Source organism: Pleuronectes platessa, chromosome 8 (assembly GCF_947347685.1).
Source record: "Pleuronectes platessa chromosome 8, fPlePla1.1, whole genome shotgun sequence".
Lineage (NCBI taxonomy): Eukaryota > Metazoa > Chordata > Actinopteri > Pleuronectiformes > Pleuronectidae > Pleuronectes > Pleuronectes platessa.
The window spans coordinates 20,863,204-20,920,880 of record NC_070633.1 but is presented as its reverse complement, the minus strand read 5'-3'; the positions used below and the strand labels follow the sequence as shown (position 1 = coordinate 20,920,880).

At 42.3% G+C, this 57,677-nt stretch overlaps 3 protein-coding genes across 3 annotated transcripts; all 3 read left to right on the top strand.

The window, feature by feature from the left end:
• Nucleotides 1-7,659: 7,659 nt before the first annotated feature.
• On the top strand, nt 7,660-12,318 carry arl13a (ADP-ribosylation factor-like 13A). The gene is made up of 10 exons (XM_053429221.1): nt 7,660-7,679; nt 8,896-9,012; nt 9,248-9,318; nt 9,406-9,658; nt 10,011-10,116; nt 10,254-10,459; nt 10,573-10,681; nt 10,857-11,145; nt 11,234-11,350; nt 11,457-12,318. The coding sequence occupies exons 1-10, from the start codon at nt 7,660-7,662 to the stop codon at nt 11,510-11,512; spliced, it is 1,344 nt and encodes a 447-aa protein (XP_053285196.1). The 3' UTR covers nt 11,513-12,318.
• A 977-nt stretch (nt 12,319-13,295) lies between these two features.
• Nucleotides 13,296-15,719, top strand: tmem35 (transmembrane protein 35). Its single transcript, XM_053428881.1, has 2 exons — nt 13,296-13,537; nt 14,292-15,719. The coding sequence occupies exons 1-2, from the start codon at nt 13,418-13,420 to the stop codon at nt 14,655-14,657; spliced, it is 486 nt and encodes a 161-aa protein (XP_053284856.1). The 5' UTR covers nt 13,296-13,417; the 3' UTR covers nt 14,658-15,719.
• A 1,038-nt stretch (nt 15,720-16,757) lies between these two features.
• cenpi (centromere protein I) lies at nt 16,758-29,726 on the top strand. Its single transcript, XM_053428845.1, has 20 exons — nt 16,758-16,988; nt 18,103-18,240; nt 18,487-18,605; nt 18,939-19,046; nt 19,426-19,474; nt 19,629-19,675; nt 19,951-20,040; nt 20,147-20,278; nt 21,046-21,189; nt 22,339-22,459; nt 22,675-22,769; nt 22,912-23,029; nt 23,639-23,703; nt 23,875-23,984; nt 24,811-24,946; nt 26,219-26,343; nt 26,773-26,821; nt 27,427-27,645; nt 28,081-28,122; nt 28,258-29,726. Exons 1-20 carry the CDS (start codon nt 16,820-16,822, stop codon nt 28,339-28,341), a joined length of 2,160 nt encoding a protein of 719 aa, XP_053284820.1. The 5' UTR covers nt 16,758-16,819; the 3' UTR covers nt 28,342-29,726.
• Nucleotides 29,727-57,677: the final 27,951 nt, after the last annotated feature.

The following is a 57,677-nucleotide window of genomic DNA, read 5'->3' as shown; positions in this document are numbered from 1 at the left end:
AGTTTGTTAGCTGGGGTTGGATTACAAATGAATCAAGAAAAGCACATCTATCAGATCAATATGCATGATATTTGTGTCTAAAGTATATGGATGGGTAAGAACTCAAAGACTGTACTGACTGAGTAAACTCTGATAAACCGAAAGACAAATTTAAATGTTTATCCTTCAATTCTACATAAGATGGTGAATAGCTCCATGATAGCAATGGTTCACAGAGATTAAGCAATTTATTGACTACAACTGTACCAAAGAAGATGGAAATACCTCAAAGGAACAAAGTCTTAGTAAATGCAGGACTAGGCACACTCTCTGTTTATATGTATGTTCTCTGTGGGCTGAATAAATGTGTTCAGTGATTTTGTGTTACAAGACCGCAAAGAGAGAGTCATAACATTTTTTACTTTCCAATTGCATATAAACCATTTACAGTTTTATTTACTATCATAAGTTGACTCTGGCCCAAATGTTTTTCCTTATGATTGGATCTCATAGGCAATCTCCAAGGACTCTTAAAACTCTTAAATACACTAACATCCATACGAACATATAACATAGACTCATTGTTATTCCTTCAACTTCAAAATATTTTAATATAGCATGGTCTCTTGTAATGGCATATTGTGTCATTGATGGCAAATGTTAATTGAACCTTAGATAGGGCGACAGAGCTGCAATAACAAACACAAAAAGCATGTTTTACATGTGTCAAAGAGAGAAAAGGTATTGTAGTAAGCACGAGGTTAAAGTGACTTTAATATTAAAACATATTTTAAGTTCTCAAGGCACTAACACTAATTTGCTAATGACACATGAATAACAGCTTATCTTGATGTTTTTTAGTTTGTAATATAGCCAACACGTATCCAACACTAATATCACTTAAGCAATATGAGGAACAATAACAAGTTAGTAAACGTTTTCAAACTATAGTCCAAATCTCCCTGAATAAGTCACAAATCTCGGCAGCTGCCTTCACATATCAGTGGCAGTCTTTTTCTATTGCCACCGGAAGTGCCTCTACGAGCTGCCGCTGCCACGACTCGAGCTCGCTGCCTCTCCGGGTCGGTCCTGCGGCCGCTGCCTGGGCGTCTCGTTTCCACTAAACCACTTTCAACTTCAAAAAGCTACGTATACTCAAACATAAACAAGCAGCGATACCGGAAATGATGGGCGGCGGTTTCAGAGGTAAAAGAGACCAGAGATAAAAATGAGGGTTAATTCATCCTGAAAGAATCTAATCTGATAAAACCTGCTTATTTATTACGGTCACCAAATCCATGGTAAGACAAGATGCACTTTATTTAGAGTTGGCTGTTAAAGACTTTATTAGTCCCACTATTCGAAATTGTACCATGTTACATCAGTTAAATGGAATAGTGAGCTAAACAGTGAGAAAAGAAAAAGGAAAAGGAAAAAATAGTATAAACAGTAGGAACTGTATGAGATGCAGAAACATGTGTCAGTATGAGATTTAACTACTCTGGACCCAGAGGTTTAAGCCAAATACAGACTGAAATCCAACCTCCCCTTCCTGCCGATCAGCTATGCATTGTACATCCATAATATGGAAATTGTGCAGATAGAACACTATTATTGCACAGTTAAATCAGTTGAAACCCAGAGTGAGTTATACATAAAATGCATATTAGATTAGATAGAACTTTATTGATCCACACATCAGGGAAATTCACTTGTTTACAGCATCAGGCAGGTCAGAATGAGGAGTACCTGCGGTGGCCAGGAATCAATTGCTTGGAAGGCAGCTATACTCAACATTATACCACCAACTCTCACCACAACACCACCAAAACTCACCACTATACCACCAACTCTCACCACAATACCACCAACTCTCACCACTATACCACCAACGCTGGTTGACCGGGAGCAACAGGAAGGAAGGAAGGACCTCAGTCTCCTCAGCAGATACAGTGTTCTCTGGCTCTTCTTGTTAATTGCAATGGGATCATCATCAAGTTCATTTTTACAAGTTTAGGCCCACAATCATTTTGTTATGGTCACAACAAAGCCAGAGGTGCCGCATCAGTGCCTGAAGTGGCCCACATCCGTATGCTGTCTGGGGAGTAGTCTGTAATGATGTTTCTCATTAACCTGGGGCACACAATGTTACACACTCATCATATGTGCACACTCACAATACTAAATCATGGTAAAGACATTTTAATCAGTTTGTCTACAGAGAACCAGTTTCAGCTCTCAAACATCTTTCAGGTTGTGACTCCAGCTGCAGGAAACATCACAAGTGAACGGAAAACGCCTCAATCAATATTTGTTGGCACCACCCTTCGCCTGAAGAGCAGCACCACTCCTTGGTACAGTTTTTAAAGGATTCTCTGCAGGTGGTTTGTTCAACACATGTTGGATAACTTAGCTCAGTTGTTCAGTCTCTTCATGTTATCCCAGGCCGACTCCATGAGGCCTCACCATCAGTAGGGCTCCTTGTTCTTTATGAGTCCTGCTGTATGTTTGGGGTTATGGTTGTTGTGCTGCAGTGTGGTGCTCCATGCTCCATGCCCTTAAAAACTCCCACTTCCAGACTCTTTTATCCAAGTGCCGTTAGAAAACTTAACCATGTGCAATAATGTAATTTGTCTGTATGTTACAATTTGTACCACTGTAATTCATTGTTTTTAATCTAAACATCTGATGTGTCCTAAAACTTTGTCACAATAATGCACAAGTGTACTGAGATGAAATATACACGTGAAAATAAAGTTGTATCTATTGGACGATGACGTTTAACCTAGTACTTTAACCCAAGTACTAATCTTGATTAAAAAAGTACTGTACATGCTATTTCCATGGAGATATTGCGCCTCAAAGTCTATATTTATTGGTAGTTATTAGTAGATACTAGTCAGATTCACACATGATAGAAAATAACATAATAACCAACTGAACAAAATATGATTGAAAAGTCAGTTCTGATGTATCATGTTGCATATTAAATAAATAAACCTTTGCCCCACCCATACAACAATAAAGTGATGTACATATTAATGCAGCAATAATTATCATCCAATATATTTTATTCAGAAATTTGTCACTTTGGTCATTGAGTATGTTCACATTTGGTACTTTAGGTACTTTTTGCCGCTAATACATTTGTACTTCTACTCAAGTAAAATCATGAATGCAGGACTTTTGCTTTGCATTTGAGCGTGTGAGCTACAATATCACATAGTTAAAACAAATGAAATGTACTGAGAGGAGAATCTGGGTTATAGAGTTGCGAATATTCCAAAGTGCAGGCATAGTATTGGACATACCTACAGCAATAGGAATAGAAACAGTATATTAAGACTGTGTGGACCGGTTTATTTTTACTTTCAGCAGCTCAACATGTGGCAGCTTGTACACACCACTGTTGCTTTGACAACAACTATAACTACTGCTACTTTTAGAGGTCAGAGTTCTAAAATCTCATGTGCTCCTGAGTCCAACTCAAATTATCAGCAAAAAGAAGATAAGAAAAATATAAAATAATCTATTGTGAATTGATTAGAGCAATTTGAAAACTATGTTTTTCTCACAGCATATTCTCAGATTTCTCACCATCAGTAGTTCAGTGTAGTGTTATCACATAAAGTATTCGTCCTCTCCGAATGGAAACACTGTAGTGGGCTGGCGAAAGGATATCAGTTGCTCTGCATGTCCATTTTTAGTTTCCAGAAGCAGAGTGGACTTGGCCTTGTTATAGTGACCTGCAGGCCTGTGAGAGAAGCAGCTTCATGAACAGGTGCAGGCCACACACATACACACACTCACAAACAAACACACTAAATCAGCCATTCAAATTCACTCAATCGTCTCATTCACTTTTTTACACTGTCAGTTCCTCCTTATGAAATGATCCGTCACCGCTACATGATCCGGGAGAACAGAACCAGTTTGTTCAGCTACTTATGCAAACACAGATTGTCTGTTTGTAAAGTGCATGAGAAGGAAACATTCTGCGGTGGCATACGCAACGTTTCCATTTCAAAACACTGTGTTGCTTGGATCAATGTCAACATGACCTTTCACCATCAACCATTGCCTGTGCTATTTTTTTAACTGGAGAAGAAGAATCGATTTCTGAAAGAACTCACGGTGCGACAACAAAACTGCGAAATAACTTCTTCCTGTTCATTTCACTGCGGATGGTTGCGTAGCGTCGCCACAGATCGCCACAAACATCCCGGTCCCCTCCTGTCTAATCACATCTCATCTGAGTCAGTCACAGGAGCGAGACGTTGTGAAGGGGGTCGACGAATCCCTACGAAGGCTTATCATTACTAATGCATGTTGCATGGGTCGCTGACTTCAGTCTGCAGAGGCTGAATGCTCTGAGGAGATATGTGGAGATCCGGGAGGAAAGGGAAGACGATAACCTCATTACAAGGCACCAGGCACGTCCTGTACACTCCGGAACCGAGCCAGTGAAAGGAGCTGGATGTCAACAAGGCTGAAATAAACAATTTGTCCTTGATTTGATTTGTCTTTAAAGGAGTGGTTCCAAATTTTCGGGGAGTATGTTTTTGCGTCCGTGCCAAGATTGAGATAAGATGCCACTCTCATGTCTGTAGGACAAATATGGAGCTGAAGCTGGTTAGCTTAGCTTAGCATAAAGACTTGAGGCACAAGAAGGTGCACGATCACAGACTGTATATAAAGATGGATGACGTGACAGCTCCCCAAAAGTGAAGCCAAAGTGTCTCAATCACCACCTGGTGGCTGGCTGCAGTATCGGTCGTAAATCCGTCCGTCTCCATGTTGGTGACTGGGGCATGCACCAAACTGAAAGGTTTAGGTACAGCTCTCAAAGATGATTTCTGTAATTTACGATAGTTTTTATCAATGTGATAGTGTAAATTTAGTTTTAATTAGTTATTTTACGCTATAGAAACAGAAGATATAACATCTGAATCAATTAGCTTTAAAGGGTTTGCCACTGTTTCAGCTTATACTCACATGAGTGTGGTATTCATCTTCTCATGTATAAAGCTGCAACTGCTCATTATCCATTAACTACACGTAGACAAAAAATCTGATTAAAACAGAAATATCCAACAGAGATATGCAGGAAATCGATATATAAGAGAGGCTAAAACAATTAATTTGCAGAGAGTCACTCATACGGGACACGCTTGACAAGTGACGACCAAAATAGTTGGTAATTCCTCTATAGATCATTACAAACAGAGGCAGATCCAACTCGAGGGAAGACAGTGAAAATGTATAAGTTTATTTCAGGTCAAGAAGCTGTTCAGGAGTCGGACTGTAACTAAGATTGCACAGTCAACAGTCGGGGGTCTCTGAAACACATTTGTAATGTGGAGAGCATGAGCAGATGGTGGTGTGGTTCTCAGCTGCTGCTGTTTTTCTCTGTGTGTTAGTGTGTGTGTCTGTGTGCTCTTGTATAGCTTCTTTGTGAGGACTAGTTTGAGTCTATAATCTACGGAGTGAGGACATTTTGGGAAAGTGAGGCCCTTTTGCTCGGTCCTCACTTTGTGACCACCCTTTAATGGACTTTTTGGGGGTTAACACTTGGTTTTTAGGGTTAGATGTAGGTTCAGGTTAGGTTAAGGGTTAGAGTCAGGCATTTAGTTTGAATGGTTAGGGTTAGGGTAAGGGGCTAGGGAAGGCATTATACCGATGTCCTCATTGAAACAGCTGTACAAACGTGTGTGTGTGTGTGTGTGTGTGTGTGTGTGTGTGTGTGTGTGTGTGTGTCAGCTGCCACTGGGTGGTGGTCAGACTCTGGGATGAGTCTACTCAGCAGAGAAGGGCCGAGCCTGATTGGACGTTGGTTTAATGACATAACAAGATAACGTCTGCTCACCAACCGCTACTCCTGCTCTCTGAACACTGTCACCAATCAGGTTTATCTGAAGTATGAAATCTTTTCAGCTGCAGAAGCTCGAAGAACTGTCTCTTTGAGCCCTATTTCCTAACATGGACATGAAGAAAATAAATCTAAAAGCTTAAAAGCAAAACCAACAACTATATCTTTAAAAAGTGTGTGTGTGTGTGTGTGCGTATATTGTAATAATATATAAAACTATAACTTATATGTAATAGTATAATGGGTAATGGGGGGGGAGCTTGTCTCGTCACCGACATTATTTAATCCACAGAGACCATTTGATGCACACTGAGAATACATCCTGTGACTGCAGAGCCATCTAGTGGCTGATCCTGTATGTCAACGTGTGTTGAAATGAATTAATTGAATTAACGTTACATTATACAGCAGGTTGATCCTTCGTAAGATATGACTACAACATCCTGGTGCTGTAGCTCCTTGAGCAGTTTTTTTTTTCTGTTTTCCATCTCACCACTTCATGTAGATATTCATTAAGGTATTAATCCCTGATTCCACATGTCAGGTTTCAGCTCGTAGTTTTTGGTTTGTTTTCTCTTTATTGATTGTGTTTTTTAATCGAAGACAGTCAGGTCATCTCTTACTTATATCTTTTATGTAGAGGACTCTGACATGTCTCTGTGTATTAGGTCCAAATACGGAAACATGCCAGGCTGAATCAAAAGTTTATTTAAATCAAAACTATAAAACTTACTGGTATCCCACCGCATTCCCTAATTTGATCTAAATCTAGTTTTTATTATTGTATTGTCAGGTCATTTCTTTCATATGTTTAGTGTTTTCAGTATTAGGGCCCGAGCACTAACAGGCGCTGACAGACAGTGAGTTTTTTTGTTTATTTAATTAATTTTTTTTAGTTTTATTTACCTCCTGCTCAGAAGTGAACTGAACATCTCCTGCGCACCTCATTCATTAAATTTAATTTAATTTCATTTCATTTATGTTTTTATTAGTTTATATGTTAATTTGTATTTGTTCACTTCTGTTATATTTGAAGCATTTTTTTTACCTTGTTTTGGGACATGCTATATAATTACGACATTATTAATATTATTACCTCCATCCTCCACTGGCTTGGCTTAGAACACCTACCACTGGCTTACCCTCCTTCCCCCCTCCCCCATCCCCATTGCAAGTCATGTTTAAAATGTATGTGCTTATGTGCTGAGGTGTTTTTTTTCTTCCTGTTCCCACACTGTACTCCTCTAGGAGCATAGTCTGGGAGGTTGTTTTTTTTCTCTCCTCCCTCCCCTCATGCTATGCTGTAATCTTTCTAACTTCTTGCAAATTTCCCCATTGTGGGACTAATAAAGGATCATCATACTAATAAGGATATTGTTATTTTTGAATGTACCTGGTAGGGCGAGTGTAAGCTTTAGTTCTAATTAGTCTCATCTACATCGTTGTGTGACAGCCTCTCGCCATCACCGTGGTTATGATGTCACTTTCTACCTGGTGACTAATGTTGTGCAGCCCAAATCCGTCCGAACTGCTCATCCAGCCCTTGGCGTGGAAACAGAGATTCCCTCACGTACCACATCACACCTCACCACACATTCAGTTCTCCTGGCTGGATAAATGTGCACCATTGTTTGGACTATTTAAAGAAGACCACCCAATCATCCAATAGGATCACTGAGTGACTCGGAGACTTCAGGTATTGGCTGAAACACCAATACAACATGGGGTGACCTAAGGCTTAGTGTGAGCCTGATTATTTCTGTGGCTGCTGGGCACAAGATGTTGTTAGAGTGGAGCATACAAACAAATGCATGGATATAGACTTACTTCTGTGAGTATACCTTCAACTTCTCATGGCTTTTTAAAGTTTGAACCTTTCACACATCAGTTTTCTCATTTAGTGATCAGAGAATTTCAATTCTAAGTGTTCATTGACGGATTCATTGCATTTTACTGCTCGTGGACGGTTGTTTGTGAGTATTTATGACCAGCGTACTTGTTGTGAATAGAATTATATAGAATTTATTTAGTTATTAGAGATATATAAATATAAAAATATCATTGTTTATATTAGAGATGAGCACAACGTAAATTAATTTGTAGATTAACTGTTTAAATTAATATGGTCGTTTTTACTGCTTTTTAGATTTTCGATTTGTTTATTTTCTTTCGGAGATCTTACATCAATTTACTTTGTATAATATAAATTGATTAACTATGAACCAAAACTACAAAAATGATTTAAAGAAAAACAAAGCAGAATTTCTTTATTTCATATAACACACAACATTCATTATTAAATCTTCATTCATTTAGCAAACACATGAATCTTTTAATTAAGACCTTCTGAGCACACACAATGTATACATTCAGTCCTGTAACCAATTCATATTGTTCTTCAAACATTAATGTGTATTTAATAATGAATATCAATCCATATCGACACTGTTATTCTTACTTGCTCTGAATGTCGAAACGCTGCAATTTCAGGTGTCTGTAAATATTGTGAAACGATGCTGCTTAAACTGTAGTGGACAAGGTGGTGACCTAATGTGGGTCAGCTTGTTAACAACTCTTTACCAAGTAGTCACTCTAAACTGGCTTTAGCAGATTACTGAGCCTGAACAGATGCACAAAGGTCTGAATGATCTGCTGGTCTTTTTTAGTGCATGACGACAGACACCTGCTGCGTGTGTGTTACCTTGACATGGAGGAAAGCTCACACACTATCAGACTGGATAATACAGGCTGATGATAAAACAGATTTTTTAAAGAAAAAAAAACATTTTATGATTTTTTGACTTGTACTTTTTAAAGTTCGGATTATTTTTGATTTAAGACCCTGTAGAAAATAAGCTTTTAATTTAAAGATAGCTGAAGAAAGCAAGAGCTAATTTTAGAATGTCCTGGGGTAGATAGACATTTACCATCTGTAACAGTCTCCAAAGCTAAAAGGAGACAAACACAAAGCATCTTTGTGCGGGCCCCCGCTCTGCGTGAGTGTGTGTCTGTGAGTGAGTCATACTCAGGTTGACGTCTCTCTGCAGGTACCAGTTCCAGAGAAGATGGTGGCCTCCGTGCTCACCTTCCTCATCTCGAGTAAACATGTTCAACCTGATAAGCAACTGCTGCAACTGGGTGTCCAAGATACAGGAGCCAATGAGGTACAAACAACCAAAAAAAAGACTGAATGAGTATAAAAACAAAAGTGAAGTGATACATGTGCTACAATAGACACAACTTCTGTTTAATAAAAGTTGTGTTAACAGCTATAATGACATCTCCTGAATTCACATATTACCAGATATAGTGCCACTATTTATATTTGTGTGATTTTATTCAAAATGAGTTCCACTGAGACTTGAACTCAAAGTCTGTTCTCTGTGTTTTTCTCTGCAGGAAAGTGACTATTGTTGTGGTCGGTCTTGACAAAGCAGGAAAAACCTCCTCCATCAGGGGGATGTTTAAATGTAATCCAACACTCACTGATTCATAGTACTGTGCAATGTCAAATATGACAAATATTCAACCTGTACATTACCGTGTGTGTCCTACAGTGAACCATGTCGTGGACGCAGGACCCACCATTGGCTGCGTGCGAAACGAGCTGCGAGTGGATAACTACCTGGTCTCCCTGCTGGATGTGGGAGGATCAGTGGAGTCGAGAGGGGGCTGGAGGGAGCTGTACCCCGAGGCCCATGGGATCATCTTCGTGGTGGACTCCAGTGACAGGCAGAGGATAAAGGAGGTCAAGGAGGTTCTGGCTGACCTGCTGAAACAACCCCGGGTGGCAGGGAAACCGATATTAGTGTAAATACACTCAACTTACCGGAATATGAAAAGTCCAGTGTGTAAGATTTAGGTGAAAGGGATCTATTGGCCGAAATTGAATATGAAATAATCCTAGTGATGTTTTCACTAGTGTTTGATCACCTAAATTGTACGAATTGTTGTGTTCTCTACTTTCTTGTCTTCTTTGGGCCCTTTATATTTAAATACTTTATCTTAGTTGTCTGGAGTAGGTCCTTTCTACGGAGGCCACCATGTTATTTTTTTTAAAGATCATCACGCGCAGGTGCAAACAGTGCTCTCTGGTGGCTGAGGAGAAAAATACAGTGAAAACGAAGACACTCAGGCCTGACGTGAAACGTTTATGTTTCAGGTTGGCAAACAAACAGGACAAGATGAACGCTTTGCTGGGAAGTGAGCTGATTGAGATTCTGTCTCTTGAGAAGCTGGTGAACCAGAGCCGCTCTCTGTGCCATATTGTGAGTACTGCTCTAAAATTCACCATTGCAGAGCACACTAGAGTACATGTGACCTCCTGTCAGAGAATTGCAGAGATGCATGTTGACACACACTTTAAACATCAAGACAAACTGACCTCTACCCTCTCCCCCCTCAGGAGCCTTGTTCAGCCTTAATTGACCTGCGACGCTGGTCGGAAAGAAAGACTCTGCGAGGCCTCCGCTGGCTGCTGCGCGCCGTTTGTATGGATTATCCTGAGCTGTGCACCCGAGTAGCCCAGGACAGCAAGAGGCCTCTGGAGACAAGAGAGAGGGAGAAGAACGGGAAAACTGAGAAGGTCCGCAGGAAAAACAAAGGGGAACGGTGAGAAAAACCTTTGTGTTCAGAGGATTAACGACACCATCACTGCTTAGTTCATGAAGAAAAACATTGGAGCTACACTCTGACCTTTTATATGCAATATCCTCTCGCCTCAGGATGCGATCCAGCAAGTCCGATCTTCGTCAGGTTCATCGGCCAAAAGACAAGGAGGGGAAGAGCAAGGGTGAAGGAAAACTGCAGCCCATTCGAAACATGCTGCAGAAGGTCAGAGAAACATCATTTTCTCCACAGTTAACATGAGCTGATGTCTGTCTGGCGTTTGTGTCCTTCAATACCTTATATCTCTACATTGTCATAATTGTGAAGTCTTCCTTTATTATAAAATAAAAGTCGCAAACAATAAATAAATGTTGACTTAAACTCTTGTGTGTTTTCCCAGGAGTCCACATTGAAAAAGACGCTAAAGACAAAGAAGAAGAAGACGGTTAAGGTCAAGAAAGGTGAAAAGGGCCAAGCGGAGGTGATTGATGCCGAGGAGGAGGAGGAGGAAGAGGAGGCTGAGGTTACTGAAGGAGAGCAAGAGAACTCCAGTCACAGAGAGAAAGCCAGCAGTGCCCTGATCACGCCCAAAAAAGACAAAAAAATCAAACGCAAAGCAAAAGTAAAAGTAAAAGAAGAACCTCTGGACCTGCAAGAATCTCTGGACAATGAAGAGAAGCCGCTGAAAGGTTGGAATCACATTCTAATGGCCTATGTTTATTTTGTGACAAGTTGTTTAAGAATAGAAATCTGATGTTTCTTCTATCTTGTGTTTAGCTAAAGGGGAGAGGAGGAAGAAGAAGAAAGCTGTGAAAGTGAAAAGAAAGAACAAGATCAACACAGAGGAGATGTCTGAAGCTTACTCTCAACCCGTGGACCTCTCTGCGACCTTTGGTGAGCCTCATCAACTTCTTCCTTCTGCCAATCTCGCACAATAACAAGTTGGACTCGAAACATGATGAAGTATGCTTAAAAAGACGATGACCATGTCTCCTGATAGATCTTTACCGGAAAGCGATACTAGCTCTGAAGGAACGTCAGGGCCAGGAACAGTGAGTCCTGGGTGTGCTCTTCCACCTGCAGGATGAGGACGTAGTGCACTGTGGCAGTTTCCAGTCGCCTCACATCACTTCACGGACTGTTACACCCTTCCCACCATAAGTCAGTTTGACACCGATCAGACCTGGCATTAAACCTGAGATCAACATCCGTCTTGAGGGATCCCACAACTAGTGGACAGACACATCAAGGACCCGTTTGAGTTCGGATCACTCGGACCCCATTCTGAGGGGGTCTGGGAAACACGTGGCCATGTTGTCCGAGCTGTGTGAGCTGAAATGCATTGTGGGCCGCATATTGAGTGATCACAGCTGACGTGCTCTCTCCCACTACAGTTTCATACTGAACCAAATGTATTTTTACACTTCCAGTGAACTGCCATGTCTTTACCACTTCAGACCTGATCCCTGAACCTCTGAGAAGCTTAAATGCCAGTGTGTTGTGAAGGGAAGGTCTGCATATATACATGTTATCACAGAAAAATAACATTATAATAGGAAATATTTTTTAATTACCACTTAAAAAAATTAATGTGAGTGCTTGGCCAAATTGTGAAATGAGATTGATTGTATAATTCTACTTAGTTTTAATTTTTCAACCGAATCCTTTTTAATAATCAAAGTGTTTTTATTGATTTTCATATTCAGACATCAGACATCCCATCCAAGACAAAATAGTAGGACTCAAAACATACATCACAAGTGCAGGACAGTACACAGACAGAACAATAACAAGACAGATCCTACTACTAGACATCAGACATACCGAATCCTTTTTTATGATGATTTGAACAATGATAGCAAAGTGACCAACACCTCTTTGAAATTGTATATTAAACATTTTGTCAGTACGTGTGCAGTGTATTTTGTGTTTACATTAGAGCAGCCGCAAAAAGTGTTGTCACAGCAGCAAACATTACAACAGTATATACTGCAAGCTATTTAAACATATGACATACACAACAAATGAAGAACATTAACTTGATTTATACAACTTCATCGTATAAGAAGGATTCTGTTTCAGTCTTCCCTCCTCACATCCAAGTCAACCTGTCTCTCATCCATAATTTTTTTATATTTCCTATATCTGAAAAATATACTGGATATTTACTGCTGCAGCTTCTTGAATGGACAGAGGTATTTTTGAGCTTCATCAATATTGATTTTATCGTCCAAGCCAAAGCAATGACAAATATTGATAAATTAAATAAAGATGGAGGGTTAAACAAGGGTATATGAAGTCACATTGAAAACAATGTGGCTCAAGTGATAACTGGTGCATTTCTGACCTTATTTTATTTATTATTATTTATTTTAGATAGCAGAATAAAGTTACGTTATCCTACAGATCAACGTAAAGGTTTGGTTGGTTATGTGTGGAGTATCATTTTGAACTGTGACACAGGGAAACCATTGAGGTGTTGCGTAAGATTAGATTAGATAAGGATGAAGGAGCAGAGGATGTTGGAGCAGAGGATGATGGTTCAGAGGATGTTGGAGCAGAGGATGATGGTCCAGAGGATGATGGTTCAGAGGATGATGGAACAGAGGATGATGGAGGAGAGGGTGTTGGAGCAGAGGATGATGGAGCAGAGGACGAAGGTGCAGATGATGATGCAGGAGAGGATGAAGGAGAATGATGGAGCAGAGGATGAATGATCAGAAGATGATGTAGCAGAAGCTACACTCCTCCTCCTCCTCCTCCTCCGCCCCCTCCTCTTGCTGGATGCGGCGCAGGGCGACATCCAGCGCGGCGCCATTTCTGCAGTTCATCCTCCGGAAGCTCCTCCCCCTGGCGGTGGTGTTGGTGGTGCATCTTCAGCGGGAGAACCAACCGACAGACGCTCATCCAGTCCGGTGAGGGAAAGCGCTCTGAGTTGCTGCGAGCCCCGGTCCAGAAAACATGGCATCACCGAGGACAGTCACCATCGTGGCCCTTTCCATCGCCCTGGGCCTGTTCTTCGTGTTCATGGGAACCATCAAACTCACACCGAGGCTCAGCAAAGACGCCTACAGTGAAATGGTGAGTACGCGTCCGCGGCGAGAGGCCATTGTTCTCGGGGGAGGATGGAGGCTCTCAGGCTCGGGTAACGCGGGGAGACGTTGACCTTAATATGAGGAGAGACGGGATCGGGAGCGCGTGTGTGAAAGGCTTTGTCTCCCCTGAACGTGAAAGAATCAGACCTGAGGTCGGTTAGCTCACAGGTTAGGCCTCTGTGTTACAGGATACACCTTTTTTAAATGTGTCTGGATCAACACAGGAATCAGCATCGATGCATAAATTCCCCACAGCAGCTGGTCAATGCTAAAACACTAAGGATTCACCAGGGAATTCATTCATTCATTTCCATTCGCATTCTGTCATTCAGCTTGACTATTGGGATATGTTTTCCGGATAAATAACAGATTTCCGAGTTTTACCAGTGTCTGTAATGTCTGTTGAATGTGTATAAGTTCTTCAACTACTCGTTTTAAGGTGTAAAGCAAGTTAAGGATTTTAATGGCGGCATATTCGAGCAATTTCTCCTAGATGCACCTGATGAAGTGTCCTGAGTGGGGGATGCTAGCTGTCCTGCTACAGCCCAACGAACGTGCTAACAGGCCAGCTTCCTGTCACATGTACATTCAAATAGGTTCAACATTAACTGTGGCAACTGATAAAGTTAATGCATTTGTTTTAAGAATGGAGTACTAACAAGTCCTCATGGGTGTTTGCATGACCTTATATAAAAGTTGGAGATATCTCAAGCAGATCTCTGAATTCTTCTCCTTTGCAGAAAAGGGCCTACAAGAGTTACGCCAAGGCACTGCCGGGCCTGAAGAAGATCGGGATCAGCTCAGTCCTGCTCCGCAAGATCATCGGCTCTCTGGAGGTGGGCTGCGGCGTGGTGCTCACCCTGGTGCCGGGCCGGCCGAAGGACGTGGCCAACTTCCTGCTGCTGCTGGTCATGCTGGCCGTCCTGTTCTTCCACCAGCTAGTGGGAGACCCCCTGAAGCGGTACGCCCATGCTCTGGTCTTTGGCATCCTACTCACCTGCCGGCTGCTCATCGCCCGCCAGAGCGACGACCGGCCGGAGAGAGAGGACAGCAGAGAGGAACAGCAGGTGAACGACCAGGAAAAGAACAAGGTCAAGCAGTCCTAAGATCCCTCTGCCACTCTGGTCCAAGCCACAGCAAAGGGAAACTGAAGCGCCTTTATGGATTGTAGTCATTTGAATTTTGAAGGAAACGGTCACTCCCAGTAATAAAAGCCATCACACATCCCCCCCGTCTCATCCAGCTGGCTGACTGAATACCCTCACCCACTCCTCTGCACCATTAATGTGAAACCAAGAACTCCTGATCCAAACGTCCTCTACATAAACATGGACAATCTTACCTTTGGAAACTCTGAAGAGCTCAGCTCGCTGTAACAATAGTCTATCCCATGTTCCCTATTTATTTCAGTCCTACACTGTGTTAAAGTTACTATTGTTTTTTTTTTCTTAATGAAGTGTAAGTTTCTTTAATGTGACAAGTTGATTTGAGAATGCTGTTTTTCATGAAAGAATCTTTGTAGCTTGTTTTTTCTAATTTGTTTTTATACTGTATGTAGGAGAGACTGATAATTTCAATATTTCAAGCATGTTTCATCTGGTCAAGACAACAGAAAATAAAGCAAACACAGCACTGGTGAAAGGGTTTTGTACTAACCAACCATATATTAGGAAGTATTACATAGCCGCGTCTGACTTTGATGCAATGTGAACAGAAGGCTATTTTAAAAAGCAAAAAATATATACATCCTCATTCATTGTTCCTCTCTGCAGGTTTTTGCAGATGTACAAATGAAAGCCATTCTCCTGAGGACAAATACGCTGAATTCCCCCTTTCTCCTTTTAGTTCAGTGAACACAGTGAAGTTGTTCAGCCGGGGAAGGACAGCAGCTGCTGCCTCAGGTGTCTGCTGCCTACTCGTACAGCTGAACATCCAGCTCAGTCTTTTTGTCCGTTAAAATGAACTTGACCTTTGTTTTTTAATTCACAGTTTTAGGATTATTCTCTGTCTCGAAACAGCTCTGCTCAACCCTTTGGTTTTATCGTTTTCCTCTCTAAAGATTTGAAAATCCTCAGGTATGGGGATGAAAAGTCATCTTAATATTCTGTCAGATTTGAGATTCAAAATATTTCTGTAAATGATATACTTCAAATAAAGAATTGGAAGTATGACTGGCTAAATATTGTTTGTTTATTAGCACTCTTGCGTAGCTCCACTTTGAAAATGCTGTGATGGGATTTTTGTGTTATCTTATTATATAAAGTCACTCAGTCCCTGTCACATTCCTTCTCATTAACACTGTTTCATGAGCCCAAATATGCATCGCTAGCCTCTATGCACCTTAAGGGATGTTTCTTATTTTATAACTGGTTCCTAATCCTCTAATGAAATGAATGTAGTTACAAGGAAATTATAAGGGAAATTACCTAATCCGTGACCGGAAATCCCTTTATTCTGTAAATATAAGCTGAAAAACTAAAAACACAACACAGAGAAACCACCAATCATTTTCAGAACTATATGATTAGAAAAAAACATGCTCTAACACTGGTTGTGAGGGAACAGATATCACAACTCAGACAGTAAGGGGCTCTGAAGAGACACTAGACACAGTGGGATGATTTTGCTCCTGCTCCTCAGACCATTTGGCTTTGCAGGGTTTGGATAGGTCATAAAGTCTTTCTAATTACAGTAAACAATATTTGTAAGGTTCAGGCTGATGTCAGACAAAACATTTGAATTTGCTTTAATGGTCATATCATAAATATTTTAAAATTCTTCCATTCTATGGACCAAAGTATTAATATTTTGAGAATATAGTCACTAGATTAATGATAATATAAATAGTCTGGCTGCCCTTGATATTTATTTAACCACAGCTACATTGGGGTTAATGGGATTTATTCAGTCCTCACTGTGAACAGTTACTTTTTATTTAATAACATTTAATAACCTGACAAGTCTATGTTCTCTGTGTGAAAATCCAAGTATATTTATATACACATATTTTTAATGGCGTGATTACCATCTATTGACGTGTTAACACAACTTGCTAATACTGCTTAATAAAGGAATCTTAATATACTGTTTTTCTATGGTTAGAGCTATGGGTGTGAGGTGGACTACAACCTGACTACAACTCCCAGCAAGCCCGCGGGCGGAAGCGGTGAAGTGCGCACGCTCAGAGCAAACGGTCGGGCGGTGGATTTGATTTCGGTTTGAATGGCCGCGGCGGAACTCACTGTTTTCAAGTGTTAGCGATGCAGAAATGGCAGCGAAACAAAACGCGTCGGGGTCCGCGGAGTCAGACCAGTCGTCTCTAGCCGAGCAGCAGACGAGCCGGAGCTTTAACCGCAGTGTTCGGGTGGCGGAGAAGGAGCGGAGGAAGACCGAGGCGGAGGACCCGTTCGTCCCGGCCCTCAAGTACTTCTCTGACGGTAGGAGGCGGCCCGGCTGCTCCCAGGCAAACTGTGACGTTAGCTCAGTTAGCAACCGTGCTAACCGTCCAGGATTCAAACAACAAAGCTTTAACTCGCGTTACCTTCTTATGTGAAGTTTACTGGTGGCTAATGTTTGCTAAGTTACAGTTAGCTGCTGAATTAGATGATGACACAGTCCCAGACAGAGCTGGCGTTGTATCAGTAGCTTCATTTACTGAACACAGACACCATCTGTTTTTCAAATAGACTGAACCAAAAGTTCCCTTGCAATGCTTTGTAACGATCGATCGATTACATGAGCAGAAACTAAATACTCGTTAATGGTGGTCCAGTATTTATTAGAAAAACACCAAACATCTGATGTTTACAGCTTCTTAAATGGGATGATTTGCTTTTATTTTCTTTGTCATGTGTAGCTTAACACGCATGTTTATTATTTAGGACTCGAAGTCACAACAAAACAAGATTAATCGACAGTGCAACTTTTGGATGCTTCAGTAGGTTTAGCCTGATTCTGTAAGAATGTTAACTTATAGATTTTGACATTGGAGGTAACGTTTACTTGAAGAATTATATTGTATATTTGTTATTACTGCCATATTCTTGTATTCTGTGTGACTGGTAATTTAAACAGGCACATCCCTACACTTTATTTACAATGTGCATATACTGTTGGGTAAATGTAACTAGGAAGGATGCTCACCAGCTCGAACATCTCCTATATATATATATATATATATATGCAATTCTTTGGAAAAGTATTAATGTAGTATTAAGTATTAATGCTTCAATACAACTTTCCTTGCTTGGCCGGAAAACACTGAACATACTCTTACGCTCTTGTCACACACAAAAATATCCTGTGTTAAGATTTCTATTTAGAATTAGTAATCATCGCATTATGTTTATTTGGTGTTCAAAAAAGAGAATAATTTCAATTGTCTTGCTGGTTTTTGGCATTGCTGTGTTAGGACAATAATATGTTGCTTGGTTGCTTCAGTAAAAATCAAAAACTCTAGTAAAAACTAGAAAAAACATTGAGAGAATTCGTTCTTCATCATGCTAACTTATACACATTTGTGATATATGACGTCCCCTCTCCTTCCTGTAGTGGAAGCAGGAACTCCATTGCATGGGAACGATGAGTTTGAGAGGAACCTGGTGCTGGTGGAGAAGGTGGCCTACGCTAGAGGACTTTCCCCGGAGGCCATCTCTATCATGCTGGAGTTTGCCATGAGCCTCCGTATGGGTAAGAAGAAAATTCACATAGTCCGTCCCACAGGAAACAACCAGCTCCAGACGGACTCATTCGAACTGACTCTCACCATGGGGCTGCAATGTTTTCCACTGAGACACTGTGCTGTCCAAAATGCAATACCAACATTATTTATGTTTTATATACGGTGTTATAACTTATCAATCTGATGTGAGGACACTTGCGTTCTGTTAATGTACTGGGCAGTTAATTTAGTTTTCACCACCCATCTCGATGTAGGGACGAGTCCATGTGTCCGGATACTGAAGTGTCTGATTCCTGCCACCGTGGTGCCACAGGAGGCTGTGGTTCGAGCGGTGGTTTGGCTGGGTGTTGGCAAAATACCCATCAGCACCCAAGTAAGTGCATTTCATTCTGCTCGCACTAATAAATCTGAAGACTTTAAGGATAAAGTTTATGTGTGTAGACGGTAGTTACTTTTTAACTTCATGATGGTGGGCAGTAAATGTTCATATCATTTTTTTAACCTGTTTTCTATCCATGAGTAATTTTCAAGCATGTTGAATTCAGGGAGATGCATTACTACCTCGTAAAGATTAATTATATTAAAGTTTAGTTGGTAAAATGCAGTTTTTGAGACAAGCTTTGTTTACCTGATTGTAATTATGTTTTCTCATATTGCTGACATTGCTCAATAGTGAATACATTTTTGCATTTTCTGCTATATTCAGATTCTCTTTATAAAGTGGGTGTTGACTGTCTTTGACATGATTGACTCAAAAGAGCAACTTCGAGCTGTCTATGGCTTCATCTTCAGCTTTGTCACGGAGGAGAATCTGGTAAGTGTACTCATCATATTTGCGTTGTTGTAATAAACATTAAGCAAAATTTGGTAGCATGAATTCGGATTTTCCAGTGTAATATTAATTTACATCTATTTTTGATAAACACAAATTAATTTATGTGCTTTAGGCCGGATACATTACAGTTCATGTTTTAAGGAGCAACATGTCAGGACCCTGTTTCAAACAGCAAGTTCACAGAATTATCTGTATAATACTTTTAATGTATTAAAAGATGCAAAATAACAGATCTGTAACTGAAAAGGATGTGATCTATTCAGAGTTTGACACTGGCTCCTTTCCAGTGTTATGATACAACCAATCTGGGATCCACTCAACAGCTGTTGTCATTATATCTTCTCCCATTTTTTTTCAGTGTCCCTTCATATGCCATCTGTTGTACCTTTTGACCAGAAAGGAGAGTGGTAAGTCTTTTCACATTTTCACTCCAGAAATATGATCCACGTTTGTACTGTGGTCTCCTCAATTTTCTCTGGTTTACTCCATGGTTTGCTCTTTTCAGTATTCTCATCACTTCTCTGAGTGTTATTGATTGCTTGATTTACTTTCTCATTGTAGTGCGAGTGTTCAGAGTGCGTAAGCTGCTGGAGCTTCAGTCTAAACTGGTAAATATGCTGCTAATTAAATATGATCTCCAGAGCCATTTATCACGGCCACTTGAATATTTCCTTACTGACTTTGAAAATCGGTTGGATGATAAATTGCATAAATATTTTTTTTTCTTTTCTGTGGTTCACACATTGTTCCTATAAACAGTTCCCCATACCTTACTATTTGTTGTTGTGGTTTATTTCATCAGAGGGAAACTACAGTAAAATGAAGAAGTCATGAACAGGGTGCATCATCCTGAGTGTGTTGACATTTGTTCTTGTGTTCTCAGGGAAGGCAGCCGTTCCTCCTGCACCTACTGTCCCTTTACAAAGTGTTTTGCCCTGAACTTGTGACTCTCTCCATTTCTTCACGAATGCGGGTTTGTACATGGACTGTGAAGTTAATGCTCATGCTGCTGTTAGAATACCAGATGACCATTATCTCCAATCATCAGTTAAATAACATATTTTTCTGTCCCACTACAGAGTGGGTTTAGGAACCACAACTCCCCCTGGAAGTCATCATTGATTGCTGTACAGAAGAGGAATGGTTCCCTGCTGGCCTCCAGCGACAGTCTGCCCCTCACAATAAAAGATAAGCCCAACTCTCGGAAAAGGGTATGAAAGTCTTTTTAAGTTGTCAGCCGCATTGTTTACTCTGTTTGCAATCAGTCCTGCCACACTGCAGTTACTGCTGCAGTTTGCCATGGCCCTTCCAGCAATTCATTTGACCCACCTCCACCCTAACATCCACCCGTACGCTTTGTGGGTTCTCTCCAGGGGTGAAACTGTTAGGTTATCATGCTTGTTTATCGTGTGAAATAATTTATCAGTTTGTTTGATGTTTTATTATTATTGTTTGTTTTGCTCAATTAAATCCTTAAGATGTTTAATTGATCTTTAAATTCAAATCAGAGAATTCGGTATCTGTAATGGAAAAATTATCGAAGGGATTATTTATTAACAAGATAGTTACCAATTATACATTTCTCAATAAAGTAACCAATTACTGAACTAATTGTTGCATCTCTAGCCAAGAAACAGTTTTAGACAGAGTTGTAACAATAAGTTAAAGAATTGATTTGTGTAATGCTAGAAAATAAAACAGCATCCGTATTGATAACCAAATTATTTATCACCTTTCAAGCAGAAATGTCAATTAGCTGATTCCAGCTCCTTTTCTCTGTAATGAATCGGGTTTGGAGAGTTGTTCAAACAAATAACTAATTTGTTGACGTCACTGTGAGGGGACGGTAATCTCTACTAATTCTCAAATATTTTATAGACAGAGGAGTAATCAATCATTTTTATTTCCATAAAAATGAAGTTGTCCACTGTTGCCTAGCCTCTATTTATTGTGTCTTTTACTGTTCTTTATTTTTCAGAAATACGGTCACCTGGAGTTGCCAGTTTTGAATTCGCTCGTCAATAAACAGGCTCAGGCTGAGTCGCCCTTCAGCAGAAAGTTGGTTCCCCTGGTGCAGCTCAGCTCTTTTACTCAGCTCCTGGAAAATATACATCGAATAGAGGTAACACCCCTCAGGAAAGAGCTCCGATCTCTACACCTACTGGGTGCTGACACTGCAACTGCTCCATTTACAGTGTCACTTCTTCTGTGTCTTTCTATGTTTCACTATACAGCTGTTGATCTCATAACACCAGCACTACCAAAGTGTAATTTAAGGATTAAGCATGGGGATAATTTATTATTCAAGCAACAGAATAAAATTTATGCCAGTTTGTCCATGCCATTAGGATGCTTAACCACAGTCTGTGATGTATCCTCACAGCCACTGGGTGGTGCTGCATCACTGTTAAAATGTTGTCTCTCTATAGTTTTAGGCCATTAAGAACTTAAGTCCTACAGACAGCCCAGCAGAGGTGGCCTCAGGCTGTAATTGTTTATTAGATTAGAGCATAAACCAGTTTCATGAGCAACCGTGCTCGTCGTTTGTCTTCTAAACAGATTGTGGCTACTTTTACAGATATCATCAGTTGTTTATCTATCCTATATAAACAATGAACACTGGGAAGAGACGTATCAGAGTAATGCATTGGACAAAGTCACAAAGCAAATGGTCGTTTAAAGAGCCCCCTCCATAAATGTCTATTTGCCCTGTAGATTCAGTGACCTGATAAAGTTAATATGGGGCATTTTAAATGGCCTGCAGACTTTTATGTTTCTTGCTACATAAATCTAACTCTTTCCTTTCCCACAAAACCAACTTGAGCAGTCTGGATTTTGGACGGCCTCAACTGTGTTGATTGCTGAGAAAGCTCCCCTCTGCCGTGAGTTAGGAAAGACAACCGAGACCAGTCAACCGTAGAGCAGAGGCATTGATGGCAGCAATGATTAGTTCCCTCATCTCCTGTTGTCTGAAGGAAAATAGGACTTTTCTCGGTTTAATGATACAATTGTTCCATAATTATTAAGGAGCTGTGCTGTGTCCTTCTTGGTTTAATGTATTTATTATACTAAGCCCGTATCCACATTGAGAGGCAGCTGCTCATGCACAATAAAGAAGGATATGATGGAAGACATGTCCCAGTCCTGACATTATGGAGATTAGTGGAAACTGAAGAATCGGCTCAGTATCCCCTCTTTGAATTTATGGATATTTGATTATTTCAGTCGCTCAATTATACTGTTTCCCATTTCTTCATTTTACCTCCACCAGCTGCCGGCTCAGATGGGCTCGCTGCTGGGCTCCAGTCTGGCCCTGCAGTACCTTGACTGTGTTCAGGATGAGTCTGCTCTCCTACGCCTTAACTTCTGGCTCGGCTACGCTCTTCACGAAGGTATGCGCGCGCGTGTGTGTGTGTGTGTGTGTGTGTGTGTGTGTGTGTTACCTAGCTGGAATATCAAAGAGCTTCTTTCAGAGATGGGTTTAAGAGGGACCGGGGGGGATTTTACTTTGTAAAGCTGCATCACATTTGAAATCTTCTGCTGTTTTCCTTTTGATTCCTTTGACTTTTTCACTCAGTAAATACCCTCTTTTGCTATTGCTGTTAAGAATTTCTGTTCTGTGGGGATGGAAGAGCCTCCCAGAATTCAGAGGAAGCTCTGCAATTTCTGGACAAGTTGCTGTCCACACAGCATTTTCTGCAGGTGAGCCTCACCACTCAAGCCCTGATAGCTACCTCTCTTTCTGACAGCCATCACTCACTTTCTCTGCAACATGTATAGCTGACACCTGCCGCAAAACCCAGGCAGGTTACATAAATGTTTTCAATTCACATTTCTCCTACAGGAAGCATTTTCCAGTTCAGAGGCTTTCCTGTACAAATTTCTCAGCGTGTGGGATGGTTCCCTCCTCCGCCCACAGATCCTCAGCCTCCTAAGCAACATTCCTGTTGTCCCCAGTTCCCGTAAGTTGTGCTTCCACAGCCTCTCTCATTGAACAGTACCACTCTTTAGTTTGCCTACCTTCTCACTCTTCCTAAATGTATGATATAATCGTGTTGTTTAAGGAAAAAAACACATTTGATTAGATTCTTGGGGGGAAAAAGCAGCAATGTCACTGCAGTCTCCCTCGGAGTTCTCCCCTCGGCCTTGGCTGCTGCACACAATGCACCGCGTGACAGACAGGGGTCACACAACGTCACTTTCATTGATTGAAAATGAAATGTAATCTGTCAAACTGAAATGAACAATCAGTTGTAGTGTAACCTTGTTGTAACGGTGGCAGAGAGTTCACAATTCAACCTGGCTGCAGAGAGCATGATCTGTACTCTGAAGAATCGAATCTCCCTTGTTTGGAAATACTGGTAAATGGTCAATTTGTGGAACCTGGAGATAAAATATCTAAGTGTTATAAGCCTACCATGACCTGTCCGAGGGCACATCTCGAATATATTCACCCAAATAAGCAGCACCGATCGGTAACTCCACTTAAACAGTAATTGTGTGTCATTCCCTTTGATTGTGGTGCATTTATTTATCTGCTGCAGCTGTAACCTTTTACTCCCCCACTGCAGAAATCGGAAGGCTTCTCTTTGAGCCCCTCATGCAGCTCTTCTTCACATCCTCCCTGTTTTTCAAGGTAGGCTGTCCTCCGAGGCTCAAGTAGAATAATCTTGGTGCTGCTGCTGTGCTTGAATTACTAAACCTCCTGCTATTAGTATGAATAAAACACTCACTATGTGTACTTTATGTTGTTTAAGCTACTGTATGCTTAGTGCTTTTCCACTTTGTCGTGTGTGTGTGTCTGCAGTGTGGACTCATGGAGTGCCTGAACAATATGCTGTTGAAGTGGCTTACCTGGCATTCAGTGTACGCTCTGGAGGACGACTTAGACATCAGCCTCAACAGCCACACCTCTATGTGAGTCTCACAACCACTTCTCTCTGCATGTTTATGCCCTGAGCATAAACAAGCAATAGACCTGAAACCAATAATTTACGTAAGAGCATAAGAGTTGAGGTTCTTTTAATTTTTTACCCTCAATCCCCAAAAATCCTCACACGTCAGTTGTAATAAACGTCCTCAGTTCCTGCCTCAGTTTTACTTACTGCAACTCAGTGTAATAAAAAGAGTCACTCCATTATAGAAGTCCCAGTTGACACTTTTTTCAAATTAAAAGTTCTATTGATTTTAGCAGCATGTTGATCTATTTCATATATCAAACTTTGAGAGAAACTCGGCATTTATCAGCTAAGGCAGAAATGTGTATGGACATGTTTTGAACCCATTTATTCATATTTTATAATCGAAATTAGTTTTGAGACAGAAACACTCAATATCCAGTTAAATGATTTTCCAGCTTCCAGATTAAGAGGCGGAGTTGGTGTCAGTTATGTTTGAATATCTGCGTCCTCCCACAATAAATAATCCAATAAGTGGAGAGAACCAATTTTCCTTCACTGCCATTCCCAAACTCAACCAATGTAAAAATAATCGATTGTGTGTTTGTGCACTCGTTCTCATGTCAGAGCTGATTCAGTGTTAGTTGTTTTGGAAATGTAGTGAACTGCCACTTTGACTGATGCAGGAGCTTTCTTCTATCAGAGAGCTCAGTCACAGAATAATGAGAGACCTGAGTCACAGAGTAATGCTCCACGGGCAAATCAGTGGACCGATGTTACACATTGGTGTCATTTCCAAATGTTAGTAGTCTCTGTGTCTGACTCAGCTTTTCCTTCTGTCCCAGAAACATGACCCTGTCAGGGTTCAAGGACTCTGTGATGGAGCTTGTTCACTTTGTGGGTCGTCTGGCGTCCGTGGGCCTCCAGCTCGAAGGCTCTCACTCGCTCCTCCTCAGCTTCATCCTGGACTTCTACGAGACGGTAAACTGAGCTGATCTCATTAAACCAAAGATGTATTTTGTTTATCATTACTTCAGTTAGAAGTTTGACTTTTACTGTCCAAAGTAACATGCATGTAGTTTGACAGTAGACTGACATTTTCAAATCTATCTAATGATGTGGAACAGATTTTCTGTCCTCATTTTAATTATTTTAAAGCGTTAACAACTATCTCAGACAAAGTAAGTAGACAACAATCAAAATGAACACGGGCAACAGGACAATGTAAGACTGTTGAAATAGCAGCAACAAATACACTATAATAAGGATTATAGACACAGATATGCAGTGGATACAAATCATGATAAATACATGACATTGACAGGTATATTGTTTCGCTTCCAAATCAAGGAAATTTTACACTTTGGGAAATTTTGTTGGGAGTAAGATAAGAAGATTGATTTCTCTCTCATACCTGTAATAATATGGAAAGGACACCATTAGCTTAGCTTAAATACTGTAAACAGGGGGAAGCACTTGCCTGGCTCTGTCTGACTGTAACAAAATCGGCCCAGCACATCAAAAGTTCACCAACTAACACAAAACTGAAGCATAAAAAACATCCATTTGCTGTTTTATTTTAGCCAAACTGTTTATTTGAACAACTGGACTGAAGCCACATGACCATATGGCCAACCCATCTTTATCGAAGCCCCTTTGACACGTATTGTGGATTCACAGGATCTGTAGGTCTATTGTCAGCCTCCTATCTACCCTCTTAAAATGCTTGTGAGCATAGTTTATGATGATCCTGATGCAGGTCGCTCAACAAAATGCATCATCCCAAGTTCAGTCCAGTATATGCTTAGTTAAAGCAATTTACTGCAACTGCTGTTGGGGTTTCGACCTCTGCCGAACAGTTTCTCTGCCAGGACAAATAACTTCTCGCTGTCTCTTCTGGTTGCTTGGCAACTTTTCATCAAGTCTTATGTCAGACTGACGCATGTTTCAATCAGACGGAGACATACAGAGACTCTTCTTTTTTTATTATTGCAGCACACCACTTAAAAACTCAAAACTTTTACTGCACTGCATGAGCATTAGTTCTTGGCCTTATTTGACTCAAAATATTCAATAAAGAAGAAGATAAGATACCAAGAGCAGCAACATAGATCAGCATGTACCAACTGTTTCCAAAGCACAGTCCTATTTAACGCATTAGAGGGGAGATCTACTCCCTGTGGTTGGAGTATCCATGTTTCACTTGTATCTCCTGTGGGTGGGTGTTAACTGTCTATTTCTCTCCTCCTCCAGGTGTGTGACACATTTCTGAAGTATGGGCTCCCCCTGGTGGTGATGCCCCCTCCAGGAGTGTTTTACCCAGCCCTGTTTTCTCCCGACCCCATTAGCGTGGACCGACTGGCCTTCATCATGTACAGGTGCGGACTCCTGGTTTCAGTGTTGCAGCCTGCCATCAGCTAATCTAGATGCATATGTTAGCTACACGCTTAATGTGGTTTGTCACATGCTTATCCATATTTTATGACTTAAGAGAGCTTGAATCAAATGGCTGCATTGCACTAATGTACATGTTAATGTATGATTTATGATAATGAGAGGCAAAGGGGTGACATACTTAAACCCTCTTCTCCTCTTGATGTAGAATTCCAGCATCATTCATAGCTCCAGCCTCTGATAACACAAATCCTTACAGTGCCGGCTAATTGACCAGACCTCAGGGTTCTGAAATAATTTTACCAATGCATAAAAATGCCACGGGCAAAGAAAATTGGAGAGTTAATAGCATGAATTTCTTCTGATGGGCTACAGAGAGTTTTGCAGAGAGTCACTGTTTCTTTTTTGTCCAGGTACAAGGTGAACCTGACATCAGCCAAGAGTCAAGAGAAAGTCACAGAGGTAAAAAGAAAACACTTGGTTCTTGTTGCACACATCTGTAAATGGAACATACTCAGATTTTCACTGCAATAGTACTGTAAGGGTATATTTTCCCCATTGCACTGAGTATTTGACAGAGGGGATGTGGTGCTTTCATACACCCACACGCATGCATTTCATATATACACTTTGAATGCATTAGTTCTTATTGCAGGTATGATGTTGCTGCTCTCCTCTCACATTTCTTGCTATTTGTGCCCCTTTTGATTCACTTCAGTAGTTTTTATAGATTTTACACGTCTCAGTCTTCCTCTTTAGGAGTCCAGCAGCGTCAACTCACCCTTTATACCCTCTCAGATGAGGACTTGATAAGTTGTTGATTTGAAGGCAGCTTCCACTGCGAGCTGTGAATTTACATGTCAGGCAGCCAGCACTCTCCCCCTTAAAATGTCAGCGGCAAGTTTTTATCAGGAAAAATGGACTTGGTAAATGGCATGCAAATGTATCTGCACAACAAATATCAGATGTGAAAGTCTGAGGATGTAGAGTGAGGTTTAGTTTGACTCTCGTTCTTTTTGCCTTTTCTTTCATCTCAATCTGTCGCTCCCTTTGATTCTGTTTTCCAGCAGGCCTTTCACATCAGCCGCCAAACGTTTCGTGAGTTCAACAACTACGTGGTCGTCATGGTCAACTGCCTGTGGAACTCCAAAATGTTTCATCCGGGAATGGGAGTGCAGCTGGGAGAGGAGCTCCTCCTCAAGAGCAACGTACCGCAATACAGCACCAGTTTTGACCTGGTCCACCACCCTGCTTTCCTGAGCTACGCTGTCGACTTCCACCTGAGGGTGAGTGTGAATCATCTCGGGCGTCTTGATTTGTGTCTTACAGAGAGATGTGGGTAGGATGTACCTGCTGCAGCCCACAAAATGCTTCTTCTACTGAGCAACTCCAAACAAAACCTACTTCAAAGCTTTGGCTTATTTTCAAACTGTAAGAGGCACGTGATTTATCAGCGTGTGGCCGATCTGTAGAGTTTGGGTAATATACTTCAAGCCAAGTCAAGGATACAAATGTGTTATTAATGTAACTTTCAAATAAGATACATTAATACAGAAATACATTTTATTATTAATGGCTGCAGCATGAGCTGCGGTTCTCATCATGTTTAATAATACACACATACTCCTTTTTGGTTCGGTTCAACTGCTCCATTCAGCAGGAATCTTGAGGAATCTAACAAGGTGCTCTGACAATTAATATTAATGTTCTCTCTTTATCAGTGCTGGCCCGGGAGAAAGGACGTGGACCTCGATTCCATAAAGGTATGCAGGTGTCTCCTTTTCATATCTGCAATTATAATAGAGTTCACATGTAGTTTGATGTGCATCAGACGTATTTGAAAGATTGAGAGATATTGCTTTGATTGTATCAATCCTCAGATGTTGTCTGTGTTTCAGCATTCCAAGCCATGGAGCTGGTACCTGGAGTACTTGTACAGTCAAGGATACGACGGCCTCAAACAGTTTGTTCCAGCCCTGTAGTCGGAGAAGACAGCTTGGACATGCATTTGACTTCCCCAGACGGTTCCTTTTTTGTGTTCACTGCTTTTTGAAAGCTACAAGAACTAAATGAAATAAGGTCAATATCTCTATTTCATTTCAGCAGTGCTGTTGGATGGAATTCAGAGATATATTGATGATCTCCTGGTTTTCATGTAACTCCTGTGAGAGGCTGCCGAACCTGTTGCATTGTGATCCTTTTGCAGGGTTCACAATATATTTGTCAGTTGTTGTCTTCTTGCAATATCAGTTTCTACATACAGTGGATTTTTAACTTGGCTAAAACTAAAAACTTTGTGCCAATGCATGGGCAACATATTAAATCACATCTAGTTGGGATGAGATCTGAGTCATTGCTCACGACAAAACCACAAGTGCTGTTGTTTGTTAAAAGCTGAATTTGAAATTTATGAATCCAGTCCAAACACTCCTGCCACAACCAATTAACAGACCACATGTCGGGCACTTTACAAAGTAAATGTATGAAAACAGATGATATTGTGGACGGCAGGGACTCTAAGACTGGGGTGTGACGGGGGTTTCTGCAGCAGCCTCACCACCACAGGTTCTCGCTTCTTTGAATGAGTGCGACGACTCTGTGCGGCAACTCTGCAGCTCCGCCTCATGTGCAGCTTCATCGATCCACGCTCCCCGGTGCACAAAGACTTTAACACATCGCAGTGGACACGCCAAATTTTAATTGGCCTCTTTTTTTCTGAAAACTTTTTGCAAATGAACTTTTGTGGATGGAGGTGGCAGTTAGAAGGTGGACAATCCACCCCATAACCCCACCCTGGCGTGTGGCCCAGGTTTTTTCAGAGGGACATCAGCTGGAAACTGACAACAGGCGACAGTCTGTACACAGCAGAGCTAAACGCTCGACTCAGTGGAGAGGAAAACAACCACTTGCATCTTACTCATTTTCTAAAAGACTTGTACATATTTTATCACCTCTCTTCCAAGTGAGCTACTTGCAAGCGCTCTGAGTTGGTTTTCTGTACATAGACTTATCTGTGATAATTGTGCTTTTCTTCTCATAGTCTCAGCAGCACTGCCTTGGTGGACATTTGGTAGAAGCAGTGACCGTAGGGTTGAACACAATGAAAACACGTGTTACAGAGAAAATGTGTTTAACACAAACAATAGAGAATAAAGTGAAAGTGTCTCTTTTTTTGTTTTCTTTTTTTGTGCCAATTCAATCAGGACCAACCCTAACACTGTCTGATTTGACCACAGCGACCTGGAACCTGTTGTTCTGTTCAAAATGCATTGTAGCTTCCTGTTTGTGTTTTATTCTTGAGCAGCTTAACATCTGCAAGAACCTGACTCTTGCACAGTGCTGAAAATAAACAAGTGTGAGACTTTTACTTTCCAAGCTATTAAAATCAACCTGTGGAGTCTTTTTAATTATACTGCAGCATGTCACTGTTTACGGAGCAAATAGCCTGGACTTGTGTCCAACCTGAGTCTTTGGCATCAGTTGCTTGAGAAGCTTTTATACGGATAGATGTTCTTGGCCATTGTCAGTTTACTGAACCATCTGTGAAACAACATTCAGTTTTAATTGAGGGACCCATCTGGATGATTAATAGGCCCCTGGCTTTGTGATTGCTTTTGATGGCTCTAGGTGAAATCACTGTGTGCACACAGTGACCAGTTTCTCCTCGATGTATTCTCATGATCAAGAACATATCAAACATGTCATTTATGTCGGGCCTGTGCTTTTATTTTTGGCCAGATTTAATAATTTCATTGTGATTTGGAGGAAAAACAAGACAGGGCCTCACTTCAAGTAAAGTTCAATGACCCCACAGATATCTGGAACAACAGACCTGTAGTGCAATGTCAGCGTGCCATAGATGTACTAATAATTTATCCTGTCAAGTAAGTTATTGAGTATTTTTCAAGTAATTGATTCATTTTCAAAATTGTCACATAGCAAACATAGTGGAAAGATGTAATGGGGCAAAAACAAAGATACTCAATTTAAAATGATTTAAACAATGTGAATAATGTAATGACATGTTATTACAATTACTTTGCTTAGTTAAACCACTCGACCAATTTTTATATATTTCTCGACTAGTTGCTGAAAAGACTATAGAATCTAAGTCTGTCAATTGTTTTTTTTAGCCATTTTTACATGTATGTTATTAAATGTCATTGTCAGGCATAAATTAGCTTCTTGTCATTTGGGGATGGTTTGATAAAAAAGACTAACTTTGCAAAAAAAAAAAATGAAGAGTGGACAGCTAGCTTTATTTTTGACGTGTTCTAGATTCGGCATAGTTCTTCTCCCCACTGTCAGATGATGTGGAGCAGTGAAGGAGCTGCTCTCTCAGCCTCGAGCCAAATATCATCCTGACAGTTTTTTGGACGTCTCCCCTTAGAGCTCTGACTCCAGATCCTCTCTCCTCCTCCTCCTGCAGCATCCCAGCCTGCACGGAACTTTTCCTCCTGCTGTGTGAGCCTCGACTCTGACCGGTGACACAGTAGAAACCAGTGAAATCCCGAGCAGACGCGGAGCCGGTCTCCATCGTGTGTTGTGTGATCGAGCGGAGCCACCTTAAAGGAAGCTGCGCTCTGATGTCACAGACTCCGCCGCCGGTCCAGCGCTGCGCTGCGCCGCCGCCGCTTCAAACCTTCATCTGCTGCTCCTCTTCTCTCTCCTCCTCTTCCCTCTCCTCACTTTCTCCAGCCCGTGTCTCGTCCACATCCACTGGAGTAGCTGCTTTCCGCCAACAACACGTCCAACCGAGCCGCGCCGGTCCTACCTGAGCCAAATCCTCGCCTTAGGGAGAGGGACAGAGGTAAGATTTAGCTGCTGGGTTTTATTGTGTGAAGTGTGCACTGCGGGAGGTGTGTTTGGGCAAAAGCCGGGTAAACCTCACATGCATCCAGGGACAAGCACCGGGACAAGGTGTGACAGTGCTCCGGAGACCTGCGCTCGGTCAGACCGAGGAGCTGCTGGATTCTGCAGTTGTGCGTCGCTCTGCACAGTTTTGAAGCTGGATTTTATTTTTTATTTTAAACAGACGCTCTCCTTGTGATGGATGTGTTTGTGCCCGCTGAGCCCCTGGAGAACTATTGTGTCTATTTGTGTGTGTGTGTGTGTTTGTGTGTGATTGTGTCCGTGCGCGCCTCCAGTCTGGCCGGTGGAGACGTCGGAACAAAAGGTGCCCAACCGGACGTTTTTTGGCCCCGTTTGGCAGCAGCGTGTTCCCCGAGCACTTCACCCTGATGTTCCCCTCGTTCTGAACAACTCCGCGCACAGCGAAGTGACACGCGCACACGTCACAGCTTCTCCTTCCACTAATTGCGGATCAGAGGGAGTGAATTTCCCAGTCACTGATGAAGTGTGCGCCCCGGTGTGCGCTGCGTGTCTGGAGGAAGATCTGTCCTCCGCAAGTTCCACTGCAACTCTCATCCCCTGCAGAGCGAAAAGGAATAGTGTTTCTGTGAGGTTGTCTTCCTCCTCCGTGTGTGTGTGTGTGTGTGTGTGTGTGTGTGTGTGTGTGTGTGTGTGTGTGTGTGTGTGTGTGTGTGTGTGTGTGTGTGTGTGTGTGTGTGTGTGTGTGTGTGTGTGTGTGTGTGTGTGTGTGTGTGTGTGAGAGAGATGGCAGACTGAGCTGATGAGTAATTATAGCCTGTGCCCACTGTTACGCACCGTGCCTCTCATGACTCCTCGTTTTTTTTGAGGGCCCCAAGGATGCAGCACTCTGTGGGATAAGTCTTCCTGTCTGCTGCTGTGGATGTCACCTATCTTTAATCCATTTGTCACCGCCCTCCTTAATTCACATAAAACACATGATCCGAACCTAAACATATATTTGAATCAGCCTTACATTTTTCTTTCAGTGAGTTGAATTGGAACTATAACTGATTGCCCCCCCCCCCCCCCCCCCCCTAGTAGATCCTCACTGAAAGGCCGGCGTGATATTTGTGCTGTGAGAAATGATTACCACGAAATGCATCAGTGTTAGTGGCACATTTGTCAGTGTTGTTGTGTCCGAATGCCGACAGTGTGTTTATGTTTGATGAATCAATCCCATGCACAGACATAAATCCCCTTCATGGAGATGCAATCAGTTTGGGGTGGAGCATTGGGAAAGCCTCCCTCTTCCTCTGGCTCGGATTCTTTGCAGGCTTGTCTTGTGTCTCGTCATCGTGGTAAAGTGGTGACACTTCAGTCCAGGATGGAGCTCTGGTTCTGTGGCAGCACCGAATGGTTTACTCAGCTTTTCTTTACAAAGCAGCCGACTGCTTCTCAGAGGAGGTTTAAACAGACAAATCCTGCCTCGCACGGGAATTACTCCGAAAATGACTTGTATTGCCACTCTGACCTTTTCACTGTCGCCAATCTGCGTCCGTCAGAAAGTCCTTTCCATGGAGGGTAATCTCTCTGTACCTAGAAATCACTTTCCTCGGAACAGGAGCACGTCTTCGGGCGCTCCGGTCTGATTTGGCGATAGGATCACATCTCTTTAAACTGGAGGACTGCAACAGAACATCTGTAAACGTGAGGACATGAGAGGAATCATTAAGTGCAGCTCGGTGGCCACGATTGCATACAGTGGTTTCCTTTAAGATCAGATTTGGCATTTATAGGGGAGGAGCCTTTCTCAAGGCTCCGAACGATTATTGCGAAAGACACTTAAAGGATTACAGGGATGTTTTCATGCCACTGCCTATCTCCGTCTACATGCCCCCCCGGTCATCTTTTATGTTATGCATCTTCAGCTCTCTCCCTCCAGCTGTGCTTTGGAGGAGAGGCTATAGATTAAACTGTACAGCGTCCTCCCAGTTTAATGTTCTTTATTAATTCTCAACAGGAGAATATACGGTCGCTCGTGTCAGATAAAGAGGAGGCGGATGCTTTCTGAAGGAACCACCCAGTTGACCTGCGTTAACCTTAAACTGACACAACAACCACTTTACAGAAGGGCTCGTTTGAATCCATGGACATCATTGACCTCATGTCAAAATTAATAATGTACTTTCAGGTCGAATTTAACAATTGAAGCGTCAGTGGCTAGAAGTTTTATCCATTCAGCGTTCATATCCAACAATATCCGTTACTTTTAGCAAACTATTTATGTTGTTTTCCACATTACATTCAGTTAACCATATCAACTCTTTACTTTGTGTTTTACTGCGTTTTGAGTACTTACTATGTTGAGTTCTTATATTTTCGGACTACTTATTTGTTTACACCGGGGATCAGAGAGAAACTTTTAATTTAATCCAGTGTATGTCCTCCACATATCGCCGCATTGACAATTACGTTTACTTTCACTTCTCTTGTTAAATAGAAATCAATTTGAAACTTTAGCTTTAATTTTAACCCAGCTGTTTGAAACATGAATTCCTTCCTTTTAGCGTTTGTTAGCTTTTAGCCAGTTGACGAACGTTTCTCTGCTTCCTTGCTAATTCAAACACTCTCAGCTGCAACAACGATTCTTGTATCGTATATATTTAGAGCAAATTAAAATTAAAATTTGTTGCTATACATCAAGAGCAGCTGTGCAGTCGTTTATCAATTTTTTAATCTTTTAACCTTTAGCTTATTATCGTAACTTTTTAACAATTAATCCCAGCAGGCTTAATTAACCATTTTATCCAATTAAACTAGACTAGAACTGTTTATAACCTTAATTGATTTCTTTAAGCTCTAACTAACTAACAGCCATTTGATGAACGTTAGACTTCCTTACTAATTAGTCTTGTTCAAGTGTTACAGCTTGTTACGTTATTTAGTTGAACAGGTAAACTCCCTTTGTGACTCTGTTTTTAGGCTTTTCACAGTTTTGGGAGTGTGATGTCGATCCTAAATACTTCATGCAGGGAGCTGGTCTCCTTCATGGCATCTTTTCCTCTCGTCTGCTCAGAGCTAAACATGTATTTGGGGATTTGCGTTATTTAAACTGTTCTGTCGGGAGCAAGCTGCGTTAAAGAGCGTCTCGGGCATGTTTTTCCTTCCCCCCCAACCCTTTATTTTTTAATTCAGGAGTGATCTGAAAATGTCATCCTCTGTTAAAGTCTCCCCGGGGTCTTCAGTAACTGTAGCGAAGTGTTAAGAATTAGCAACCGACCGGTGACTTTACATATTCTTACTGACAAGATTCTTCTGTTATTCACAGTGAAAAGGTGAGGGCCGTTCAGGTGCAGTGATTTCACGGAAGCCCTGTGATCATCAACAGTTCGTCTGGTGCGATGTTTTTCTTTTCCGGGGGAAACAGCGATGAATTTAAAAGTCGTGACCTCGGTCATCAAACTGCTCCAGTGATTCGATAACAGCTGACCCCGGCTCTGACCTCATTGATTATTTCCAGGGGGCAGAGACTCTGTGTTTCCTTTTTGTTTATTGCACGACTGAATGTTTGCATTGAAAGAGGCAAGATTTATTTCTGTGCAAAGGATAATTGTTGTTTTTTATTGACATTTGTCCAATCTGCCCTTCATCTTTATGGTGTAATTAGTGATAGTGTTGCATTTCTACTGGAGTCCCTACACAGTCAGCTCAGCTGGAGATATCAGTGCAAATTTTTCATCCCTTTTAACATTTTTCGCTATTTACTCTTTCACAGAACTTCCAAAAACCTATATAAATCCAATTGAGTTTGTATTTGTTCAATGTTTCTGTCGCTTTTCATAATCTCATCTTGGTTTGATGTTCCAATTCCTAACTATGCATGCAGAGAGCTCGAAACACATCAGACCAACTCGGTAAATCGGCATTTGTGGAAATATAGCAGCTAGAAAAGTTTAATTAGGTGTCGGCATCATTTGTGGTTGACTTGGACTTACACTGACAAATTGAAGAAGTTACGATTTCTAGTAGTAATCTCGAATCTATTCTTATTGTTATTGAGGCTAGTTTGCGGCAGGTTTTACTTTAAATTGTTACTTTAATTAACCAAAGCTGAATCCATCGCATTGACAAGTGTCTGAAAAGCAAAAGCTGGAGACAACTTCGGCCTCTGTCATTGACTTCCACTGTTAAAGGAATTTTAAAAAGAGATGCAATGCTGCTGCTCTGGATGACAGGTTCCTCTGGTCACTCTAGTTTATTTAGAGTTGGTCTCAGACACTTTGTCCTGCTGATGTTAATTGAAGAAACAAAACCTACAGCCACACACTGCGGTGATGTCACAGGGTCCTGGAGAACACGTGTCAGATCACTGCAGCAAGATAAGATGATAAACCACTGGAGGTCAGCAACAGCAAGATAAAAGTCAGAATATTTACAGGTGTATTGTTTCATTTTAACAAACTTGGACCGTGTGTCACGTTTTCTTCTATAATAATCAAAAAAATGAATTGGAAATTGTTTAAAAAAAATGACAATACTGAATCCCCCAGGGTTTTTATACACATTCAAGCTAGAGAGCAGTTTAATGGGTTGTTTTCAACATTGCTGACCACAGACCAGCTGTGTCTTGTGCATCCTCTCTCCCTGTCCAACCAAAGTGCCACCAGTCACATCTAACCACCTCTGGCCCGGCTGGAACCGAAATATCTCGGTGTCCTGTCAAGTGGCTGCTGCTCCTGAGAGCCAGATGTACGGGTGGTTACTGTGCACCTTGGAGTTTCCTGAGCTCCAGGTCTGTGGCTGTGGGACAGGTGTGCTCAGTCAAGCCGGCTGCAATGGGCCCATCATCTCCCCCCGCACCCCTCCATCATCCCCACCCCATGCTGAAAGATGGCACAACCGACAAATGGGGGAAGAATGGGGATAGAAAAGCAATTTGCTAACTCCATAAATTCCTGCGCCCGCGGTACCGATGCTCGACCGTGGCGACTCCGAGCTATTATTTAGAATCTGGTAAACGATGCTTTCCTATTAACATTAAATGGGTCGGCGTCTGCGGGTTGTCTCCCACGACACGTTTATGCTGGTTATTTACTGCGCGGTCGGGCAGGCCTTGCTCTGGGAGCCACTCCGAGGGCCAGCTCACAGCATGGCCCCCGTGTGGCGACTCATTCATAATGTGGCAGGATGGGAGGGGGGTTGGGGGGGCCGCCTGGAGCAACCAGTTGTGTAATTTACAGTTTGTTATTAAGGGCAGATGAGGGAATGCTGTTGCTGTTAGAAAAGAGGATGACACAGAAATAAAGAAGCGTGTGAGTGATGGATATTTAATTCTGAATGTCAGCCTGTGTTTTAAACCCCCCTGAGGGATGGAAACAGCATCACTTCACCCATTTGATCCATATTAAAATATCTCAACAATCATGGATGGATCGCAATGAAATATTTGTTCATTTGTAGCAGGTGGCAACCTGCTGTGAAATCACCCATTGGTTTAGAATTTGCAATTTTAAAACCTCGAGTTTGGAGGAGCCGGGGGGGAGGGAGCCTGACTGAGAGCTAAACAGCAGGGCCCCACCCACCTACACCTGTGACCTTCACCCATTGGACAATACTTGCTTTCAATCTCACAAATGCCCCAATGGCTCCCGTGCTTTATCGTCCACTTCTGCATTGGCTTCAGTTAATGGACCCAAAGTTTGCATCCATTCGGATATAATAATAATGTGTTTTATTTGTATATTCATCTTCCCTAGAAGATTAAATTCTACTGATTTCCCAGTTTCCTCTTGAATCCCAATCAAGTCAGAGTTTTCACTCATCCAGTGAAAGATGGACCATTTGATATGTATATATTCTTGGTTGCTGTGAATCCTAATGACTGTGGTGGTCAAAGTGAGCAGATTAGCTCGCTGACAAGCTCACTGAGCCCAAAACACGGCACTAGACTTTGAGGTTTTTTCTTCCTCTTTTTTAATTTTCCCCGTTAAGAGGAAAGAGATCAAACATTTCGCCCTGAACCAGGCAGCAGTGCAGCGAGCTACAAATGTGAAAGTCGATGTTTTATCTCAATCCTGTCATCCGGTGCACTAAAGATGCTGGCTTTCGTTTGTTTTGCTTTTATCTGCGTTTGTCAGCATGTGGGACAGGGGACTTGACAAAAGTCTCCGCCTGAACATTTCTGCTTTTATGCTGACTCAGACGCAGAGTCCCCCTCTGACAGCTGCATTTCACTGCTGATGAATTATCCGACGCGTGTCAATTAATCAGTGATGCACGATTTTTGGTATTTGTGTTTACAAATCGTTTTTGCGTGTCTTTGTGGCGTCAGGGATGCTTTACCAGTCAATTCCAGCAAAGAATAAACAACACATCTAATCAGTTCTTTCAGGTTGAATCTTCTAAACCTTTAATCGGAGTTAAAGGCTCCTCCACTGAGCTGGACCTTGTTCTTAGAGCTGCGGCTGACTTTGTTCCCCTGGATGCAGCTTCTTCTCCAAACTGTGCCGAACGACTAAACTGCTGCTTGACGGTTTCCAGTAAATTGTGTGTGCAAGTGAGCCGATCCCTCTGGTGTTTGTGTGTGTGTTTGTGTGTGTGTGTGTGTGTGTCAGGTCTGTTTGGGCTAATGCAGTGTGCAATCTGTGCCGATAACCCGTCGACTTCCACACTTGTGCTGACGTGGTCCAATTAAAGGTGACATGTTCTGATCAGCACGCTGTCATGTCTGGCTCTGTGACCTCGGGCTGGGTTCGGCTGTCCTCCCTCTCATCCAGCGCCATCTTTTTTTTTCTCTAATCCCCCTCTAAAAAAAATCGATGGAAGAAATTGTTGCACTGGTTACTTATTTCTCGATTCAGGAAATTGTCTTGTGTAATTTGGAAGACTGCAGTGAGTATTCTGGCTTCAGGTCATGTTAAAAGACATAATGAAGTATTTATGGCAGTTTAAAATCACTCCATGTCATAAACAAGGTGATGAACTAATTAGAAATGACTTCCAATCCTCCCCCTCCATAGTCTAACCTTCAAGCTATGAAAGACGGGAAGGAACACTGCCAGGGAGCATTTTCTGGCAAGTCTTCAAAGCAGATCTGAATCAAACCTTTTCTATGAATTGCTCACTGGTAGATGATGTTTAACGTCATCGTCTGTGTAGTTGAAGGTGACGTCTCGCCTCTGCTTCCTCTCAATGCAAAAAAATAAAGTTAAAGTATCCGGTGAAAGGCTCCTGCCATCCAGCAACTCTGTGGTATCAAGGCTGCTAGACGTGCCTGTCAAATCCCAAGCTAGTGTCAGATGTCTTTTTTTTTTCAAGCATCTAATAAATAATTAAACCCAACTCCTCAGATAATTTAATTTCATACTTGATTGTCAGAGTGAAAAGAGCTTGTAATATGACAGAAACCATAATTGAGAACAAAATGTTTGTCCATGTCCCATCAACTAACATGGAGAAGGCAAACCTCCCTCTTTCATTACCTGCCCTGCAGCCGGCCACCAGGGGGCGATCAAATGATTTGGACTCACGTCATCCGTCTTCTTATGCAGCTGGAACATTATGATGCATTATAGCTTTACTTTTTGTTTTGTTAACATTTGACTACGCACAACTGCACACATCACTGAGACTAATTACAGTTTAACAACAGGGCCAACAAGTGCAACACAAGCTTTAACTCTGTCATTAAAACAACAACATTCATTCTGTGGTTTCGTGATTACCCAGGGAGCAAATCATTTTCTGTTTGATATGATCTTTCTACGATGGTTGTTGTCATATTTCTCCCGGAACTGATTCTCACTGTATGGCCCCAGGCTTCTCTTTATGTACAGCTTCTGTAGGATCATCGTCTTTTTCCTCTCTTGTTTTGATTTAGGCTCTTTGTGTTCGAGTTCAATCAAACGCGGGCGATGTGGAGGGGAAATTATGAGCAGAAACCCACATATTGATTCTGATATGTTGTGTAATCAGCCGCTGCTGCAGGGTCTTCTGTGATCTGAACTGTACAAAGCAAAAGTGAGACACACAATAAAGCTAACAACAACGCTAACAATGCAACATGTCTCCCTAGGGACAGAGATCACTTGATACCGAGTCATTGTTGTGTCTTTTATCCTTCACTCGATGTACAACCACAACCATGTGTTCCTCATACTTACCAACATAACAGAGGTCGCTCTCCTCTGGGTTGGAACCCGGGTTGTTATTGAAGTTGGAGGATGTGTTGAAGTACGTGAACATTTTGCTGCTGTGACGGAGCCACTTCACACACACTGAGTTCATTACCTCATATTCTACACTATTAAATAGCTAATGAATGCTTACTGCTTTGTCATGATGAAATCACTTGGAAATCACATTTGACTCTGCAGCACCGCGTTTCACCTTGGATATAATTGCTCTTCTCTAAATCTGCGATTAGTAATAAGTGTTGTCTGGCTCCTGATTGCTCACCACGTGAATTTTTTTTGCATTCACAGGCTGCAGATGAATAATTGAGCGTGAACAACCTGCTTCGTTCGAAAGCCTCTGCCCCGACATTGTCCCGCAAAGCAGATGAAATGTGGTTTCCTCTTAGAATGAACCAGAAGAGAAACTAATGACTGTCTACATTATTCACAGACCAGGGACCAGTGTGGCTCCTCCTGCTGACGCTTAATTGAGCACCGCGGGAATGCTCCTCTTTACTGAATGATGATAGGAATTTGACTTCTACTTAAACAATGGAGCTCCGGTGTCTCTCCTATTTCAAGCGGAACGGGGCCGAACAAAATAAGCCTCTGTGTGTGTGTGTATGTGAGTGTGTGTGTGTGTGTGTGTGCCGCGAGCACAGACCGGCCTGGTCGATACGGCTCTAGATCCTGAGATCTGACATCATTCCTCAAAGCTGAATATTTCCCATCTACAAAGCTAATGCCAGTCTCTTAGGCTTTATGATTTATCATACAGCAAAGGTCACCATGGCAGGCTGCAATTAATCCTGTCTGCTTTTATTTGGTGCTGCTCGGGAGTGCTCGCTCCATTAGTGACATATGTCATTACAGCGCCTGTCTCCAGGACGGGAGCAGAGCAAGCAGTGGTATTTATATACAATAACATTGTTCTATGCTAGGGGCTGAATGCTCATGAGTGCTTGGAGCTCCTTTACGCTCGATAAGTTTACAAAGAAAGCAGAAGGTGCCTTCCCTCCATGATCTGCGTTTATTGTGCGTGAGTTTTGCAAGTCTTCTGAAAGCTACAAATGAAACCGAGCAGTACCACTGGACACCATGAGGGGCAGTCAAGCTAATTGTTAAGCGAGAAATTCAGGACACAGAAGAAATGTCACTAATGTCGGAAGCTTTTGAGCAGAAACTTTTCACAGGCCCAGGAACAAACCTTTGCGTCTTTCTAAACCGGTACATTATCGTAACTTCCTCCACCATCAATATGTTTTCAGGAACTCAACTCTGCGCTGCCCTCTTGTGGATGTATTGCTTAACAATCTTGTCATCGAAGGACGCATGGAAGTATGTGGTGAGTGAAGGTTACATCGTTAAAAAAAGACACATCTCTTTTTCTACATTTTACTGTAGTTGTTTGAGACCTGCTGATACGCCTGAGAGCAGCCCTGACAAAGAGTGAATTATTCCTTTTAAACCCGATGAACTGAATTTCCAAACAGCTTTGCATCAGTTTTGAAAAAGATATAAAATCCAACTGATGATAGAAAAAAAGGGAGAGACAATGGTTGTGGGACAGAAAAAGAGAGATTTGGTTTCCTTTGAGAAATTAAAAAAGACCAGGAGTCTATAGAGGGGAGGGGGGGGGCATTGTTCTCTTCAAGGGCTATTTCCATACGCGACTCACAGCTGCTTTTAGCCAAAATCACTGGAGCCAATCCCAGCTGACAGTGGACCAGAGGAAAAGATCCAAGCGATAGACAAATAAATAATTCAAATACGTTAAGTAGAAAAACAGAATATGGCCGGAGACACTGTTCCTCTAAAGTGACGCTCCTCAGAGGAAACAGACAGAGAATAACACGACACAAATAAACGTTCCTACACAAAAGTCAAGTAAGTTAACTTGCCCGTGGTTGATTCCACCCCCCAGCAAATACAGCAGCCACATTCTTCTGCTTCTTCTCATTTCACTGTTCTGTTTTGTGATGGCAAAGACTTTCCATCTTAGATTAGGCTCCCTGCCTCAGGCAATGTTTATTTTTGTGATGTTTGCGCTGTAGAAATAGCTTGCATGATGAAAAATCTCAAGTCATTTCAACATGTTTCATAAATCTAGGTTATAATCCCTCATAATTAATGCCCAAGTCGTTCTTTTGTGCCCGGTGGCTGTGTTCCGAACATAAACAGTCTTGCTCGTGCACTTAAAGCGTCTCATCAGTCTGCCTTGATAGCCTCCGTACTTAGTTCCTATGGAAACTGCAGTGTTAAGAGTTCAAACTTATTGCTATGCAGACCCATTCAGTAGTCTGTGGAATGGTACAAGGCGGGAGGACTCTTCTCTCCGGCAGACTGTGCTTCCTTATATTAAATCCTGCTTTTTGACATAGGGCAGCAGGTCACTCGACTGAGAGCAGCAACTCTTAGCAAGCACTTTTACTTTTTTCCCTAAAGATCCTTGAGATGCGGAAAAAAACATCGACCATATGATTCCGACGTCGGATCATTTTACTGGCTTGACCTTTTCGGACTCTCTCCAATCACGTTGACCTTTCCGTATGCTGGTGGATGCTGCTGGAAGCCTCGTGCTCTTAACAATTTAAATCCTGACACGCACAGAGATCCTTGTTCACGTCGATCCGATCTTCTCGTCACGGTGCTCTCCACGTTCCTCAGATCATTCTGGCTGGTTCTTTGTGAACGACACCTCGGCGCCCGGGTCGAGACGCACAGTGAAATGCTGATGGTGCTCGGTGCTTTTTATTTTTAGAGTAAATCTCCTGTTGGTGCTCGGTGTTTGTGAAGAGGCTGAACAATATAACCCATGAATGTGAAATGCCAAACCCCGTGCGATGATATATATGGCTCGGTAGCATTCATACGCTTTCTCTTCCCCTATGCCTGATACCATATGTGTGTTTGATGATCAGTAAACATCCTGGTGGATTCTGCGCCGGCTTTGATTTACGGTGTTTTGCCGTGCCCTGACTATCGGTACGGACTAAATCACTGGGCTTCTTTCGGCTTTCTGCATCACAGATGAGTTGCGGCAGAATGTTCGCTTAACACTTGAGACGCCCACTCGTTCATCAAACTGGTTTCGCCTGTTGACTCATGTTTGCCTCTCACCATGTGTTGTTAATGTGAATATATTTAAATCACACACTAAGAGGTCTCATGTGTTAGATTTAGGTGAAAGGGATCTTTTGGCAGAAATTGGATACAAAAGAATCCTGGCGATGTTTTCACTGGTGTGTTTTCATCTAAATTGCAAAATTTTTTGTTTTCAGATGTTTGCAGATGTTAGCAGGATTTTTGACTAGTGGAAAACAGGCTTCACACTCAGGAATGAACAAATTAGATAGAGGGGAAATATGAGTACAAAGATGAATGAAAATTGTGGTATTAGTCTCGATGAGATGTTCATTTCTGTGGGGAAGGTGGTGTGCTGTTTATATTAATGATCCTGGTAATGTGTCCTGAGTGTCACCTGGTAAGATGATCACCTTTTGCCATCAGCTTGATATTGGACAGACTCAACTCACCTGAATCTCAGCCAGAAGTCCATTGAATAATTTGAGTTGAATAAGTCCATTTCAAAACCTAAATATTCAACAACCACATCAAGACACAAAAGCAGCCACTGGTACCACGGCAAGAATCTTATGGGAATTCATGTTCTAACAAGGTTCAGTAAAATGAATCCATATTGTTTTCCTTAGTTGCTTGAACCACTACTGATCTTTTCTCAGAAGCACATGTAGAAAACTGCAAAAAAACAACAGTCCAATCGATTTTTCTAAGTCTGAAATCTCTGCTCTGGGTTTCCAGTCTGATAGAGAATCAATTTTAGGATATGCTTCTCATTTACGAACCACTTGTGGTTTAGAACAAAACTAAAATCTCGAATGCAATAAGAAGACAAGGCCGTCTCATTTTGGTCGACGCAGTTCATGACTGAATTGAATTGTAGCTGACTCTTGGGCTTTGTAGAGGTGTGTGTGCTCTTCTGAATGCCATTACACTTACTCATTTTGCAAAATTCACTTACATCAAATTACATCAGGTCTATAAATATTTTGTGCTGTTCTACCCCCTTGATTTGTTTGCTTTGACATTCTCCTGCTGTTTGATTAATTTTTTGTTATTCTCTATCTAAAGCACTTTGAATGACAATGTGATGAAAGGTTCTGTACAACTGAGGTCGTCTCATCTTTTCTCCAATGAGAAGAAATAGAAATGAACTTGAAACTCTTCACAACTGGCCCTGGTTGTGTGTCCCTGTGTGATGCTCGTGTGAAACCACTGTTAACAGAATGCATTCAGGGTTTTAAATCTACGTCCAATACATTGCAAGAACTGAGTGAATGTGTCAAAGAGTCATTTCTTCTTACATCTCGGTCTATGTGCAAATGAGGCGTGCGAAAAAAATACTTAAACTTTGGGTTGGCGCATCGATCAATCACGGCTGTTTAATCGGCTGAGTGCTGCAGGAGCTGCACACGGACGGATGAAGGACTGAAGCAGGTGCTGAGACACTGACCTCAACGCTACCTGACTGTTTATCTGGGGCTGTCGAGGCTGCCTGTTTTCCTGAAAGCCATCCTCGTCTTTGTTGCGTCGTCCGAAACTCTGATTGCGTCTTCCTCCGACACAACCTTAACATCAAGACTTATCTCTGGAACTCAGACTGGCAGTCCTCATCCCTGCACTCTTTCATGCTCTTATTCAAAACACAAGGGATTTGGCGAGGCTTGTTTCCCTCCTGCTCTTTAATATGGTCCTGGGAGAGAATTCAAAGAAACACGCGAGTGCCTTTGTGTCATCATTTTGAGTAAGAGTTATTTTGTGCCCGAGCATGCATCATCTGCAGAAAGAGAAGAAGGAAGAAAGAGGAGACAGGGACAATCCTGGATTTATGCAGCTCAGGAGATGAGGTCGGTTTGCTTTCTGCATGTGGGGCTGCCTGCGTCGGGTCTGGTTAGACTCAGATGCAGCTGTGAGAGTTTGTATGCAAGTGTTTCCACTGTGGCGTGAGGAAGCTCATCATCTGGGTCGGGGGGGGGGGGGGGGGGGAGCCTCTGGCTGTCCAGGTGAAAGATAAAGTTTTGGAATGAGGTCGTCCAGAGGAGGAGGAGATAAAATGCGAGGCTGCAGTGTGGAAGATATTAGTTATTAGTACTCACCGTGCATGCTCACACATTTATAAACTTTTAATTACATTTGGATTACTTCTACGCTTCAGAAAATATAGCCGGAAAATGCAATGTCAATTTCCAGACTATTATTTGGATTATTTGGCTCCATATTTCACAGACTGGTGGATGGTTGATGTTGTGGATTTCAGCGAGCGGAGAGGAAAAGCTGTTATTTGCATATATTCACCTGACAGAGGTTCATTCATTTTCCTGGGATTTAGTGGGATCTGGTAGACGACTGCAGTCACAGTCCTAATTACCTGAAAATCCATCCATTCATCCATCCATTCATTCATTTATCCATCCATTCATCCACATGTAGATAAAGATAGACAACCGTAACAACATTAGCCAAAATGTCCCTGTCGCCCCCTGTTGGCCAGATGCAGAGTCACAAACGCTCAGTTGAAGATAAACAGCAGAAGCCTGAATAAACCACAGGGAACACAAAGAAAATAACACCATCAGTAAATACACAATGAAATAAATATGATGTAGCTCTTCTCAAAACATTTAATACAAGATATAAACCCAAAGGCTGTAAACCAAGTCATATCAATATAATTTTTTGTATTTATCAGAAATCACTACAAGCCGTTTATATGGTATCAGAGGACAACATGCTGAGGAAAACAGGAATCGAAAAGATCTTCTTGTTTGTAAAAAAATAAAATCATATTGACCTCAAGTTTCAGTGCAAGTCAGACGTAGAATATCTTACAGGAATGTGGTTGAGGGGATTTATCGACCGCCGTCCTGTGATGGAAGTTTTTATGATGAGTATAAATCCCAGTTAAAGGGTCTGAACAACTCGGTTAAAGAGGTGATAATTCTTAAGGGTTTTAACTTAAGCTTAGGCTGACAGGAAGTGGACGAGTATTCTGGAATGAAGCAGAAAGGATAATAAAATATAATTTTTATTACAGGGTTCTCTGATCATAGCTTGATTGTAAACTGACTAGAAAAACACTTTATTTTTAAACATAGGTACAAACTTGAACATTTTATAAGATCCAAAACTTCCCGGCAAACTGAGCAGATATGGCCCCCTATGAGAAATAAGGACTTTCTTGAAAAACAGCTAGATCTCTTTAAAAATCTATGATATAGCTATGATTTCAATCTTGTCAATCCTATCTCAATATCCTTTCTTTGGACATTCCTTAATGACTCCTTTAAAATCAGTGGAAGACTCTGCAACAACTGTCAGACCAAGTGCTGCTGTAATGAAACCACCAGACTTTATAAACCTCGTCCTTTCTTTGACTAGAGTGAGTGAACGAGACAAAATGAAAATAACAGCCAATCTTAAAAGCTCTGGAGCTGCAAATGTCCTAATACTTGAGCAACTTTATGCTTTAATCTAAAAAAGTTATTGCGCAATATTTTATTTTCATCACAACATCAGTTTTTAATTACAGTTTTCATGACCTGAGTTTCTACCGGATGCCATGAGGGGATTTTGGTACCGGGTGTGAATGCCCCTCTGGCTGCCTCCCTCTGCCTTTCAAGCCCAGTGACAGGGAGTCGACTCCAGGGCAGACCCACAACACGCTGCAGGGACGACAACTCTCTCCTATCCTCGCTGACTTTTAAGCACTTGAGATGCTGCTGAAGAAAAGTATGTTTGGTTTGCTCCGCTTCATATTTCTCCACTGGGGCTGAGAACCGGAGAAATTGGATAAAATTGATCAAAGAAAATTCTACCTTTCTAGTGTGTTTTGAGCTTTAGGATTTTGTGTATGGAAAAGCCCAAAGTAACACGGAAACAGTACACAAAAGAAAACACTGCCTCTCAATGCCTCGTCTTCATGTGACATCACAATATCCCACATTTTATTGATGCACAATAGCGGATAGTTTGACCCCCCCGCTCCTAACAAAGCCAGGTAGAGCTAGAATGAAGGTCGACTTTTCCTACGAGTGCTCGAAGTCGTTGACCAATCAGTACTGAGTGGGAGAGCTGGTCAATCACAGCAGACTGGGGTTTAACAAGAGGGGCCACTTAAAGAGACGGGAGCTAAGAGCAGGCGTTAGAGACAGAGGCTGAAAAGAGGAGCTGCAGCGATGGACAGTTTGAGGAAATGCGTTTTCTGAACATTAGAGCATTACAACCTTATTCAACTAATAACCCAAATTTTAATTATTAACCTAAAAATAAGAGCATGATATGAGTCCTTTAATTAATACTTTTTAGTAAACACGTTTCCACCAACCTGAAATCATCTCACTGGTTAAATTAAATGTAATTGTTATAACGTATATTTGATGCAGCCGAGAGGTCAATGATGTTGTAGAAGTTGTTGATGATGAAGGAAGGATTCCGAGGACCCAGTACTTTCAGTGTAACAAAGTTTATTACAAGAAATTACAGGTCGGGGCGGGCATCTAGATACCCGGAGACACACAGCCAATAGTGAAATCTGATTTGCAGTGGTCGAAAGCACACATATATAGGGAGTTTGGTTCCACCCATGACTTCAGGTTAAACACATCCCACATGGGATTTCTGACTATAACGGCACATTTTTGTGTCTGAGGACTAAGATAAGTTACTCAAAGACATTCCCTCTGAATCCATACATCAGCTGGTCAGCAACAATTCCCTAGATCAAAGGTCATACCCAAAAGTTAGGGAGTAAATAAGATAACCGTTTTGAGGACTCTCTGAGAATGACTAAGAGTCCAAAAGGCAGGCATCATCCACCTAAGCCTGTCATTATGTTTTAAGCACACATACCAACATGTTTTAGTCTAATGAATACACGACAGTTATTTTTGTTGCAATTACCAGTGATGAATTATGATTTCCAATAGCTCACAGTTGTCATTTATGTAGTAAAAGCGCTTTTAATCTTACGTTTGAACCAAGTCTCTTGAACCTTTTTACGCACAGAAACAATCGCTCGCTGCTTTCTGTTCACAACTCTGTCTGGAAGCCGCAAGTGGCGAGAGCAGCATCACAGCCATTATGAAGTCATATAAAGTATAAAGGTCATCGTCAGTGCTCAGGTTGCTCAATTTAAATTTAATTGAGGTGTATGAAGAGATTTCTCCCGCTCTCCTATTTCCCACCTCGTTTATGTATCATCATAACCTGCATGGCTGCGTTTCCCTCACCTCACCTTTTGAGCCCTGAACCTGGACGTGGAGATGTGTTTTTCTGATCCAGCTCCTTGTTGCTGATATGTTAAGTGAGGACAGGGCAGACTGAACTGTGGGGGGGGGTTTCTGTGTGTGTGTGTTTGCTCTCCAGGCGAAATGAGGCATCACACATCTTTTCATCCTGGTACCTAGCAGGTGGAGCAGGGCTGAGAATGGATGATTAAATCATCCGCTGGACCCAAAGGGCAACACGCAGGCAGCAGATGAAATGAAAACTGTTGGAGGGAATTCTAGATATTTTCTATTCCCAGTGAATACAATAGCAGCGAGAATTGATAAATCTAAGGGGTGGAGTTGAGAAAGAAGGAGCTGTGGGGCTGCAGTGTTTGAGATTTCCACCCACGGGTCCCAAACTCACACACTCCTCATTTACCAGCTCTTGACGTCTGTGCACTCACTGTTGGTTTAAACAGATGTAGGCTCACCTCCATCGATCCAGCAGCTGCTTGGACAACAGGTCATTGCAAGGGGTCGTTGTAATAGAATGTGCATCTTCCTTTTTTCAGACCTGATTTCTAGGTAATGTAAGATAATCACTGATAATTCAAACATTTTCAGCCCAAGGTCTTGAATCTTGTTTGGCTTCCCGCTTGCCCCTCAGGGTCTTTGCTTCTAATCACCTTTAGCTTGTGGAAAAACCACCTCATCATTAAAGTAGTTCTCTCAATCAGCCCGAACATGGACACAAATCAGTTTCCATGGTAGCATTTTTTTAACCTTCGGATTGCATCAGTATAATTTCAGCCCCCTCGCTGCTTCTTGAAGAGGCAGCTGCGTGATGGGAGGGAGCTGCCGAGGACGAGGAGGCACAGAGGCGCAGAAGGAGGATGATACGAGGTCTTGAGTGGGGTGCATGTGCCCTTATCAAAGTCTTGTCGCGTTTCGAGGAAGAAAGCGGTGGAGACGAAGCTCCAATGGTGCTGAGTGCTCCCCGTGTGTCCTTTTCATCAGCCCCCTCCTCTCCCCGTCTCCCCCCCTTCCTTCTCCCAGTGGTCTGTGAGTAATGAGCCTTGGGCCAGTCTGGCTAATTGAACCTGACATCATACCACAACTCGCTCACCGCGGGTCCTCTGCTCTTCTTGACCCATTTAGATATTCATTGACACACAAACACACATGCAGAGCCAACACACGGACACACAAGCACGTGTGGGCGCATGTCCGCACAGGTACACCAACACCTCCTCATGTTTCCGTGAGCTTGTTGGACCCCGTGCTCTTCAGAGCGCAGCTTTCATCTGAGTGTTAAACACGCGTGTGACTCTTTTCTCATCTCCCCGAACCGTCTTCAGTGGTAACCGCCATGCGAGCCACCCGCAGAGGGCCACGAGGAAAGGCGGGGGAGGCGAGGATCAGAACTCTGAGCTCTGAAAGTGCACAGCGTGTCTCGGAGCTGAGGAGTATTCAACAATAACTAATTGGTGCAACTTAGTCGGAGGGTAAAACCCTTTTATAGCAGCCGTCAACAACAACATGTAGAAAAATTGACCATTATAGAGACGTACCACTGAAAACGTTCCCCAGCTCCTAGTAGTTATGTAAAGAATGAAAAGAGCTTTCAAAGCCGATTTTCACAACTACCTGCTGAGCCGCGATCTGAGATTGTTGTTTTTGAAGAGTTACAGAAATCCTTGGATGCAGTGTCTCCAGATAGTGAAGCCGGAGTGGGGAAGATATCAGACTTCTTTATGAACGTACTGGTACCGATGGATATGTCCTGTATGATCACCATCATTAGAGCAGTGTCACATTAATATAGCTGCTTTCAGACATGAACTGAAGATTTCCTGGAGGGCACACAAACGTCCATGTCAGTCGCTCTGGACATTTTCTGGAAATGTTCCTGACACCCCATGACTGTCCGGGTGAGCCCATGTGAGAATATACAGCTGGAAAATTCAGATTGAGCGACTGTTGATGACGCTTCTTACAAGTGACAGAACCAAAACTGGAAGAGTACAAATATATCTCTCTGAGCCGGAATATTTCTCCTGCTGTGTAACTGTGGATATTTTCTTGATTTTTACTTTTAGCATCTAGAATGGAATACTTCAGAAACGCTGTTGGCCGTAGTTCAGTTTGAAACCTCAGGGGCGGTGTTTCAGTGTGGATGTGCAGAAACAGAGATGACCACCGTGACCAGTGGTGAATGTACAGTGTTGCTAACACTAACACTTACTAACACATTCTCATCTTAATATTTTCTGCAAACAAAAAACCAAGTGCGAATAGCCAATCTGCTTCCTGTTTCTCGTAAAAACCTTTGAAACTACAACGTACCAGCGTTGACGTAGCGTCAGTAGCTTCCGTGGCTGCAGACTGTGCACTGAACTGAAGTCACCAAGAATGACGTCCATGTTTTCTGCATGCTGCTATAATGCAGTTTAAAGCTATGCAGAGTGACACACCATCTGGTCGGAAGCGAGGAGGACACACCTTTTAGCGAGTTCATCTTTGGGTGAGGGGGAACTGAAATGTTCGGCCTGCAGGGAACGTTGTCGAGTTGTTGTGACAGGTTGTGTGGAGGCTTGGAGCTTATTTGAATCAGCCGTTGCAGAGCTACTTAGACACATGTTGTACACTGGAGACTTGACTGTTCAATCCGACGCACGGGAATCTGGAGCGCACGCATCTGTTTGAAACAGGTGATGTCCCATTAACACATGAGTACGCCCCTCCGTCTGTATATTACCTGATTTATTCTCCAATCCAAATGTTTACAGTGGGGAAAAAGAGGATTAGTGAGGATTATTGGTGGAAAAAGGCTTCTGGGATTCTCTTCATTAAGACACTGATATCATTTAGTGGCAGTGCGGCAGGGATTTCATAATGTGGACACTTTCATCACTGGTGTTACCGACTACAACGTGCATTAAAATGGGCTCTCAGTCAGGCTCAACCTCTCCTCCATATATGGCTACTTCTAGTTTCAATAAACCAAGATGACTCTGGACAAAACTACAAACTTAAGGCTTCTAAACATCAGCTCAGTAACGAATGGGTGACGTCACAGTGGGTTGCTACTTGGTCCGACTGAGTGTTAATAAACCAGTATTTTACAAATTGGACTTCTGTTTTCATTGATACATTTTATCTCGATACATGAAAATGTACTGAATGGGTTCTAAGTCTATAAAAAAGGAAATAGTTGGCAGCGGCAAATTATCTAATGTCACAGTAACCCTAAACTCCTGTATGAAGATCAGTGTACAAAGATAGACATTATAAAGATAGACATAGTGAAACAGCTTCCCAAAAGTGAAGCCAAATCACCTCGACTGCCACCTAGTGGTTGGCTGCAGTATAGTTCATAAACCCCACATCGACTGTGTTGTTGGATGGAACATGGACCAAACTAAAAAGGCATTTTACAAGTCAAATACATTTTTCAAAGATGGTTTAATATGACGCACACATATCGATGGGAACTTGCTCCATTCCCTAAAGGCTGCTGCACAGACTCTGGCCCCAAATGCACAAGATGACGGTGCATATATATCGGGGCTATTTTAGCTTGACGTCTGGATAGTGGGAGGAAGTGGAGACGTGTTGTCCATTTTTGATTAACAGCTCCAGACACACCGTTGAACCTACAGTGAGAAGGCAGGTTGTTTTCCGTGTGAAAAAACAAGTCATCCCACACAGTACTCACACAACACTTAGTGAGAAGTTAAACTGTGGAAAGTTGCTTTTTAAGGTCGGGTTTTATGATTGGACTGAACCAGTTTGTACAACATGTGTTGTTCAGAACGACTTCACTCAGAGGCAGAGAGCAAAGCCGGCTGTTGTTTACATGAACCCTGGCAGAAATAGTGCTGTGAAAGAATGAAAGCTGGAGAGAAAACCCTGGATCGTCTCTCAGCTGTGCACGAGCTTCCGTGACTAATCTCAGAATAACTGAAGATCGTGTAAAATGAATTGAACTCTGCACTAGTGAACTCTGACCTCAGTGTTCGCCTCACAGCATGAAGAACGCAGCAGGAGATCGTCTAGGTCAGACACATTCACCATGATGGAAAAACAATTCTGGAACATCTAGATGAGGATTCCGCTGCAGAAATCACAGGTTTTGGTTTAGAGCCCCATCATCCCTGCTGTCGGCTCAAAAGCTCTGGAGTCTTATCGTCTTTCCAAGTTTACATCTTCGTCTCCATCTTCTATGTGTATGTCACCTCTTTATATATATTCTTCAGGAAAATTCCCTGAGCATTCAGGCGAGAAATGGTGGTGCCTTGGTAGAGCATTCAGGCATCATACTTTTCTGCACAGGATATTATCTAATTAGCAAAAAAGCAGTTGACTCTCATTTTTCGCTGGCCTCTTCCACGTCGGGCTCTTCTTTTTTAAACTAAGATATTTCTATATCTCAGTTTTTCATCTATCTGGAGTTAGAAACGTCATCAACACGTCTACTTATTTTCTGGGAATCTACCTGATGTATTTTCACATGGGCTCACTCAGACATTTTACTTGGCAGACAAAGTCAATGAAAATGTGAGGAGCAAATTTCAGGAAAAGGTCCCAACCTCAGGGCATGGAAGTAGCTGTTTGCGCTGAACTGAGAGCTTCTTTAAACCCCTAGGTTTTTGTGTGTCTTGATAATCTTGGTTTCATTAATCACAAACAAGATCACAGACAGCAGCTTTATGGTCGTCATGAATACTGATCGCTGGCTTTTATTTTGCACTCTTAACTCTCTCGCTCGTTCATAAATTTATTGTGAAAAGTTGCTCTCTCTTTACGAGCTTCATCAAACAAAAGTTCTGGCTTCAGTAAGTCTGAATTTGGAATTGGGACTTGCTGTGATATTTTTTCCCTTTCAACAAAAGCCTCAGGAAGGAGACTTTTGTGTTTTAAAAGTTATTTTCTGTGTCTTGTGCTTCGAGCTGTTCCAGAGGTTATGTGGTGAATGTACTCTCTCTGCTCACCAGGTGGTAAGCTGCCATGTCGAAGCCGAGGACTATGACAACGCTGAAGCATTACACTGTGGATTCCGCATGACATGAAGACCTGTCCCTGTAATATCTGTGACCTCCGTTCTGCCAGCTGCCACCCGCTGGATATTACAGCTACTGATTTATAAAGTACAGACTAAATCACTGGTAGAAGTGTGTCTCAGCATCTTGAACGCACCAGCTCTGGAAGAACAGTAACTTACGGTACAACAGCACATGAGGTTCTAGTTAATGAAGAGGGGAGGGCCGACATGTCTGTGGGAGATAATGTGTTGTCCCGATGACTTTGCTCTTTGAGCATCTCAGGATAATTGATCTGCACCGAGGAGCCGAAATGCAGTTCATTCTTCCATCAGAAGAGGGAATCTAATGACTGTGACAGTGGCCATCGCAGCGCCATTGATTTCTGCTGTGTTGTCTTCAAAGACCCAATCAAGAAGGCGAAGGGGAGGTGTGTGTGTGTGTGTGTGTGTGTGTGGGGGGGGGGGGGGGGGGAGAGAGAAGACGCCTACGGGAGCATCAGCAGCTCCGGGACACAGGCAGGAGGGAAGGAGGTCGGTTCAGGCAGGGAGAGAGGGGGAGGAAAGGGGAGGAGAGGGGAGTAGCTTCTGCTCCCGGTGATAAAGGAGCACCGCCTGTGGCCTGTATCTGTGAAAGAGGCTGGCACCTGGTGGAATAGTGTGCTTGTTGCTGGTGGTGTTGCAGGCTGTGCTACACGGGATGTGGCAGTTCATGCACACGTTTGAATATTTTCATGTATCTACAACACAAAATGATAAACAGGCGGTCTTGTGCTTGTTTGCATATCATGGTTTTGTTTGTGTGTGTGTGTGTGTGTGTGAGTTCTCGGCTCACCGCTCTGAAGCATTTCCAAGCACAGCTCAGCCGTGGTCATCTCTATAGCAACTCTCTGCTCCCGTCAGGACTCCTCGATGTGCTGAATATAATTAAATTGTGGCATGTAGGAGGGAAGACACTCAAGTGTTTTTAAATGAAACTAAATGTTCTAATTGCGCCCTATGCTTTTAAACACAACAGGGGGAGATTTAATTAGAGGGAGAGGCCTGTGCCGTCCAGGGGGAACGCGCTGTGGAACTTGAAAGCGATGTGTTCTCGCTCTTCCTTCATTCCTCAACCCTGACACGACTCTGATAGCGCAATGAAATTAACGTTTGGAATAAATGTTGGTGGAATTTAATAAAGCCTACCCCCCTTCCCTCGTTTCACCACACATCCCCCCACCACCACCTTTGTCCTTTCCTCTTACATACACTTTCTATTTATTCCTCCTCACTACATCCCCCCCCCCACCATCCCAATACTAAAGCTGTGACATTAGGTTTGTTGGTTCCTGCTTCACTTCGGAGATTACTCTCTCCGCTGTGTGACTAAGACAAGTCATTGTTCAGCATTTTTCTTTGTGTGTGTGTGTGTGTGTGTGTGTGTGTGTGTGTGTGTGTGTGTGTGTGTGTGTGTGTGTGTGTGTGTGTGTGTGTGTGTGTGTGTGTGTGTGTGTGTGTGTGTGTGTGTGTGTGTGTGTGTGTGTGTGTGTGTGTGTGTGTGGGGCCGGGAGTGAAGATGAGTTTCAAGTTCCATTTTCATAAGCGCCAAACCTTGTCATCTCACGGAGCTGTGAATGAGCTATAGTGGCCGATGGGGGGGCTGCCAGGCAATGGGGGGCTGCAGTCTCCTGCTGTACATTTACAACAACAACACAAAGCGCCTGCTTCTCGCTGCTTTATTGAGAACTTTGAAGTTGAGATATAGTGGCTTATCAAATGTGAATGTCACACGCCTGCTGCAGCGGAATTGCATTTTTCATTAGGAAATTAGAGTTAATTTATGGCGCGCTCATTTGCTCAACTGGGACGTGACGCTGGGATTCGCTCCAGGAGAAACCGATCGACTGGCAAAACATCTTAAACGGGAGAGAGGAGGAAAGAAAAAAAACAAGACTAAACAAAAGCGCACGTGGCTGCAGGGCTGAACACAAACACACTGCAGATAAAATGTTCATGTTATCCTAACGCAATTACTTGAATTCTGAATTCTCTGCTCCCAGTCAGGGCTGAGTTCGTTCCAGTTACTTCCCCATTAGACATTCTCATCATGTCACCGAGACAAATGTAATTAAAAAAGGATCCATCACCTTGTAATAGGAGCAGAGGAATTGAATCCAAACATTGGCAAAACCTGTTCCCATTGCACCGCAATGGGAACAAAACACTAACGCAAAACACTAACGCAAAACACTAACAGAAGAACTGAATGATGTTTAATCTGATAACATGACAATTCATAAATATTAAATCCACATACTAAGATGTGCAGTCGATTAAAACCAGTTTTATCACATTTCAAAGTGTTATTCCATCATGATCAGTCTATTTTACTCACTGCACAAATGTTTGCAGATGATTATGTAACAATACTCTGTGTAGATCATTAATATTAATGTATTGCTGTTAAAAATGCCGCAAATGCAGATTTCCTCATGGGATCCCACTTGTAGTTGGGTTGTCCTCACATCATCAGACAGTTTCCCTCTGGATCTCTCTCTAACAGGATTATTTGTAACAGTGCGACTTTATTATTTTGAGCCTTTGTGCGATGGACTTTTTGACATTTCATTTTTTACCCTGTCAGAGGCATATTTGACATATTGTGGTTTTCTCTCAGCCAAGTCCAAATTCTCTCCATCGAGAGACGTATGAGCCGTCACTGCATCTTCTATCAAAAGCAAGCTAAAGAAAAGGTTGCTCCATGGTCTGTCATCACTTCATCAATTCGGGGGTTTCACTGTCTCATCCTGCTAAAGTTCACCGTCTTTTGTGATCTCTGTCTGTCTGTAGTGGTTGGTTTTCACAGCTCGACTGTTCATCTTATCACCTTCACACTTGGAATGTGAACTGCTTAAGTCCCTAGGATGTGCAGTTTCTGCTTCTGGGTTGAGCTTTACCCGACTTTGACTTAGAACAGGTGAACAGCTTTTTCTGCTGCAGCTTCAGGGTTCTGCGGCGTGCGCTCTGCAGCCGGACTTTACTTGTCCTACCTCAATTACTGCAGGTCACCTCTACATGAAAGAAAACTGCAGCCAGCGCCGCCACAGGCCAAACAAGCCGTTCCAAACAGACCGGTTCAGAACGAGTACTGCAACGAGGTAGAATAACACATTCTTGGCCTTCATCCAACTTTCCCCTTTAAAAAAAACCCAAGATGTTCTCCACGTGGTTACAAGGATGGCCCCGCGGTGCCGGCTAATTCGTCAAATGCTGTATGTGTGATGGCTGAAAATGTCACCTTCAATGTTCTGCCTTCCCCGTCCCCTCCCCCTACACGGCTCTCCTCCCCACCCCCACCCTCAGGTCATTGTAGCACCAGAAGCCCCTGCTAATGAACAAATCAGGGCCCTGTGTGCAATGTGCCGCAAAAAAACAAAATAACGCATGAAAATATAATAAAAAGAAAAAACGTTGCTGCCTGGAGCTGTGAAAATGTAAGCTAAGTGCTGACCTTTGTGGCCTAATGGCTCTAAATAGCATCTGAATGTCAGCGTGGTCCAGAATAGGGCAGCTCCTGCCCAAGGGTAATGGTTAGAGCAGCGCTTTGAAGTTGTGAGAGGGAGGACAAGGCGGTGGGAGGTCGCTGTAGATGGATTAGGAAGAATGGAGCTGACTGCGGTGGGTGTGGAGCCAGCAGGGTGCTGGTGGTGATGGTAGCACTGGTTGTCGCCTTCAGGAGAGCTACAGATCCACCGCTCTGCCTCGGAGAAGAATCAAATCATAGCATTAAAGCAACACAAAGGCAGAAATAAAGTGTTTGTGGATAAAGTTTCGACTGCGGCACAAAATTACTTGTTCCATTAACTCTGCTATTATATAGGAAAGTGCTCAGCGATGGTTTATAGCACGACCGTATTTCTTTTATCCTGCCACATATTAAATTCTTCATCCTGATGCTGCTGTTTTCACCTGGGACACGAGGAGAAGTTAGTGTTTGGTAAGATTGTGGCAACACCATCACCATCAGTGCCCAGAGGCATCATGTTCACAGGTAGTTTATCCTCCGTCCTTCCCAATCCTTTGAACAGGATATCTCAGGAACACCTTGAGGGAATTTCTCAAAATTTGGTACAATGCTCTTATCGGTACAAATGTTCAATTGGAAGATGAAGTGGTTTGATTTAAGTGACCCAAGGTCAGAGGTTAAGGTCGCTTTGATCCCACAAAACATGATTTTGGCCTTGTGAATGTGATATCTCAGGAAGACCTACAGGGATTCCAATCACATTTTTTGCAAACATTCACTTCGATGCGGAAATTAACTGATTCGATTTTGGAGTCAATGTTCAAAGTTCAAGTGCAGGGTAACCTTGCGAGACCATTTTATGCTGCGAGAATGCGCTTCATCTTGAAGATACCTTTTGAAAATGATATCTCAGGTCTTTGGGGAATTTGCTCAAAATTGACCAGTTGTCAGATTAACTGATTATATTGTCTGTGGTCAAAGGTCACAGTGACTTTTTTAACGTCGGGCGTTGAAATCAAAGGTGATCCTCTTAATTAAGTTATGATCAGACGACCAGTGTTCAGGTGAGGGGTTCAGTGATCAGAGGGAAGTCAGTACAAGATAAAAAAAAGATTCCTCTCTTTACTTTGTTGTTGTATTCACTGTTTACCTGTTTTAATGAGCCTTTGTCGGGATTTGGCTCGACACCTAAACTGGGCTTGGAGACGACTTCCCAAAGTGCCTCTTAATTAAACAACCTTTCTTATCAGTCCCGAGATGGCTAGCGAGGGAAACGGTCTACAAACCACAGCTTGTGAATTTATTCCGGGCTCCGGCAGTAAACACGATGCCTGCACTGGATACATGATGAGGTTTGCAGATGTGAAATCTTAATCAGAGCGAAGGCAGTTCAGGAAAACACAATGAGGTGGAGGCCTGGTGTGATATATGGGACTCTCTCTCAGTAATCCATCTCATTTTCCCCTCGCATGAGGCAGTAAAATCAAGCTTTTAT

What these genes read in the sequence shown, in the direction of transcription:
- arl13a (XM_053429221.1), top strand. Translation starts at nt 7,660, where the DNA reads ATGGATATAGACTTACTTCT. An exon ending in AAGATACAGGAGCCAATGAG is followed by an intron (nt 9,013 to 9,247) that starts GTACAAACAACC and finishes TTTTCTCTGCAG; the next exon opens with GAAAGTGACTATTGTTGTGG. An exon ending in GCAGGGAAACCGATATTAGT is followed by an intron (nt 9,659 to 10,010) that starts GTAAATACACTC and finishes TTTATGTTTCAG; the next exon opens with GTTGGCAAACAAACAGGACA.
- tmem35 (XM_053428881.1), top strand. Translation starts at nt 13,418, where the DNA reads ATGGCATCACCGAGGACAGTCACCATCGTGGCCCTTTCCATCGCCCTG. An exon ending in AAGACGCCTACAGTGAAATG is followed by an intron (nt 13,538 to 14,291) that starts GTGAGTACGCGT and finishes TCTCCTTTGCAG; the next exon opens with AAAAGGGCCTACAAGAGTTA.
- cenpi (XM_053428845.1), top strand. Translation starts at nt 16,820, where the DNA reads ATGGCAGCGAAACAAAACGCGTCGGGGTCCGCGGAGTCAGACCAGTCG. An exon ending in TCCTGTTGTCCCCAGTTCCC is followed by an intron (nt 23,030 to 23,638) that starts GTAAGTTGTGCT and finishes CCCCCACTGCAG; the next exon opens with AAATCGGAAGGCTTCTCTTT. An exon ending in TGGACCTCGATTCCATAAAG is followed by an intron (nt 28,123 to 28,257) that starts GTATGCAGGTGT and finishes TCTGTGTTTCAG; the next exon opens with CATTCCAAGCCATGGAGCTG.